General features: G+C 42.4%; 2 protein-coding genes and 2 long non-coding RNA genes across 6 annotated transcripts; 1 reads left to right on the top strand and 3 right to left on the bottom strand.

Moving 5' to 3' along the window:
* Nucleotides 1-15,062: 15,062 nt before the first annotated feature.
* LOC121133474 lies at nt 15,063-16,245 on the bottom strand. The gene is made up of 2 exons (XR_005870327.1): nt 15,379-16,245; nt 15,063-15,269 (listed from the first exon to the last, which is right to left on the bottom strand). It is a non-coding gene; the product is annotated as an uncharacterized LOC121133474 (long non-coding RNA).
* Nucleotides 16,246-26,048: 9,803 nt separating this feature from the next.
* Nucleotides 26,049-28,504, bottom strand: LOC121133473. Its single transcript, XR_005870326.1, has 2 exons — nt 28,130-28,504; nt 26,049-26,974 (listed from the first exon to the last, which is right to left on the bottom strand). It is a non-coding gene; the product is annotated as an uncharacterized LOC121133473 (long non-coding RNA).
* Nucleotides 28,505-61,143: 32,639 nt separating this feature from the next.
* CUNH11orf71 (chromosome unknown C11orf71 homolog) lies at nt 61,144-61,542 on the bottom strand. The gene has a single exon (XM_005088759.4). The coding sequence runs from the start codon at nt 61,540-61,542 to the stop codon at nt 61,195-61,197; it is 348 nt and encodes a 115-aa protein (XP_005088816.1). The 3' UTR covers nt 61,144-61,194.
* A 280-nt stretch (nt 61,543-61,822) lies between these two features.
* On the top strand, nt 61,823-68,698 carry Rbm7 (RNA binding motif protein 7). Of its 3 annotated transcripts, XM_040729916.1 has the most exons (6): nt 61,823-61,960; nt 63,316-63,420; nt 63,516-63,678; nt 64,371-64,458; nt 66,877-66,967; nt 67,903-68,698. In XM_040729916.1, the coding sequence occupies exons 3-6, from the start codon at nt 63,618-63,620 to the stop codon at nt 68,260-68,262; spliced, it is 600 nt and encodes a 199-aa protein (XP_040585850.1). In that variant the 5' UTR covers nt 61,823-61,960; nt 63,316-63,420; nt 63,516-63,617; the 3' UTR covers nt 68,263-68,698. The 3 variants fall into 3 exon arrangements, with proteins under 3 accessions (XP_040585850.1, XP_005069342.3, XP_040585851.1); XM_005069285.4 differs by lacking the exon at nt 63,316-63,420 and having other exon boundaries at nt 61,828-61,960; XM_040729917.1 differs by lacking the exon at nt 63,316-63,420 and having other exon boundaries at nt 61,828-61,960; nt 66,877-66,971; nt 67,903-68,009.
* Nucleotides 68,699-71,702: the final 3,004 nt, after the last annotated feature.

Raw genomic sequence — 71,702 nt, 5'->3', positions numbered from 1 at the left:
ATCTTGACTGCCTTTTGCTGTACTGATGCTTCTCTATCAACCACTTATGCCTTAGCCCCAGAATGACCTTTGTGTCCATTTGCTGTAATGTCACTCTCTGGTGGCACCAATGACATGATAGTCATCATCCAAATTCAAACTTCTACTCTTTTTTTTTTTTTTTTGGTTTTTTTCGAGACAGGGTTTCTCTGTATTGTTTTGGAGGCTGTCCTGGAACTCACTTTGTAGACCAGGCTGGCCTCGAACTCACAGAGATCCGCCTGCTTCTGCCTCCCGAGTGCTGGGATTAAAGGCGTGCGCCACCAACGCCCGGCTCAAACTTCTACTCTTAAGATTTTATTTATTTATTCTGTGTGTGTGTGGTGTGTGTGTGTGTGTGTGTGTGTGTGTGTGTGTGTGTGTGTGTGTACCTGCAGAGGCCAAGACAGCAGTCAAACTTCCTGGAGCTGGAGTCAGAGGCAGTTGTGAGCTCCCTGACATGGATGAGCCATCTCAATCCTGAGCCATCTCTCCAGCCCCAAAGGCCTATTCTTATCTCCTGTCTTTCATGTCCCTATTATTTTCACTTTTTAAAGTTTTGAGTTACTGTCTGTAGGGTAGCCCAAGTTGACCAAAATCTCATGGAGATCTCACTGCCTCAGGCTCCCAAGCAGACAGTCACCATTTTTTAAGACAAAATGCTATTTTAATAGCCTCTCTTAAAAAATATATCTGAGCCAGGTATAATGGTACAAATCCCAGCACTCAGGAGGCAGAGGTAGGTGAATCTCTGTGAGTTCACGACCAGCCTGGTTGACATAGCAGAGTTCCAGGACAACTAGGACTGCATCGAGAGACCCTATCTCAAAGACAATTTTTAAAAAAGTATGTCAGAAATTCTACCACAATGCAGTTGTGTGTGAGAGGGAGGAGGAGGGGGGGAGAGAGAGAGAGAGAGAGAGAGAGAGAGAGAGAGAGAGAGAGAGAGAGAGAGAGAGAGAGAGATTACATATATATTTGTTGGTTGGGTTGTTTTGTTTTGTTGTTTGTTTTTGAGACAGAGTTTCTCTGTGTAGCCCTGGCTGTCCTGGAACTCTGTAGACTAGCCTGGTCTGGAATTCAGAGATCCACTTGCCTTTTTCTCCCAAATGCTAAGATGAAAGGTGTATACCACCACACCTAGCTTGTACTGATATGTTTTTAAATATTGGAAACAATATACAAAAGACCTGATTGTTCTTTTATTTTATATTATTTACCAACACAATCCTACGAAGTCAAAGAACAAGGAGGCCTGCAGATTGAGCATATCTCTTGTATTTGATAAATGGAGAAGACCTAAGATATGTTGCATATACCTTATGAGAGCTGTCTTATGGGAGGCTGATGTGGCTAACATCAGTAGTCTCAAACCACAGCCAATCCTCTGCCTCTCAAGTACGGTCCACAGGGAAGTTTCCCCAAGTCTAGAGAAAGTGCTGGGGTACGTGTTTCAAATCACACTTTCCACAAGTCTGCCACACCTCAAAACAGACTCTTCCACAATGACATGTAAGCATTTGCCACTTTAACTGATACCTGGGTGGTCCATAAACACAACTGGGAGCTAATGTTTTGGCGTGACTGAGCCATAGAATACCTTCAGGCAAATGTGTACCACACAGCACAATCAGCTAGGACTTCTGAGCCTGACTGGATGAACTTGGCCGAGACAGAGGTAAAAGAGCAGGCAGCTCTCTGTCTGAGCAGATGGCACCTGCAGACCTGTTCCACCCTCAGCCGAGCCAGTAAGGGTGGATGTGCTTGATCAGTTGACTTAGAAGCATCTGCCATGATTTCTTGGGGAGAAGAGAAGGGTTGAGCTATGGGTGAGCAGAGGGAAGGAGGTAATAGCTTAGGAGAGGCTCAAGAGAGCTGTTGACACTATGGAAAAAACATACTGACCTAGTTATATTAACAACCCCTTTATTCTTCCCAATGCATACGTTCTATATGTAGTCAGGTGTAAAATTGCATGCCCATGGCAATTACTTTCCTCTATAGCTCTATTTTGGCCCTGGCCTTTATTAAAGCTCTTTGGGCATATTGTGGGGGAGGGAGGCGGAGAAAGGTGGGAGAAAGGTGGCAATAAGCTTCAAGCACTTCTATAAATTAGGTCATTATTGTATGAATGGCTGGCTGTGATATATTGGTGGGTTTGAAATCAATTTAATGGCAAGCACGTTTAACTGGAGTGGAAAGGAACGATATAGAGAATAGAAGAGGATGAAATAGACCAGCAAGCATTACTGTTAGTGTGGGTGTGTGCACCTACTTACAGCAAGCTGAATGCAAAATTCTCCCCCCTTTTTTTTTTTTTTTTTTTTTTTTGCTTTAACCATTTTGTTGAGGTATGATTGATTTCACTTAAATGTGAAGTCTAAAACAGTAAAAGGCAGAGAAACAGAAAATGGAATGCTGGTTGCTAGGGCCTGGAAGAAGGGGGAATGGAGAGGTGTTTGTCAAAAGGGACAAAGCTTCAGTTAGGCAAGATCAGCCTGTTCTGGAGACCTACTAAATGACACGGAGCTAGATCAAGTATATTGTGTTACGTACTTAAAACTTTGTGAAGAGAGGGATGAAGAGGTGGCTTGGTTGGTATAGAGCTTGCCTGCAAACATGAGGACCTGAGTTCAGATCCCTGGTACACCCACAAAAAATTTGGGCACTGTGGCATGCGTCTGCGATTCCAGCACTGGGGAGGGAGAGAAGGCGGATCCCTGGAGCACACTGGCCTGCCAGCCTGGCTGAATCAGGAGACTACAGCTACTCTGTCTCAGAAAAACAAAGTGGAAAATTACTGAGGAAGATACTGTTATGAAAGGTTCTTTCCCTGCCAGCCTGGTCCCACCCCTGCTTCAGCCCCAAATGAACTCACAGAGACATATTAATTATAAATCAGTTGGCCGGTGACTAGGGATTCTTATTGGCTTGCTCTGCTTTAATTATTAACCCACTTCTATCAATCTATGTATTGCCACGAGGCTGTGGCTTACCCAGTAATGCCCTGGGATGTTGTTATTCCTTCAACAGCATCACGACTCTGTCAGGATTCTCCTTGTCTCCTAGCTCCACCTATCTTCCTGCCTCATTAGCCAAACAGTGTTTTATTCATCAACCAATAAGAGAAACATATACAGAAGGACATCCCCCATCAAGATAGAGTCAACTTCTGGCCTCCACAGACATGTGCACAGGCGAACACATGTACTTGCATGAACTTATGCACAAAACGCAAGTGCGCGCACGCACGCGCGCACGCATGCATGCACACACACACACTTGCATGCACACACCCACACCCACACAATTCTAAAGAGGATAGATGTTATATTAAGTACTGGACTAGAAAGAAAAATATGTTGTTCGAAGAGTCAGGGTTAGGGTGCAGGTCTTGTTGTTTGCTTAGTAAAAGACACTACGTTTCAGGTCTCCTAAATCCAAATCTTCTGCCATCCAGCCTACTGTCTTTGGGCAGTAGGCATTCTTCTTTTAGTTTCGAGATCTCCATATAATTTCATTCCTAATGAATGAACATTGGCTTGTATGGCATTATTCGCTCTGCTACCGTACTATTGGGGATTTGGCAATTTCATTTGTAGCTAACATAAATAATTCTGCTCCAAATATTCTTATAATTAAAGTTTTGTTGTTCTTACGAATTATGTATTTGGGATACATTTTCTGGCATGATATTTTTTTGTGACTCTGCTGCAGAAACTAACTAATTTATACTTTACCAGTAACGATCTCCCAAGTCTCACTGGTGCTGGATTTTATCATTTATCCTTATACTTGTTTATCTGATATGTGTTAAATGGCCCTTTATAATTGTTTGCATTTGAATTTCTTTAATTAACTTTGGAAGCTTAGCGTTTCAAATGCTGGCTTAATGTTGGTGTTCCTGGGTGTTTGAATCTGGCTGTGTGTGCCCCAACCCCTCTGGGAACCTGGTTTAAATGAACTCAGTATATTTTAGATGGCAAACTTTAGCTACACTGCTATGTCTAGGGGAAACACAGTTCCTTATTCTCTTGCATCTCTTTTTTTTCTTGATTTTGTAGACTTCCATTATTCCAGACTTTTATGTTTTTATATCATTGAACCTGTCATTAATTTTTACTTTGAAAACTTCCACATTCTTCAAACTGTCAGCAAGAATAGGTGCTATCAGTAATAGTTTAGAGACACTTGTGTCATGTTCCATATGTAACTTTTAATTCTCTAGTATACAGACACAAAATAATTAAAATAAAACAAAACCCCACCAACCTCCCTTTCATGGAGTGTGATCACGTGGATTACAAACTGAAGTATGGTAAATTTTTGTTTTGGTTTTGCTTCTGTTATTTTGAGACAGGGTCACATGCAACCTGTGTCCTCCAACTTTTGTAGCTGAAACTGGTCCCGGACTGATCCTTCTGTCTCCACTCCAAGTGCTAGGATTATAAGCATGACCTGACATGCCTGGCACATTAGGAACCTTTTTACTAATATGTTTTTTAATCTTTGGTTCTTTTAGTGAGTGAGTGGTCTGAGACCAGTGTCATCTAAGAATTTGTTAGGAATATAAAACTTGGGCCAGCAAGATGGCTCAGTGGGCAAAGACCCTGGCTGCCAAACTTGAGTTTGATCCAGAAACCACAGTGGAAGGAGAAAACCAGCTCCAGCAAATTGTCCTCTGACCTTCACATGCATGCTTTTGTGCTCGTGCACACACACACACACACACACACACACACACACACCACACCACACACACACACACACACACACACTAAGAGAAAGAAGGAAAGCAAACAGAAAGGAGGGAGGCAAAGAGGGAGGGAGGGTTGGAAGGAAACTTCAAGGCTACTCTACACCCACTGGATCAGGAACTGAAGTGGGCCCTCACCTGTTTCTATAAGCCCTCCAGGTGTTTCTGACACAGGCTTTTACTTGAATACAAACTTAACAGCCATGGTTGCACTTGCTTCTAACTTTGAATTAATTGGTACTAGAAATCATCTCTCTTCGATAGGTGATTCCCCTGGGGTCTACAGAGTAGTATTTATTCCATTTATCAAAATGCCTGGCGACAGTGCCCCTCCACCCCATCCTTGGCAGCACAGCCAATTAGATGCCTCAAGTCTTCATTTGCAGTTTCACTCATAGCTTCCCTCCACTCAACACCCACTAGGACTTTCTACTTGTTAAGGTTTGCATGAGGATATTCTTCTAGTTGCCCTCCTGGGTTATTAGCTTTGTGATATTGTGTGTATTTTTATCTTTGCTGATGGGGAACCTCTCACTATGCTTTCTCATTATTTTCTGTTCTCTGGGGTCTATCCCTAGTGACTTCGTTGCTGATCTCTTCCCTTCTCTCAAGGTCAGTTTTGAAGCACTTTTTAATCATGATGCAGGCAGACAGTCTTAAAATATTGAAGTTTAAAACATAAGAGAAAAAGTTCATAAAATTCGAAGGGGGCCTGAACCCCAGGGAATGTAACTGGGAATACTTTGAGGACTTTCAAAGGTCATGGTGTTGATAGGGTCAGGGAAACAGCTGGGTTTGGATCCTAGATGTAGATGCCCTAAAGTGGATTCTGTCAGCTCATCTGAAGTTAATCAGACTTCCAAAAAACAAGACAAAACAAACAAAAAACAAAAAACCAAACCAAAAATACCTGGCCAATTAGAGTTATTTGGAACAATCTTCCAAGGTACTCTCCCAAAGTTTCTTACATTTTATTATTTAACAGAATCCTTAAATCCGAGCCGTCGAAACGACTCAGTAGGAAATGCACTTGTGGCCAAAAATTGCAACCTAAGTTTGATTTCAGGAACCCACAAGGTGGAAGGAAAGAACTCATTCCCATAAATTGTCTCTGATCTCTCTCTGTGTGTCTCTGTCTCTGCTTCTCTCTTTCAGATCTCTCTCTCTTACAACATGCACAAATAAATGTAAAAAAGAAAACACAGAATCTCCTTACCTGGGCATGTACAAAGTATAATTTGTTACATTTTGGATGCAAACACCCAGGGAAACCCTGTTCTGCCTCAGGAGCTGCCACACTCATTTCTAGAAGTGAGCTGCCACACCTATCTCTGGACAAAGCCTTCTGATAAATAATAGACTCTGAAGTTACTGCTTTCACCCTGTCTTAAAAAGTTTTTAAAAACTGATGTGTCAAAACACAGGAAGAAATTGATGGTTTTCTTTTTCCTATTTTGGAGACTACTAGCTTACATGACCAGTGCTTTTATTATCCATAATAAGTGCAAGCTGCTACCAAGATCGTTCATTCAAGGCCGGGATCTGACTCAGCCGGTAAAGGCACTTGCCAGCAAGCTGCATGGCCTGAGTTGGAAGGAGAGAACTGACTTCTCCAAGTCAGTTGATTCTGTGCCTGAAAGATGTGAAGGACTTGAGTCTTCCCTCTACAAGCTCTACAAGTTTCCTTTGTTTCTCAGGTCTATTTCCTCATGACAGTAAGATGGTAGCTAATGTGTCCAGCTTCCTCCCATAGCACTCAAAAGCAAGAAAAGGTCTTCTTGTCCATCTCTTCTATGACCAGGTAACCGATCACAAACCACTCAGCTCCAGGAAGCTCCCATTCACACCTGCCAGTCACTGGTGAGAAGGGTGATGTTGTTGACTAGCTGCCATTGGCTAGCCATCATGCATCTTTTTGGTTCAGAAGGACTTACATTCTAAATCACTCAAAGACAGTACCAATAGTAATTCTGGTAACAATTTTCTTATCAAGGATGTACAAAAGCTGTTGGTTAGAGACCAAGTGTCCACATTAGCATTATACACATGATGTTCTCAGAAAGGAGAGCTTCAGTCTTTGGCATCTTTTAGCACCCAAGTCAGCCACCTTGGGAACATCCTGAACTTACTCACAGAAAATAAAGTACTTGTCATGGAAGTAAGCAGTCTACAAAAAAGCATAAAACAATCAGGTTTTTGTTTGGGATTTTTTATTTTGTTTTTATTTTGACATACTGTTTTTTTAAGTATTTAAAATACTGAGTGAAATCTGTAGCTTCACAAGTCTGGTATTTGTGACAGAGCTGTGCCCTCAGACAACTCGGGAGCTTGGAGGGACAGTTTCATGAAAAGGGACAGGGCTTCCTTGGTGTCTGTGTTTGTTTTCAGCCCATTGTGGAACCTTAGAACTTCTGTGCCATCTCCCGAGTGCTCTACTTAAGCTATTTTTATTTTTAATTGGATCTTCTTTTACTTACAGCCAAAGTAAGCATCATTTAATGCTTTACTTAAAAATGACTTTCACAATGCTAGGGTGTGGTGGTGTACACCTTTGATTCCAGCACTCACAAGGCAGAGGCAGGGAGATTGCTGTGAGTTCAAAGCCAGCCTGCTTTGCATAGCAAGTTCTGAAACAACCAAAGCTACATAGTGAGACCCTGTCTAAAAGAAAACTGAATAAAGAGGTCTTCATGATTTAAAAAAGCAGACTTTATTATTGGGAACAGTTTTTGGCTTTAAGAAATTCAACAGAAATGTCAGCTTCTGTATCCTGTTCTCCCTCAACTTCCACTTTGCCCTGTTACTAGAGTCTTGTGTTAGTGTGGCTCATTCATTTCCACTGACGGTCCAATGCTATTACCTAAAACCCAAGAACACATCAAGATTCCACATGTACATTCTCCACACTTTAGTATGTGCGTGATGATATGTATTTTCTCTTCTAGTACACAACAACTTCATTGCCATAGAAAAACCCTTATGTAGCCAGGTATGGTGGTGCAAGTATTTGATCCCAGGACTTGAGAGACAGAGGTAGGAGGATCTCTGTAAATTTGAGGCTAGCCTGGTCTACATAGTGGGTTCTAGGCCTGCCAAGGCTACATAGTGAGACCCTACCCCTCAAAACAAAACAGAATCCTCTATGTCCCATCTATTCATCCCACCCTCTACTCCTGAAGGCTACTGATTGCCTTTTTAAAAATTGTCTCCATAGTTTTTATCCTTTCCAAGAGCATTACATAGTTGGACTCACACAAAGCCTTTCCATATTTGCTTTTTTTCCCATACTTAACTATTTTCATTTAGTGTCTTTCATGTCTTTTTGTGACTTAATAACTCTATTTCCAACTTGATTTCTTTTTTATCACTGAATAATATTCCATTGTATGGATGTACTAAACTTTGTACATTCACCTATTGACAGAAATCTTGGTGTCTGTATTTTAGAAACCAGGACTAAATCTAAAATTTATGTGCAAGTTTTAATGTGTTCATATGTTTTCAGCTCATTTGGGTAAACAGCAAGGAGTGTAATTGCTGTATCATATGGTAAGAATGTGTTTCTTTTTTTATTTTAAGAATCTGTTGAGTTATTTTTCCGAATGGTTATACCACTTTGCTTCTCAGCAGCAGTGAAGGAAGAGTTCCCATTACTCTGTATTCGCACTAGCATTTGGTGTTGTCAGTGTTTGGATCCCAGCCACTCTGACAGGCACACACTCAAGCAGGCTATCTGGAATGGCTTCTCAATGTTACTCTAACTTCCAGCTCTCTGATGACATAGGATGTGACCATCTTTGACAATGTTTACATCCCATCTGTAGATCTTTTCTGGTGATTTATCTGTTCAGATCGTTTGGCCATTTTTTTTAAGTTGGAGCGTTTATTACTGTTGAATTTCTTAAGTTGTATGTGGTATAATTTAGAAGCCAGATCCTTATCAAATATATGTTTTGTAAATATTTCCTCCCAGTTTGACTTGTCTTTTTCTTTTAACTGTCTCCCTGGAGAAGTTTTTAATTTTAATGAAGACCAGCTTGCTTTTATTTTTCTTCCATGAGTCCTGTGTTCCCTGCTGCATCCACAAAATCATACAGCCAGGCATTGTAGCTCATGCCTACAAACCTAGTGCTGAGGGGCTGAACAAGGACCTTCATGAGTTCAAGGTCACCCTGGGCTATGTAACAAGATCTCATGTCAAACAAAACAAAACAAGCTCAACAAAAACAAATTAGAGAAAAAAATCCAGCTCTTATCTTCTCTACGGAGATGCTGAGCTATCATCATGTAGCAGCCAAAGGAGTTGCAGGTTCAGTAAGCCAAGGCCATGTGGAAATACATGGATTAGTAGTTATGGGTTAATAGTTAAGTCAGAAATAGCCAATAAGAAACCATAGCCAATGGCCAACAGTATTATAATTTTTAAAAACTCCAAAAATCCTCATCAAACTCAAGATCATGTAGAATGTTCTCTTACATTATCTTCTATAGTTTTATAGTTTTACATTTAGCCTTACAATCTATTTTAAGTCCATTTGTTTTTCTGTGAAAGGAGTGGGTATGTAGGAAAATTCATTTTTTTCCATGTCAGTGCCCAGTAATTCCAACATTGTTTGATGACTGAGAATAGACTTTCTCCTCTGCATGCCTTTGTTTCCTTACACAGGTCAACAGATGTGTTTCTACAGGTCTTATTCTGGGCTTTCTGTTTTGTTTCCTTGATTTTTCTGGGCCAGTCTTTCAACAGCTCATTGTCTCCATCACTGTGGGTTTGTATGTAATAAGTCTTGGGTTTAGTTAGTAACCAGCTACCCCAAGTTCCATTCTGTTTCCTTTTTGCCTTTCCATGTAAGCAGTGTAGAAAAGATCCTTTAATTCACCCATTCACAGATGAGCTGGAGGCCCAAGGCCATTGAAGGTTTGTTTAGTATCATATGTGAACCCAGAACTGTTGCTGCTGAGACCCCAGTATTTTCCTTTCTCCCATGTCTTCAGACAATGAACCAAGCATGTGTATGAACTAGAATCAAATTTGGTTTCTTGGCTCCTGCATCCCCAGCCTGTACACAAAACAGAACCTGGAATTTAACAGAGATGTGGGTCCACTGCATAGCAACTTGCTTACAAAGTTATACTCTTTTTTTCGAGGTATCCTCTGACTTAAACACATGTACTGTGGCATTCATGCCCACACATACGTACATGTAGTCCTGCTCCCATGAATATGCCTAGGTTTTCAACGTTGCTCTACTTCATTGCTTAAGTGTTTTTCCTACTGCACTATCTGTTACACTTTATTATGGTCCTTTCCTATGATGATGTAAATATTTCACAAATACAACTTTCAACAGTTGCATTGTATTTATTACATTTAGTTATCATATAACATTCCAATTATTGAATTATTCTAGTTACTGCTAGAATTTTTTTATTATAATTGTATTCTCATAGTTCAATGTGTGCATGTCTTCATCCCTATCTCTGATTTCAAACTTGTCCCTAAGTAAAGATGTGGATGCTTTGTATTTTAAGGAGGCGGCCCTCTTCAACTATTTTGTTGTCAGTTTTGTCAAAACATGTGTGTTTTTAACACATTAGTACCACGTTCTTACTATCTTCACATCCAAACACAATGCAAGACACTTATCTTGTCTCCTTCTCGTCAATTTGTTTGTTTTTTGCCCTTCTGATAGCTCTCAGCAGATATAAATATATTTTTCTTTTTCAAGTTAAGACAGAGTTATGGGACAATGGCCTTTAAGAGGAGATTCTTAAATGAAAACTATCCAAAGAGCTGTCAACAAAACCCCACTCGATTTGTCATTAATAAGGACCTGCCACCAGAACTTACCAACAGTTTTAGATGCATCTATGCATAAAGATTACTGATATGACCTAAAAACCTTCTCTCCCACACCCAAGAAGTTGAATTATCTCACTTTAAAACATATAAGTCAAAACATAAGAAAATTAGAATGAAATAGAAAAATATACAAGCTCCCCCTCCTATCTCCGTATAAGATTTAGTGATGAATCCTTCATTTTGCCATGTTAATGTTATTTTAGACCCAGTCTATCTAACTTGTTATGTAGTCAGTTGAACTGAATAATTGAAATCTCCCAAGACTACTACATCATTTGTATGTATGCATGCATGTATGTATGTATGCATATAGTCTTAGGGTATAGTAAATTGATTGCCAGCTGGTGTAATTGTAGAGCAGCCAAGCAGCATAGTAACCAAAGGCCAAATCATTGCCAAGCTACCTCTCATAAAAGTGTAGACCTTGATCAATAAATGGGACCTCTTGAAACTAAAAAACTTCTGTAAGGCAAAGGACACTGTCAATAAGACAAAACGCCAGTCTACAGAATGGGAAAACATCTCCATCAACACTACATCTGACAGAGGCTGATCTACAAAGTTTATAAAGAACTCAAGAGACTAGACATCAAAATACAGAATAATTCAATTGAAAAGTGGGGTACAGAATGAAACAGAATTCTCACCAGAAGAATCTCAAGTGGCCAAAAGACATTTAAGGAAGTGGTCAACATCCTTAATCATCAGGGAAATGTAAATCAAAATGACTCTGAGATACCATCTTATACCTATCAGAATGGCTAAGATAAAAAATACTGAGGACAGCTTATGTTGGAGAGGATGTGAAGTCGGGGGAATACTCCTCCACTGCTAGTAGGGGTGCAAACTTGTACCGTCACTTTGGAAATTAGTGTGGCAGTTTCTAAGAAAATTGGGAATCAAACTACTTCAAGACCCAGTGATACCACTCTTGGACATTTACCCAAAGGAAGTTCAACCATACCACAAGGACATTTGCTCAACTATGTTTATAGCAGTATTGTTTGTAATAGCCAGAACCTGGAAGCAACCTAGATGCCCCTCAACTGGAGAATAGATAAGGAAAATGTGATATATTTACACAATGGAGTACTACTCAGCAGCAAAAATGATGACCTCATGAAATATTCAGGCAAATGGATGGAACTAGAGAAAACCACCCTGAGTGAAGTAACCCAGACTCAGAAAGACAAGAATTCACTCATAAGTAGATATTATATGTAAAACAAAGGATAACTAGACTAAAATCCACAGCTATAGAGAAGCTAGGTAACAAGAATCTCCCTAAGAAGAGAAATTAGATGATATCTACAGGGCAAACTGAGGGTGAAGGGGAGGCAAGTGAGAGGGAGGGGGATGAGAACAGGAGGAAAGAGGTGGCCTAGGCGGGGAGGGATGCAGTGGAAGAGCAATGAAAAAGATATCTTAATAGAGAGAGCCACTGTGGGCTTAGGGAGAAACCTGGTGCTAGGGTAACTCCCAAGAATCCACAAGGAGGAACCTGGCTAAGACTCCTAGCAATAGTAGAGAGGATGCTTGAAATGGCCTACCCCTGTATTCTGATTAATGAGTACCCTAACTATCATCATAGAGCCCTCATCCAGTAATTGATGGAACCCAATGCAGAAATTTACAACCAAGAACCAGACCAAGCTCCAGGAATCCAACTGAAGAGAAGGAGGAGGAAATATAGGAGCAAGGGAGTTCAAGATCATGGTGGAGAAATTTACAGAGACAGCTGAACCAAGCTCATGGAAACGCATGAACTCTAGACCTACAATTGTGGAGATCCAGGAAACCAAACTAGGCCCTCCATATGTGGGAGACAGTTGTGAAACTTGGACTATCAGAGGGACCTCTGGCAGTAGGATCACTCTACAAACCTGGTATGTGAGCTAGCTTGTTCAAGCCCATTCCCTATGGTGGGATGCCATGCTCAGCCTTAATGCATGGGAGAGGGGCCTGGCCCTGCCCCTATTGTGCCAAACTATGTTGACTCCTCATGGGAGCCCTTACCCCTGAGGAGTGAACAAGGGATGGGCTGGGGGTAGGTGAAAGGGTGGGAGGAGGTGGGGACATGGGAGGAGGGGTGGGAAGGAGAACTGTGGCTGGAATGTAAAATGAAATAAAAAAATTTAAAAATGGGAAAAAATGTAGACCTTGTTATAAGACAAGAAAACCATAGCCTAAGCTTCCTTATCAATAAATATAAAAACCTCAAAAGTTATGAACAAGTCAAGTTTGGTGATACATATAACCCATGACAAAGTGAGATTTATTCTAGGAGTACAATGTTAGATTAATAATTCAAATACATCTGTAATTCATTGTGTTAACAGAATTAAAGAGAGTGCAGTATGATCATCTCAGTAGATGAAAAAACCAGTAGCAAAATTCAATAGCCATTTATTATAAATTTCTCAGCAAATAAAGGAAACCTCTCCAGCTGATTAAGTCTATAAAAAGTCTACATTAGTATCAAATTAGCCACATACTGAACATTATCTCACTAAGACTGAGAACAATGCAAAATTTTCTGAAACTGCCACTTCTATTTACATTGTATTGCAGGTCTTTAAGATGTGTTTGGGTGATATGTGGGGGCATAAGGGATATGTGCATGTGTGTGCAGATGCCCACAGAGGCCAGAAGAGGGCATCGGATCTCCTGGCACTGTAAGTTGTTATGTGCTGCCTGGCAAAGGTGCTCAGAACCAAACTTGGGTCTGGGTCCTCTGTGAAAGCAGTACATGGTCTTAACCACCTAGTCACCTCTCCAGTCCTGAATCATGGATCTTAAACAGTGCAGAAAGACAAGAAGAAAAGACAGCATCTCACTAAACAACAGCATCACCAATTGGGGAGCAAGGCTTCAAATACCTGAGCCTACGGGGACATTTTGTATTCGAATCACCACTCCAACTTGAACTACTACACATGGCTAATGTGGACGAAGCAGCTCCATTGCTGATTCACACATCTAAAGTTGGGGTAGTCTCAGATTCCTTAGACTGTGGGACATGGCACTAATCCCAGGTGTTGAATTAAGCTGAACTGGATTGAAATGAATTGAACTAAGGAATATCTACCTTACATGAAAGGATTGCTATTGGGGGAAATCTCCTCGACCCATTTGTTCTTAGAAATGGTTTGTTTTGATATTGAGAATACAAGGAGAAAATGGTTTGTCTCTCTTTCCTATACATCTTTCTTGCTTAGATGTAGCTATATAGGACAGAAAGAGCACCAACTTTTGACAAAAATATTGGAAACTAAGACTTCATCAATTGTAAAGTTTATGCTCCTCAATAGACACTATTAAGGGCTGGAGAATGGCTCAGTTGGTAGAGTGCTTGCCTGGAACACACAAAGCCTGGGTTTGATACCTAGTACTGCTTAAAAACCATCCCTACAACCACATAAAGCCAGACATGGTAGATAATACCTGTAATACTATCACTCAGAAGGCAGAGGCAGGCAGATGGCTCACAACCATCTAGAATGCCTTCTGGTGCCGTCTTCTGGCCTGCAGTGCATGCATATATGCAGGCAGAACCTTGTATTCATAGACACACACAAAGGACTTGTGTCTATAGAACCTACGATAAAAAGAAATGTCAAAGAACTCGGTTTCTTGAATAAATGAAAGACTAGAGCAAATATTTCACAAAGAGAAAGTTATGACTCAATAAACACATGAGAAGTGTCCTGATACTATCACTCATCAGAAAGTTGCAAATTAAAACCACAGCAAGATACCACCCAAAGCCACATGAAAACTATAAGTAAAATTATTGACAATGCTAAAAGTGCACTCTTGTCTTACTAATGTAGATGAACAACCGTGTCGGGAACATTTTGAACATACACACATAAATACACACAGAATTAAATATACACCTACCCCTTCACCCAGCTATTCTACTCCTGTCTGGACTAGAGAAATGACATAACATATGCACAAAGTGATTTGTTAGTAGCAGCTTAATTCACATTACTTAGAGAGTTAGTAGAAAACATAAATGCCTATCCACAGAGAGAGCTGTATTCATATTATTGCATGCTACTCAGCAATAAAAAGGAATGAATTGCTAATTTCTATACCATTATGCTGTGGTACATGTATATATGTATATGTTCATATATTTTATACACAAAATAAATAAATATTATAAAAAGTAAAATTAAGTAAGAAGACAGCTTCTGGTGGGAAGATGGGGGTAGAGGACAAGTCCAAGGTGTTATTCCTCAGAAGACATCCTTCTTGTTCATTAAGACAGGGTCTCTTGTTGGCTTTGAGTTCATGGAGTAGGTCAAACAGTCCAAGGAATTCGCCCAACTGCCTCGCCAGAGGTGGAATTACAAATGCACCCCACTTTATGCAGGTATAGTGCACACGGACACACACACACACACACTAAACAAATAAATGTAATATTTTTATTAATAAAATGGGCCTGCAAATGGTCTGCCCCAGAATTTCAGAATGTCTTGACTGAACATGCCTCTTGCTCAGTGCTGGACTAGCAGACCTCCCCAGATCAAAGACTGTGGCGGTGTGAACTGTGTGAACGCTCAGCTTCCCTAGCTGAGCAGTGCAGTCAGAGAAGCAGAATGGGGATGTTCTCTTAGTCTGCAATGAAAAGATTCACCCATGAAGACACACTGTTATTGAGGACTTTTGTTTAAAAGGAGGGGAAGAAACCCAATGCAAACCAGCTTAAGTTCAAAATAAAATATACCAGAAGGCTGCTGAGAGAGTTCTTAATCAAAGTGGGAAGTGCTGCAGTCAAGGATGAACAGGAAAGCTGAGCCTAGGATGCTGAGCACAGAATGCTAGGAATGCTGAGAACATGTGGTCTCTCCTCTCATCATTCCCCTTCCTCTAGATGGCTCCTAGGAAATGTGATGCCATCATTGAGATGCAGATGAGTCTTTAAAATGAATTAGTCGTGGTTACTCTTCTGAACGCATTAAAATCACTTACACCTCACTTGCAAGTGATGATTATTTTTTTCTAGTATTATGCTTTGTGTGTGTGTGTATGTGTGTGTGTACACAAGTGTGTATGTGTGTTTGTGAGGGAGGGTGTCATTTTTAGAATGACAGTTTCTTCACTGAGACAGGGCCTCTCATTGACTTTGTCCTCACTGAGTAGGCTAGGCTGGGTGACCCGGGAGCCCCAGGAATTTATTCATCTCTGCCTCCCCAGTGCTGGGATTACAAGTGTGTACTGCACCCAGATTTCTTATGTGGATTCTGAGGATCAAATCAGGTCCTTGAGTTTGCATGGAATGAACTGTAGTGACTGAGCCATCTCCTAGGCCCTAATTTTGTATTAAAACCATTCTTAAAAGAGGGAGGGAGGCGGCGATGGCAGGTCTGCGCCATTTCAGTCTCCTTTTTAAAAACATTTTACCACTTTCTGGTGCTTGCTTTTGTGTTTGCTGGTGTGTTTCCAGCTGCCACTGCCAATCACACAGGCCTACCCCCAGTTCTCAAACTAAATACTACCGAGTAATTTTACTTTTCAAATAAATCAATCTATCTTCTTAAAAAAAAAAAAAGATGCCTCTTTAGCTAAGCACCATGGCCCATGCCTTTAATCTCAGCACTCTGGAGACAGAAGCAGGTGGATCTCTGTGGGTTCAAGGCCAGCCTGGTCTGCAAAGCAAGCTCCAGGACAGCCAGGACTGTTACACAGAGAAACCCTATTTTGAAAAACCCACTGACCAAACAAACAAAAGACATCTCCTTAATCAGGTACAGTAGTGAACTTCTTTAATTCCAGCACTTGGGAGGCAGACCCAGGCAGATCTCTGTGAGTTTGAGGCAGCCTGGTCTACATAGTGAGTTCTAGTCCAGTCAGAGCTAAAAGATACCTCCTTAGCAACTGTCCTATGGCAAATTACTTCATTTACTTAAGCCTGCCTTGTGTAGCCACATTTGTTTTTTTAAACCTTTATTTTTATGTATATGGGTTTCTGCTTACAGAAGTATCTGTATAACATGTCCATGTAGTGTCCAAAGAGGCCAGAAGATGTTGGATCTCACAGATGTTGTAATCCAGGCAAACCTGGCCCCACCTCTCACCCACCTGTGCATGGCTGTACCCATTTTTGCTCCCCGCTTCCTCTGGAGGACACACAGGATCTTTCCTGTCTTCCCCTGCCCCTGCTTCTCTTCTGTCCTGTCTCTATGTCTCTTTACCTCTTTTCTCTTTCCTTCCCTTATTTTCTTATCTCCCTCTCAATAAAACTTTCAATATAAGTCTCGTCTACAGGTCTCTGTTTCCCCATCTGCTAGCCCTCCATCACCCGCTGAGGGACTGGGGACCTACCTTTGGTCTCAGCCCATTACGCCTTATTCCTAACAATAGGACTGGAGTTACTGACAGCTTTGAGCTGCTATGTGGGTGCTGAGAATTGAATCCAGATCCTCTGGAAGAGCAACCAGTACTTTTAGCTGCTGAGTCATCACTCTAGTCCTCTTGTCGCCTCTTGTGTGTGCGCCCCTTCACCTGAGTTATACACCACACCTCCTGAGAACCATTATACCTTATTCACATGCACAGCAGTTAAAAGAACTACTGTCAGCATCATTGTCTATCGACTATAAAAACAGGTTTTTTTTAATTATTTGTTTTTTAAATGGTGTGTATGTGAGGATTCCATGGGTTAGAGCTACAGGTGATTTCCAGCTGTGCTGTGGTTCTCAGCAGCCCCAGGTGTTTCCAAACAGGTATTCTATGATAGACGTACAGTTCTTGTTTGTTGAGCTGAATTGGCCTGTAATAGCCATTACCCCACAGGTCCAGTTATGTAACCATGGAGAGAAGCAGTTGGACTCCTGGGGATGTTTCTATAGCACCTTCTCTAGGGACAGAGGGATCACTCCTTCACCGCAGCCCTGCCTCCCTGGGGACAATGCAGCTCTGGTGGGGTGGCCAGCATACCATTTGACTATCGCCGTTACCAGGATACAGCCACCTACCTGAGGAGAACAAGAATGGAGAGTTCCAAGATTGCATGTGGCTCAACCCTACCTGGGTTCTGATCTCCTGGTACATCCAGGGGTTTGGCAGGGCCAGAGATCAGCAGGTAAGGCACTATGTGTATCAATCAAAATAACTCGAATGGCTTGTACAGTAGGTTTACATGTTGAGTGCTGGGGCCAGAGATATAGCTCAGTTGGCAGGATGTTTTCCTGATCTGTACTAAGCCCTGGATTTGATTCCTAGGACCCTATAATTCAAGCACTCTGATCAGGAAGTTCAAGGTCATTCCCAGCTATCCAGTGAGTTCAAGACTGCCAGCTTGGGCTACATGAGACCTTGTCTCCAAAATATATCATACATACATACATACATATATACACACACACACTCTCTCTCTCTCTCTACACACGCACGCACGCACGCACGCGCGCACACACACACACACACACACACACACACACACACACGGGAAACTGAAAACAACTAGACAAAGTAAAGTAAAGTGTTTCAGTCTGTCTAGTACAAACAACACAAACAAAAGCTTCATACCTTAAGTGTTGCTGGGCTGGCACAACCATCATTCTCGAACTCAAAGCCATCTTTCTCGTTTTTGTTTTTGTTTCTGTTTTTTTTTTTAACTACAGATGCACGACTTACTTGATAGAACAAATCATTGACTCCGCACATAAATGAGTCTTCGGAGGTCTCCACAAGAAGAAAACAAAAAGGAGTTGTTTTCCCTGCCAGTACAGATGCCACTCAGCACCTAAGCACAGAGAAATGCGATGGAAATCACATCTGCAGAAAAGAGTGCTGTTAGTGTATTAGCCAGGCTGACCTATTCTTTCAAGCTATTCGGAGAAATAACAGTCATTTGCAGTGATTTCAGTCAACTGCTCTCTCTATCATTTTGTGTAATTAGGGACAGCCATTTTCTTGAAGGTAGCAAACCACAGCGAGACAGAGCCCCCACCCCCTCAGCTCCATTTCTATAACCATCAGAATGGTCTCCAGTCACTGAGGCAGTGGCAACATCAGCACAGGATATGAGGGTAACCAGGTGGAGAGACAGGTTTGGCTGACATAGACAATCCCCTCTGTGGACAGAGGAGAGATGAGTGACAGAGCTGTTTTCTAAATGTCCTAACCGTCCATCACCTGGTGCCAAAATGCCCCCTTGGATATCCGGCCTCTTATTTTTATCTCTGGAGATCAGAGCCCCTCAGGATTCAAAAGCTTATGTATCTTAACATGTCAGGAGAGAGGGTGATAAAATGAAATTTTCCTGCCACACAGGGTGAAGGGAATTTAAATATGTAATTGCTTTCAGCAGTGCCTTTGTTCCAACACTTCCCTTTCATCGGCTGCTGGTAGGAATGACTTCATTCTCCCCAACTCCTTCCCTCCTGCCTCTGCCAGACACTCTGCTTCATTAGCGTCTCCGAGTCCCAGCATCACTGATGGAGTCATCGAGAGCTTGGGGAGTAAAGTTTGTTCAGATATTAACCATCATTAGGAGCGCACAGCAAACAGCCGCCATCAGGAGCAATGCCGGCTCCCTGAGCTGGCACTCAGAGCTTTGGAAATGGGGCTCCTTGCAGGTAGTAACACACCTGCCTATGAGCTGGTTTTGGCTATGCTGGCCTAGCTCACTCTCCTGAACACAGAGCAATCCCTGTAGCAGTTTAGGAACTTTCGTGTTGTTGTTGTCTTTAACCAGTCTCACAAACAGGATCCTGCCCCGCAGCCTTCATTCTGTCTTGGTTTTTGTTTGTTTGTTTTGTTTTGTAATTTGGACTGTTATTAAGTCATGGTTTATTTATTTTGTGTACATGTGTTTTGTTGCTGTTCTTTGGGTTTTGCTTGTTTGTTGTTTGTTTGTTTGTTTGGCAGTCTTTCTATATAGCCCAGGCTGGCCTGAAACTTGCTATGTAGATTAGGCTGGCCTCAAACTTAGAGATCTGGCTGCCTCAAGTCATGAGTGATCTTATCTCCTGCCATCCTGGGACTAAACTCCTAGCTCTCAATTCAATTTACACAGTTCAGTAGAAGAAAGGGTAGGAGAAGAGGAAGAAGGAAGACATATTGAAAATTAATTATCTCATTATAGACCTGTTATCTAATAGTGACCGATTTTGATAATTAAAAAAATCAAGCCATCACCTGTCCTAAGAGTTTCTCAAATGAATTACCTATCCATGGTTTTGTTTACCTGAGCACTGAAAGACTACTGGCTTCTACAGAGTTGTAGACACTGCTACTGCAGTCAGCCCCTGGATCATGTCATCTAGAATCTAAAGAGCATACATTGTCACCCAAACTGCAAACTGCTCAACTGCTGATTTTTTTTTTTTTTTTTGGATACAGGGTTTCTCTGTGTAGCTTTGGAGTCTAACCTGGAACTCGCTCTGTAGATCAAGCTGGCTTCGAACTCAGAGATCAGCCTGCCTCTGCCTCCTTTTTACCATGAACTCATATCTACTTTATGTTGTACCAGTTTCTTAGGACAATACTACTCATAAAAGCCCTGCCCTTTCCTGAGCCCTGCCCTGATTTCTCCCACCGATCTCTCCTTCCAATTAGTGAGCTAGTAAATTTAACCTTGCCCCTCCCTACCAGAGGTAGGTGGGGAAGCTGATCCAACCCCTCACCAGCTGCAGCACTTGGGCAGCACAATAGAGCTGGTGCAGGTGTAGGTCAGCCAGCCCTGAGAGTGTGAAAACAGGAGAACCAGTCCTGCCACCCCTTACAGCAAGGGGTAAACTGGCCAGGGCAATGCTGGAGAGCTCACCCTGGTCGAGAGGACAGGGAGAGCTAGTGGGCTGACCAACCCTGCAACCATCCAGGCCCAGAACCAGGGTTGTCATTGGCCTACCTCAACATCTACCTGATCCAACATCTGCTGGAACATGTCTTGCAGATCTAAAGTTACAGGATCTCCACAACACAGGGAAACAGGATATCCAAAAGGAGTCCCAGTGAGGGCCCGGCATTGACAGTGTAGCAGGAACCAGAGGCCTCGAACCAAACCAATGATTCTTTGCAATGATCACTTGGAACTAAAGATGTATGGACAAAACGGTATACTGCGTGATTCACTATGTCACACCATAGCTTCCATAATGAAATGTCTCTGTCTCTCTCGCTCGCTCTAATTTTCTCTTTTACTTGATTTGGGGGAGGGTGGAGGTTGCAAGGGCAGAGGGCAGTTACAAAGGGAGAGGGAGATGAATGGGATTGAGATGCATGATGTGAAAGACACAGATAACAAATAGAAAGAAAGTTAAAAAAATTTAAATTCATAGCATTCAAAGTGTGTGTGTGTGTGTGTGTGTGTGTGTGTGTGTGTGTGTGTGCAGAAGTCAGAGGATAACACTGGATGGCATGCTCAGGAATACTGCCCACTTCCTTTGAGACAGGGACTTTTATTGGCCTTGAATTTAGCAATTAGACTAGGTTGGCTGGTGGGTATGTCCTGGGTATCCTCCTGTCTCTACTCCCGCAGTGCTGAGATAGAAGCCTGTGCTACCTTCCTGGCATTTTTACCTGGGTGTTGAGTATCTGACTCAGGTCCCCAGGTTTGTAAGACAAGCATTTTACCTATTGAGGCATCCTTCCAACCCTTACACCCTTTTGTTGCAGCAAACTTGTACTTTATGGTATATATTGGGCTTTGACCTAAAAATATTTAAAGTATCAATTTGTTTAATTCCCACAATCTCTCTGCTTAAGTGTGCATGTGTGTGAGTGTGAGTGTGTATGTGTGTGTGTTCATGTGAGTGTGTGTGAGAGAGTGTGTGTATGTGTGTTCCTCTCATCCACTCTCACACATTGGAAACTGCAGCACAGAGTGTTAAGGTGACCTGTCTGGTTACAGTGAGGAGGTGGCCATTTCTAGCATCCTTCCTGAATTAAGCTGCCCTGGTCAGGCAGAGGATAGACATGAGCTCTTCAGCTCTTTCCTTTCTCCATGAAGATGAGATTTCAGTTCAAATTTGTTTTTTGGAAACTTCACTTGTCTGTTTAGAGAACAATTACTATAGATAATGTATTCCAAAATTGAATGTGAGCTACAATATACTGTGACAGAATGAATTTGACAATGAATGGGAGGCCTCCTGCCAAACTCTCTCTACTCTTTACTCTTCTATACCTTTCCTTTTTTTCTAGGAAAGCCAGAGAAATGTATTAATCTCACAGAAAGATCGAGGGTGCTGGAGTCAGTTTGTCCTTCCTTCGCTTCTGTCAGTCATGTTTTGATGGTACTCCCTACACATCTTTCCTGTCCCTAGATGGATCATCTTTGCTATGGCTAAAATGTGAGATGTCCTTCATAGGCTTATGTGTTAAACACATAAACAGCTGGTGGTGTTGTTTTGGGGAAGTTGTTGGAATTTTAAGAAGTGGGATCTTACTGGAGCATGTAGATCACTGGTGGGGGTGGGGTGGGGGCAAGTCTTGAGGTTTTATAACTCTACCCTTCTTTCTGTCTCTCGTTTCCTGATCTACCACGACGTGAACAAGCAGCCGCATGTTGGTCCTATCACTAAGCTTTCCCCACATGATGAACTATATACATCTTTAAGCTGTGAGACAAAACAAACCTTTCCTGTTCAAATCGCTTATTTCGGGTATTTTATCATGTAATGAAAAGTAACTAATAAAACTCAACTAATACACCTTCAAGGATATGCTACCCATCTCACCAAGAGGGATGACCTTATGGTCCAATTACACTCTTCCCAATAAAATATTAACCTTGCTTATAGTAACAGAGGGAAGACTAATCTATCATGTGATTAACATTATAGTAAGATAAGCTTAATCATAGGGGTTGTATTAAGCTTCTGCTGCCTTTAATCACATTGCTAATTAAAACCCTGCTCCTCTCTTCTGTATTTAGAGAACAAGTAATCTTCAAAGCCCTGATCTAGAACACTAAGCAGAAATTTGCTGTGAATATCTCACACAGAAAAATCCCTCCATTTTTTCATTTTTGCTTGTGAGTGGGTGCTTAGTGTTTTCCAAAACAGCAGCTTTCACACATGCTCATGCACATATCAGAATCAATCAGAGGGCTTTATGTAGCACAGACCCCGGAATCCTGGCTGGACCCACATTTCTTACTTGGTAGTCTTGAGTGGAACCAAAGAATTTGAGTTTCTACCACATGCTCATGTGATACCACTGGTCCAGGGGTCACATTGGAGAAGCACTGTCCCATAAAACTGTCTGTTCTAGTTTCATTTCTGTAGCTGTGATAAGACACCCTGACAAAAACCAACTCCTCTCTTAGGAGAGAAAGGGGTTGTTTTTACCTAAAAATTTCAGAGTAGCCAGGAGGTGGTGGCACACGTCTTTAATCTCAGCACTCTGGAGGCAGAGGCAGGCAGATGAATTTGAGACCAGCCTGGTCTACAAAGTGAATTCCAGGACAGCCTCCAAAGCCACAGAGACACCCTGTCTTCAAACCACCTCCCCCCACAAAAAATTCAAGAGTACAGTTGGTTCATCATTGTGGGGGAGCCAAGGAATACCAAGCATTGTTAGCAAACCTCAAAAGGCAGAAAGAAGTAAACAGAACTTCTTCCCCACAGGCTTGAGGGGTAACTTGACCGTTATGATGCTTGATCTAAGACTTCCAGGCTACATTAAGTCATATCAGTCAAGGTACTCTAGAGGAACAGAACTGATAGAATGAGCAAATGATGAGTAAATGAATGCACACACGTGGTGTGTGTGTGTGTGTGTGTGTGTGTGTGTGTGTGTGTGTGCACGCCTTACAGGCTGTGGTTCAGCTAGTTCAACAACGGCTATCTATTTCAAAAAGTCCAAGAATAAAGTACTTGTTCCGTCCATAAAGTATGCCTCAGTTTGTCTTCAGTATCTATTGAAATCCTAGGGAAGTGGCTCTGATACTAGTGAAGGAATGAACTTGCCAGTGAGAATGAGGGCAAGCAGGCAAAGAAGGTCTTCCTTCTTCCATGCCCTTTATACAGGCATGCATAAAGCTGTGGCCCAGATTTAAGGTGGATCTTCCAGATTTAGAGCAGGTCTTCCCCTTCAAATAATTCAATCAAGAAAAATCTCTTACTGGTGTACTCAGCTGCGTGGGTTGAGTTAATTCCAGAAGTAGTCAAGTTGACCCTCAAGAATAGCATTACAAGGACTGTGAGTCAACAAATATATGTGGTCTTAATCTAGCCAGTTTGTGATAACAGCTGCAGGAGTCCCAAGAAAAAATAACTCTCATCATGTCTGAAGCTGAACTGAATGACATCTTTCTCATGAATAACCCTAAATTGTTCTTCTCCGAAGTTCCTGTTTCTAATAGCACCATCATAGTGAACAGTGTTGTCGATCATTAAAGCTAAAACTTTGACTCACCACATTTCTCTTGAATTAACTGATTTTGGGTTGCTGTGATAAAACACCATGACCAAGGTAAAGTATAGAAGGAGTTCAGAGGGAGAAGATTCCATCATGGTTGGGAAGCCTGGCAGCAAGGATCAGGGTGATTGCTGTAGCAGGAAGCTGAGGACTAAGCACAGAGCACTGGAAATGATGAGAGGTTTTCTAAACTTCAGAACCTACCCTTGGAGATATGCTTCCACCAATAGGGTCACACCTCCTATATTTACCCAGTTGCACCAACTAAGGACCAAGTATTCAAACATCTGAGCCTATGGGACCCATTCTCATTCAGACCACTGCATTCCATTCTTTGACTTGTGGTGATAGCATGTTGCAAAATGTACTTAGTCCAACATTGAAGGTTTCCATAGTCTCTTGATTCCAACACTGTTTAAAAGTACAAACCATCTTTTAATTGTAAAGTCCTGTAAAATCAGAAAGGAAATTACACACTTGCCACAGTGACACAGAATATAAATTTCCATTCCACTCCTCTTTACCTTCATGTCCTCTAAACCACAAAGTTTTATCAACCTGAAACTGAATGTAGTCATCTTAGGCGGTGGAGAGAGAAAACACTCAGAGCAAGCATGGACAAGAAATAAAACAGCGTGGAAAAGTTGATTGCCTGCAACAAGTAAAAAGAGCAAGTATTTACTTCCAAATCAATGGCTTCCTCAGACAAAGGAAGCATGAGATCTTCTTGGAAGAACTTATACATATTCCTATGGGAAAGCACCTTGATAGTGGACACACTGATGAACATGCTCAATTTAAGAAGCAGTTTAAGATGGTGTATTAGTCAGGGTTCTCTAGAGGAGCAGCACTTATAGAATGAATATATATATACATATATATAATATTATATGTAATCTGGCTTACAGGCTGTGGTCCAGCTAGTCCAATAATGATTGTCTACCAATGGAATGTCCAAGAATCCGGTTGTTCAGTCCATGAAGCTGGGTGTCTCAGTTAGGCTTTAGCATCCATGCAAATCTTGAAGAAGTAGGCTATAGTGTCAGTGAAGAAATGAACTTGCCAGCAAGAGCAAGTAGACAAAGAAAGCAAGCTTCTTTCTTCCATGTCCTTTCTATTGGCTGCCACCAGAAAGTGTGGTCCAGAATAAAGGTGGATCTTGCTCCTCAAAAGGTCTGGATTAAAGATGTGTCTTCCCACCTCAAATATCTGGATTAGAAGTGGGTCTTCCTACTTCAAATAATTTAATTAAGAAAAAATCCCTCATAGGTGTGCCCAGCCACGTGTGTTTTAGTTAATTCCAGATGTAGTCAAGTTGACAACCAGGAATAGCCATTATAGATGGAAAGACATGAGATGCATTTGGGGGTATGTTTAGCTAAAGATCATAATGCATGTTTGAAAGGGTAAAATGGTGGACAGGAGCTCATCCCATAAAGACCTCAGATTGCATTTGCATCGTGACGTGATGAGCCAGCTTTTCTCCATCTTAGGCTTGAAAGCCACAGTATAGTAAAGACAAAATAGGTTTATTCCTGTTTATTATTAAACCCCTGTTTCTCAAGGATTGGACTATGCCCCATCTGTAACCTTAACTACAAATCATGCTGTACTGCCTGTTTAGGGAATGAAAGTCATGTCTTTGTTTGAAAAAGTTGTTATGACCATTTTGCAATCCTACCTTTGTTTCAAAGGGTGATTATAACCACCTGTTGTTATGACTACCTTGTTTTAACTTCCTTGTTATGTTCATTTTGCCATGTTCTGTTTCTGTATCCCTGCCTATTTGCCTGCCGAATCCCCCATTGGGAACCCCCTACACCTGAGCCATAAAGGCTATATATTCCCCATATCCAATGCTGAATAGACAGCCCAAGTAAAGGAATAAAAAAAGCTCGTTTTAATTAATTGCTTGCTTTAGTTAATTTGGCCATGATGATTTAGGTAGGTGATCTTTCTCCTTGAGTCTTTGGGATTAGTAAAAGATGGTAGGCAAGCTTGTTCTGGGCACACTCAATTTTTTTCTTAGCTGGGGTTTTATTACCATGATCATAGCAATTCTTATGAAGGAAAATATTTCACTGGAGCTGGTTTACAGTTCAGAAGTTTAGTCCATTTTCACTATGGTGGGAAATATGGCAGCGTGCAGGTAGATGTGGTACTGGAGAGGTAGCTGAGAGTTCTACATCCAAATCAGCAGGCAGCAGGAAGACAAGTGAGCCACTGAGCTTGGCTTGAGCTTCTGAAACCTCAAAGCCCACTCCCAGTGGCACACTTTTTCCAACAAGGCCACATGTCCTCATCCTTAATATCACTCCCTATGAACCTCTGATAACTATCAGTTTTCACTCAAACTATCACAGGGTAGGGCTGAAGAGGTCACTCGAGAGTTAAAAGAACTTGTTGCTCTGGAAGAGGACCTGGATTCAACCCCAAGCACCCACATGGTAGCTCACAAATACCTGTAACTCCAGTTCCAGGAGATCTGATGCGCTCTTCTGACCTCCACAGGCATCAGGCAAGCATGTGGTTCATATACATACATGGAGGCACAGCACTCATGCATATAAGATAAATAATTCCAAAATAATTTTTAAGGTACATTAATATGTGGGAATTTTCCCCCAAAAGATAGATACCTCACTTACTGGTTAGCAAACTCTCTTCCTCATTTAAATTTCTCCATAACATCTTGGGCATTGTAATTATATTAACTACTTACTATCTTCTCCTTTTCCTCGTCTTCTGCCTCCTCTTTTCCATTCTCCTCTTCCTTTGCTTCTTTACCTTTTTCTTTCTCTTTTTTTTTTTTTTTGGTTTTTTGAGATAGGGTTTCTCTGTATAACAGTCCTGGCTGTCCTGGAACTCCCTCTGTAGACCAGGCTGGCCTCGAATTCTTCACCTTTCTTGTGTCCCCCAATTAACTTTTAATATCTGTGACAATGATCCATCTACAATATTAAAACACATTACAACAGTTACCTTTTATGTTGATTTCTTTTACATATGTCTGTTTTCACAACAATCTTAGGTAGTAACTATTATTATCTCCATTTTATGAATCAGAAAAAAAAACTGGTATTGGAGCTCAGAAAGCTATGAAATGTCTGGATAGAGATTGACAGTCTTAGTCTATTGCATTTCTAATGGCACACTGTATCACCTCCATAAAATATAAGTAAGGGGCATGGTACCCAAGTCCACCTGAAGGTAGTTATCATAGACATCAGTCTGCTCCTTTATAGCCCTCCGTTCCAACCTGAGACTCCTCAGCATTCCATGAACATACAAGTTTGCTTCTTGCCTGTGTGACTTCAGTTGTTCAATTCCAACAACCTATAGAACCAACTGAAAGCCTCCAGATACCTTGTGACATAATCTGCAATGTCAACTTGCTTGGATTTAGAATCATATAGGAGACATGCCTCTGGGTGTGTTTGTGATGAAGTTTCCAGAAAGATTTAACTGAGGGGCGAAGGTCACCATGAGTGGTCATTCCACAGGCTGTGATTCTACACACTAAGTATGAAGGAGGGAAAGGGAAAGAGTGAGTTGAACGGAAGGAAGCATTTGTCTCTGTTTCCTTCCTGTTCACAACTGGAATGTGAGAAATGGCTTCATGCTCTCACAGTCACACCTTTCCCACCATAATGGGTTGTGAGCCACAAGAAAGCCAGCCTTCCCTCAGCCGCTTCTCATCAAGTGTTGGTCACAGTAAGGAGAAAAACATAATACATTTTAATGCCAATTTTTTCTCAGTGCCCAAGTCCGAATTATTTGCTCCCTTTGGGTTGCCTCGTTAGACCCTGGACTGTCCCACCTTCCCTTACAGCAGCCATCTGCACATTCCTTTCTGTCACTGTCGTGCTGCCTAATTCAAGGGCTATGCCGTTTATTTTCCTCCATCATTTATAACAATGCTTCAATAAATGTTTGTTGCTTTGAATTACTAACAATGGCATTGGTAATTACAATGATAATGTCAGCTAGCCCTTGCTAGGCATTCATACTCAACAATTTCACTTGTATGTGAAAAAATATTATTTAAAAATGTTTACCAACTTTTCTTTTCCCACAATTAAAAAGAAATGTCTTAATCTACTTACCAGTTTTTCATGCCATTTGAGACGCTTCAGTGGAAATCTCTCTCTCTTTAATGCGATGTTTTTGTGTGGTGGAGATTCATTTGTGTGCAGGAACATAAAAATCTGTCCATTGTCCTCTGAAAAGCTCACAAAGTAGGCAAAGAGCTAGTTTGCTCCCTAGTCCCCAGATGAAATCCCCTTTGTCCTTGGATCTTGGCAATGCCATTCTATTTAAGGTTATGCCCCAGTTAGCTTGAACCTAACCCAGAACCTTGTTTCAGGATGGGGAGAGGGTGTTCAGACTGAATTGTGAACATCATGAACCCATGCCTTGATAGTTCTGGCAGCTTAATCTTAGTGGTATTTATACTGGAGTCTCTGAGGTGCAGATTCTATACTTCTGGGCCAACAGAAGGGATCTGAAAAAGAGACCAAACAAGAAACTAAATGAGCCCATGGGAAATGCAGCCAGAGTGGACACTCTGGCAAGAGGCAGAACAACTTTCTGCTAAGCCTAGACACTATTTGGAAGCCAGACATGTGTAAATGACACAAGAAAATGGCCGTAACTGTGGGAGCTTTAATCAAAAGTATACTGAAGAAAATGACTGGGAAATAATTAAAAAGGAAGGAATGGAGTCCACAGAGCAGAGAAGCACAACAAACAATAAAGTGATCAGTCTTCCCCTGGGCTTTTCCTTTCCTCCAGCTGGAAGAATAATCCTTGTCTCTGCTCATAATTTGAAATATCTGGAACGCTGAATTTATTGAAGGAAGTGTATTTACCATCCAATCAGAGAGATCCCAAAGGGAGATGAGGGCTGTATGCATCAGAGGCGCCCTAGAGACTTGCCTGTTCATAATGGCGTGAAGAGGAAGGAAAGTGCCATATTGCCATTAAAGAATTAAAGAATGGTTAAAGAATGAACAGAAAGCAACGTTTCTTCATTAGTTGTCATTGCGGGGAGCCGATGCCATGAGAGCTGGAGGCCACCGATGGGATATTGTAGCAATAAAATTGAATGAAAAAATGAAGCTCTCTGGTCTCTTGTCAATCTCACATCCTTGTCTCCGTTTTTGTTTGTTTGTTTTTGTTGATTTTTGTTTTTTTAAGTATACTAGGCACTACTCTGGCAAGACAATGCACATTTGCACTTTCATTTTGTGCTTGGTAATTGTGCAGTGGGCACTCATTTGTTCGACAGAATTTGCTCCAAATGAAGGAAAATGGCAGGTTAGAAGACAAAACTCAGTGCTGCCAAATCACCAATTAAGGAAAACTGCCCGAGGGAAAACTGGACTTGAGACCGGGATCTGTTAAATGTGATAGAATGAAAGCAGAGCTTGGAGGAGACACCTAATAAAGGAGATAAGAGAGGATTATAGGGCGGCTAATATCTACGACTGCCAAAATCATACCATGGAGATAGACACAGTCGGGGACAGTCACTGCCACAAAGTTTTGGAAAGCTAAACAACAAATGCATCCAATTGTGCTGGAGTTGATAGGAAAGCTGATTCTCTCCCTATACACAGAGGAAGTCATCCCCATATCAATGCTGTTCAAATCTTCTCCTTATGAAGTGATGTCACCACAGTAGACACTAGCAAGCCAGAGCCCTGGCCCACCCTCGTGGAGCGCACATCCTAGTCAAGGAACAGTCAGGTTCACAAGCTGATTGTATGAAGCTCAGAGGTGAAGCAGGACACTCCCCACTTTCCCTTTAGGGTAGCCAGTCAGTATCCTATGGTGACATATTGTTTATGATCTAATAAAGCTTGCCTGAAGATGAGAATGCAAAGCTAGCCACAGCCGTAGAGGCCAGGCAGGTGGTACACACCTTTAATTCCAGCAGTCTAGAGGCAGAGGCAGGTGGATCTCTGTGAGTTCAAGGCTACCCCAGGCCACGTGAAAGTGAATGAGTCAAAAAGAAACAGCTCATGCCTTTAATCCCAGCACTAGGAGGGATATGACTGGGTGGAGAGAAGAATATAAAGAGGGAGGAGACAGGAACACATTGCAGTCTAGACAGTCTGAGGAGCAGTGCATCTGGACATGATAGGCCCTTAGGTCTGAGCATTGGTAGAGGTGAGAACTCTCTAGTGAGTGATCACTTTGCTTCTCTGGTCTTCAGCTTTAAGCCCCAATATCTGCCTCTGGGCTTTTATTATTCCTGCTACAGTCTCCCATCAGCATGATGGTGACCTTTCTTCAAGTTTCCTCAATCCCCATCCCTACAGGATCCCTGATTTTGTCTACTCACAAGACCCAGCTCCACCTGCAAGGGCAGCCTCAAGGCTTGATGTCTCCAAATTGCCAAAGTTCCTTTGGGTTCAGAAATGAAACCTATTTTTGCTCTTGTTAATATCCATGGTTTCTCATGGGATAAATTAATTTCAATAAATTACTGCATTAACCAAATCTTTTTCAAAGTACAAAAGGTGTTACCAAAACTTTCACAAAAATTCATTTTGTTTGTTTTAGCAAGAAATGATTTCACATCTGAGAAATGTAAATACATGAAGAGAGCACCATCTTGCCACAAGATAACATGCATCTAAACTGCATTAGGAGGGTGACCTTGTTGGAGGAAGTGTGTCACTGGGGCTGGGCTTTGGGGTTTCGGAAACCTAAGCCAGGCCTAGGGGCTCTCTCTCCATCTCTTCTGTTTCCTGCAGGCCTAAATGTAGAACTTTCAGCTACCTCTTCAGTACCATGTCAGTCTTCGTGCTAGCATGCTTCTTGCTATGCTGAATGGACTAAACCTCGGAACCTGTAAGCAAACCCCAATTAAATGCTTTTTTTAAAAAAAATAACAGTTGCTATAGTCATGGTGTCTCTTCATAGCACTAGACTGAAGGAGGGAGGGAAGAGGGAAGGGTGGGAGGGAGAAAGAAGGGAGGGAGAGAATGTATGTTTGGAGGTCAGCTTTCAGGGATCTGTTTTCTCCTACTATATGGGTGAATCCTGGGGATTGGCTTCAGGTCATTAGGCAGCAAGTGCCTTTGCCTGCAGAACTATCTCATGGCCTTGAACATCTTGTGTTACCAAAGACTCAGATAAGAGGTGATGTTTTATTGAGGGAAATTGTTTGCCCTATCATAGAGCTGGGTACTGTCTGGTCAGAAGGTTTTAAACATGAAGAAGCTTGTCATTTAGCCAAGAAGATGAGACAAACGCACATGATAATAAAACCTACAGGACAACCTGTAGTGACACTTGTGATGCAATGCATTTGACTATCTTAGAACAAGAGAAAGGGACTGGCCTGATTGTTCTTTTTTTGTTTGTTTTGGTTTTTTTTGAGACAGGGTTTCTCTGTTTGTTTTGGAGCCTGTCCTGGAACATAGGCTGCTTGTTCTTAAAGAGGCTTATTTCTGAAAGCTAATTTTGTTATCCAGTTTCACTAACTTGGTTAGTCACCAGGACTGTAGCTTGCTGGTCAGTACTCACATTGAGCCCCTGCACCTTACATGAGACAAGTTCTGTTCCTGTGTCTTGTAGCCTTTGCCTTGAATCACCTAGCCCTGATCCTATCCTAAAACTATCCTTCTGTGGTTTCTCCTTCTGATGTAATGCTAAAACTTCTGGGACAGTTGCTCTCTGTCTTGCAGTGAGCCTAGTGAGTGGCCTTCTAGGGGACTCACAGAAGAATCCATCTTTTCCATAAAGACAGGTGTTTGTGTTCACTGGTGATTTCCGAGGCCATGCAGATTGTGCACAAATACTTCCTTTATCAGTGTGAAGATAGAGTTGCCCAATAACACTGCTGAGATCATGTATCTGTAACACTTAATAGTGAAAGGACACATCAAGTTAAGTAGCACCCAGAGAGCTTGAGCTTGGATGACCATAGCTGAGACACTGATAGAGACTTAAGTAAGGTTTTGTAACCTCACCCCATGCCTTATGCTCTATTAGCCAAGGTTCTTTCTGAAAGAATTCAAATCATCCCTGTTTAGGGATCGACACACTGTAAATTGAGACATGCTGAGAGTGAAGAACACTGGAAGAGAGCCAACCTATATATAGACACAGTAGTGGAAGAGATTGAAGGGACTCAGCCTATGGACAAGGTAGGGTCTGGAAATTCAATGTAAGGTGAGAAGTCACAGGAAGTGGGTGTTTGTACCTTGGATCATCACATGCACATGTCTGTACAGCCGGTGTTCTTACCGAGGTTCAGTCAACTTAAGGACATGCACACAGTCTGAGAAGCATTTAGAGCTGACAGACACCACACTGGGCTTAGTGTCACATTGAGGCTCAATCACTCCTTCTGGGAGACTCTCATAATAAGGAATGAAGTAACAGGGAAGGGATTTCTGTAACCTAACCTCCAGAAAGGCAGGGCTCAGGATACACAAGACTGTGAGTAGTGGCAGCCAAGTTGATTTTCATTGGAATAGTTATGGTCTGGTACTATTTGGGAACCCAAGTATGATCAACGTATGTTTCAGGTCCTGGAAAAACTGTACAGAGAATAGATGCACAGGGAGAGTACAGGCAGAACAACATTTGCCCTGAAATACAAACCTACATCAGACAACTGCCCTCCAGTCTCACAGGAAGGCTTGGAGCTGGGATTTTTATACAGAACTGCAAATACTCTCATGGAATATTAGCCAAGAGTGAACAGATTTAAACTGGAATCTCAAGGATCCTCCTGTTCTTGACTCCACAGTCTGGGAATGCTTGGAAATATCTGAGTCACATCATATGAAGTCATCGATCTTTTGAAGGAGTCCCAGCAGAGGGAGGTTACAGCTATGTGTGCCAATGTGGAAGAGACTCAAATACAATTGCTTCAATTTGGGTCTCCTTCTAAGTTCAGTGAATACTTAGTCTTCATAGACTGATTATAGTAGAGAAGCAGTGATAAGAATAAAGAATTCCAAAGTAATAGAAGCCATGGATGTAGTAGGGTGGTCACAGAGTGTGGCAGAGAAGACAGAAAGAGAACACCAGAGAAGCCTTTATCTCTATCTCAGCCTGATTCTGTGTATCTTCTCCATACAGTATGGTAGTGGCATTGTCTTCTATGTTAAAATGTCTAAAGTTTATCCAGTAACAAGACACAAACTGAGTCAACGGTCCCATGTGGAGTTTTTTGGTACACAGGAAAGGAAGGGGGGATGGGAGGTAACCAACTCCTGTGGAGCTTAGAGAGAAAAATAGGATAGGAGAGAGAAAGTGAGGGGGTGGCCACGTAGCTTAAATGGGGGGTGGTTGCACATGTGCACTGAGTCCCATAACAAGTGACATAGATATGATGTAGCCGTGTCACTGTGTGTGTCTTGCCAGTTGTCAGGGGGTGGGGTTAGTATAATGCCAGAGTTCCTACACTATTACCATTCCAGCATCTTAAGAACAGACCAAGAGAAGCCGTGTGCTCTTCTTTTTCTAATGTGTGATGGTCAGCTTTCTCTTGCTTGACAAAATAAGATGGGCAACTTATAAAGAATAGTGATTTTGCTTTGTCTGGTTTTGCTCGTAATTTCAGAGTGGTTTTATGGTTTCTTGGCTCCATTGTCTTTGGGCTGATGGTGAGACAGAAATTCATGGCAAGGAGTACATGGAGGACAAAACCACTCACCTTATGACTTCCAGAAAATAGAGAAAAGAAGGGACGGGTGTCCCAATATACCCTTCAAGGGGATGTTCTCCATGACCTACTCAATCCGCTGGGCCTCACCTCCAAATACTCCCAACCATCTCCTGACAGCACCACAAGCTGCTGACAAAGTCTTCAACACATGTGTGCTCTGGGAGGACATTTAAGATCCCAGACACAACATACCAATTACAATTCTCATGAGAGACTAACTATACAGAGTTGCTGGGGATGTGGCTCAGGTGGTAAAGTGCCTGCAGAGCACGCACAAGGTCCTGGGTGTGATCTCCAGCACCTCAGAAGCTGGGCATGATGATCTGTAATCCCAAAACATGGCGATCTGTAACCCCAGCCCATGGCGATCTGTAACCTCCAATACATGGTGACCTGTAATCCCAACACATGATGATATGTAATCCCAAAGCACAGTGATCTGTAATCCCCACACAGAGGCTTTGGATCAAAAGGTCAAGGTCATCTTGGGCTATAACTGAAAGCTCCAGACCAGCCTGGATACAAAAGATCCCATTGATGGGATAGATGGATAGATGGGTAAATGGAGTGACTGCGAAGAAGAAAGAGAGAAAGGAGAAGGAGGGTGGGAAGAAGGAAGAAGATGGAAAGGAACTCAAAAGTCCTGGGATAATTGGGGGGAAGAAGATAAGCTTGCTAAGCTTGTTAGTCTATGAAAAATAATAACATAAAATATTTTGCCTGAGCTGTTATGTTTTGGGGTCTTGGAATATTCATCTTATCCTACTTGAGAGTATCTCACAGAAATGCTATAAACTAAGAAATATTGAGTCTGCACCTTAGAACTTGTAAAGTGTTTTACAATATGTCATGGCTGCTGCATAATTAAGAGTCACCAACGGAAGCAACAATTGTGAAAAAAATAAAAAGCCTGCTATCCAACTAGGATACTCTGTTCAATTTACTACTGAGGGTAAACTCAATGAAAGTAGCAAACATTGCCCTCTGGGTGTTTGATATCAACCCTGTCTTTCAACTAGTAGTTCTCTTTTTGGGGAAGTCTTGGGAGGTAATGACCACAAAATCTATGTGGCTACACCCCGATTTCCTATTCACACTGTAACCAGACTAATGAGAAAGTAGCTAACACTTTAATGGACTGCACTGTGGAGCAGCAGAGGCTTTCTGGACCTCTGGGGCCTGCCCTTTGCTTCAGAGCAGGAACCTTGACAATGCTCCGGGCAGTCATCAGCCCCACACCTAAGCTTACTCAGACACAACCCAAGCAATTAAACAGTAGCTGTCTTGAGAATCTCCCAGTTCCTCATTACATCCTGTCCAGAATCCCCTCACCACCAAGAAAGTGAAAAGCAGGTGTAGCTCCTAACGTGACAGAAAGCAGACGTCTGAGAAGGAATTAACCAGCTTGCAGGGCACACAGGGACAGAAGTGAGCAGTGTGTGGTGCTGCCCCAGGCCCCTGCTTCTGACCCCAGAACTGCTAAAGCCACTTTCAATAAAGTCTATGGTTCCCCTTCCATTTAACTCTCAAAGTTTTAAAACATTCCTTTGTATTTCTTAGGAATATTTTCTTTCTTTCTTCCTTTCATTCTTCCTTCCTTCCTTTCCTTCTTTCTTTCAAGATTTATTTAAAAAAATTTTTTGAGACATCAGCTCACTATGTAGCTTTGGCTGACCTGGAACTAAATATGTAGAATATACTAGGTTGACCTTGAATTCACAGAGTTCCTCCTACCTCTGCTTCCCAAGTTCTGGAATTCCCACCATGCTGACTTTTATCCTGTGTGTGTGTGTGTGTGTGTGTGTGTGTGTGTGTGTGTGTGTGTGTGTGTGTGTGTAAGTATGCATGCCTATGTGCCCATGGAAAGCAGAAGAGAGTGTAGAATCCCCCAGAGCTGGAGTTACAGACTGTTGTGAGCTGCCTGACATGGCTATTAGAAAGAAACTGAGCTCCAGTAGTCTTTGAAAGCAACAAAGCCCTTAACCACTAAGCCATCTCTGCAGCACCAAGAATGCTCTTTCTCAAGATTAACAGAGCTCTGGAAGAGAGGTCTGACTCTGTTTTCATTAGTACCTAAGCTGACCGTTCATGATGAGTTCTTTGAACTGCTGGTGGGTTCACACAGAGCACTCCCTAAAATGACAGAATAGGATTAGGATTCATGTCTGTTCCACTGCTGAGTCTAAATATGCTCTTTTCATCTTACTGCACTTGGTCACCAGAGCTAAGCAAGAACACAGCCATGAGCATCTGGAGCCCCTTTCCCTTCACTGGCTGGAGCTTCACCTAAGAAACAGATTTCTGTTGTTCTCATTTTATTGTTATCAAGATTTCCTGTTTATCATAGAGCAGGGCAAAAGACAGTCTCCTTCCCAACTGCCTCTGTAATGTGAAGCTGCAGAAGGACATGAGTAAGGGCTGGAGAGATGGCTCAGGAGTCAAGAGCACTGGCTGCTCTTCCACAGGGTCTGAGTTCAATTCCCAGCAACCACATGGTGGCTCACAACCATCTATAACAAGATTTGGTGCCCTTTTCTGGCATGCAGGAATATGTGCAAGCAGAACACTATATACATAATTTTTAAAAATGGACATGAGGAGGAATGACCCCTCGTGCTCTCACTGCTGTGCCTGCCAATCAAGCAGGGAGCAGAGATCCCCCTGATTCTCTTGCAGCTCACGGGCTTATGAAGTCACACAAGGCAAGGGCAGTCTCAGCAGTTTCAGAAATACAGTCTCTTTCCTTTTCTCTAATTTCTGCTTTTCTTTTCCTGCTATGGTGGGTCTTGCGATGTTGTCCACGTTGACTTTGAGCTCAAGTGATCTTCCTGCCTCCAACTCCCAAGTGACTGAGGTTGCACACGTGTGCAGCTGTACCCACCTCTGTCTTCCACTTTCTGCGTGCTGTGCTTGTGCCAACTTCTGGACTTTGTTTACATTCTCCCCTGAACAGGCACTGATTCTCTAGAGTCCAGCTCGTCCTCCAGGGGTGGTTTGAATGAGAATATCCCCTATAGGCTCAAGCAGTTGAACACTTGGTCCCCAGTTGGCGGCATTGCTTTAAGGAGGTTATGGGGAGGTGCAGCCTTGCTGGAGGAAATGTATTACGAGAGGGTCGGATTTGAGAATGTAAAGCCTGGCCTCATGTCTGTCACCTCTCTTCACTTTATGCTTGCAATGTGATCTCCTGCTGCCATGCTTGCAGCTTGGCACCAACCCCCTCTGCCATGTTGGACTCCCATTCCTCTGGAACTGTAAAGCAAAATAAACTTCTGTAAGTTGACTTGATCACACTGTTTTATCACAGAAAAGTAACTACTACACTTATTTATGACTGCTTGACCTTTTTTTTTTTTGAGGTGAGTGGCTTTCACTTCTTAGAAGAGAAAGGAAGATTTTTAAAATAAACAAAAAAAAAAGTACATGCTGGGCAGTGGTGGCTCACGTCTTTAATCCCAGCACTTGGGAGCCAGAGGCAGATGGATCCTTGTGAGTTCAAAGCCAGCCTAGTCTACAGAGTGAATTCTAGGACAGCCAGAGCTATCTGAGAAACCGTCTCAAAAAAGAAAACAAAAAAATTAATTTATTTATTTTGTGTGTGCATGTATGTGGGTATATGCACACCATGGCACATCTATAGAGGTGTTGGTTCTCTACTCCAGTGTGGGCCCTGAGATCATACTAGGGTAGCCAGTCTTGCAAATGCTTTCCATCTGAGCCATCTTTGATGGCCCCTGGAGAGGAAGAGATAAACTGAATTTCCGGCTCATGCTTTCCTCTTGTTCTATATTAAGATGAGAACATACAAAAGGACCACAGTAATTGCAAAGGCTATTTGATACAGGTGGGTGTCCTGAAAGAGACTGCGATGGAGTGGAGCCTGAAACAAGCCCTGTAAGTAGATGTGGATATGGATCCCAGTATGGTACCTCCATAACTGAGCAATATAGGTTAAATACTTCATGACTCAGTTTCCTGCTCTATCAGATGGAGAGACAGACAGTGAATGTGCCCCCCAAAGTTCAAGTGCTGGGAACCAAACTACCACATTCACATGATGCTGCTGTTTGGAGAGGTGTAGATGAAGTCATGAGTGTGAGATCTGTGACATCATATAAGAAGACAAGCCTGAGCTTGCACACTTGTCCTGCCATGTGATACATCCCTCTGTGTCATGATATATCAGGAAAGCCCTCACCAGCTGCAGGATCTTGATGCTGGGCTTCCCAGCCTTCATGACTGTGATAAGGAAATGAATAAATAAATGTATAGTTCTTCATAAATTGCCCAGAATTGGGTGTTCTGTTACAGTAGTGAGGAATAGAAAAGGCAAACTTCTTCTTTGTCCATAAAAATTAAAAGATATAATATATGCTAGTGTGACCACAGCACCACAGGAACAACACATAATGAAAACCATGCTAAGTTAGCCCTACCCTTTGCTGGCCCTGGGAAAGCTGGCCCAGGCCCTCACTGGACACTGCAGCAGGAGGGATGGCCCTGACCCTCACAGGAGGGCTGGTCCCAGTGTCCTGGGCATGGTAGAACTGGCCCCCCCACCCAGAAAAGATGGCTCCACTACACACCACAGGCCTGGGAGAACTAGCCCTGGTGGCATGGACATAGGAGAGGTGGCTCTGCCCCGCACCTGAGGGGGGCAGTCCCAGAAGCCTGAACTGACCAGTTCAGCTGCCACTTGGGCCCACATCTAGGGCCTTGGGTGGGTCCATCTTAACATCTATGCCATCTAGGACCTACTGGAGCACGTGAAGGGACTGGTCCTTCAGAATGATACCCACAGGATTTCCATGACTCAGGGAGGCTGTGGGATAGCCAAGAAGAGTTTTAGTGAGGGTCCAGTTATGATGGTGCACCAGAAACCAGAGGCCTTGAACCAGACTAATGACCATTACAATGAACATTTGCAAGTATAGCTGATTGGACCATGTGGCACACTAAGGCTCCCAATGCCACTATGACAAGTGAAAGTGTGTCAGAAAGGTAGGGAAGACAGGAGAGAAGAGGGTGTTTTTTGTTTGTTGGTTGGTTTAGTTTTAATTTTTAAAAACATTTTGGGGGAAGGACACTGCAAGGGTGAAGAGTGGAAATGAGGGGACTAGGAAATGAGTAGAACTGGGATACACAGTGTGACATTCCTGAAGAATCAATAAAGAAATTATGTCAGAGAAGAGAAACCCTGTCTCGAAAAACAAAAAAAGAAAAAAAAGGAAAGAAATCATGTCATAAAACATGCTAACTAATTTCCTACATCCTGTAAAGAATTCAGAAAAGGTCTTCTATTTGAGTTATGGTCCTGGAGCTTCATGGTACAGTACACGAAGCATCATAGGTGCTAGAGAGAAGGCTCAATGGTTAAGAATGCTGTCTAGCAATCACCATGACCAGAGTTTGAATCCCAGCACCTATGTAACAAACCAGCAAACATTGAGGGATCTGATGGTCACGTGACTCCTGTGAACGCATGTGGATACACTCACAGACACACATTAATTAGTCATTATAAAAGAACATTTGTAATTAGACACACGTTTTTTTTCTCCCGCCCATCAGTTCTTAAATAACCACTCAGAGGTTTATATTAATTATAAATGCTCGGCCAGTAGCTCAGGCTTATTATGAGCTAGCTCTTACTTTTAAATTAACCCATTTCTATTAATCTATGTTTTTCCACGTGTCCTCTAGCATGTTTTGTTTCCTGTTTCTCTCTCTCTTCTTCCCATCAGCATTTTCAGTTTGGCATTCCCACCTAGTCTTATTCTGCCTTGCTATAGACCAAGCAGCTTTTTTAATTAATGAAAGCAATACATATTTACAGTTACAGAAGAATTGTCCTACAGCAAACATCATATAGGAGGTTGATGCTGTTCTCCAGTTCTCAGCTCTCATGTAGGAGGATCCTGAACTCTTGGAAAGATCTCTTCAGATGAAGATGGTGACAGCCCATTTTCAATGCATTACAACTGATATGCTTACATGTTGCTTCTGTGGCTGTGGGGAGGGGAGAAAAAATACTATGCTGAAGACTAGAACAGAATGACTTACTGGTTTACTTTTTAAATTTAAAAACAAAAAGGTGTTTGTCACACAAACCCTGTAAGTTGAGTTCAATACTAGAAACCACAATGGAAGGACATGACTTACTCCAGGATGTTGTCTTTTGATCTTCACATATGTGCTCTTACATGTGCATGCATACATACACACACACACACTCAATATTAAAAATTGGGTTTAGGTATTTGAATGCAGACTTTGTTACTTCATGTAAATAAAAACACACAATAAAAGGTGTGAGTAACCAATATGAACTCTTAAATCAGAATGTTATTGAATTTTATTCAGGTATTATCTTTAAGATAAGCTATGTGTTTTCAGGTAGTCCAATACTTGACACTAATTTGAGTCTCTAAGTTATGTTTCATTTGACTAAGGAAGGTATCAATGTCAAAAGAAGGGACGTCAAATAAGAAGAGAGCTATGATGTGTCAGTCCTTGAACTACACCATCAGTAGCTGCAGATGTAGTTCGGTATAGTGCTAGCCTAGTATGCACAAAGCCATGTGCTTGACCCCCTAGTACTACACCATGTAGGGTGTGGTGATACACATCTGTAATACCAGCACTTTGGAGGTGGAAGCAGGAGGATTAGAAGTTCAATGGCCATATAATAAAGTTGACAAGACTCTGTAACAATTACTTTTCTACTGCTGTAATAAAACACTATGACCAAAATCAACTCATGGAAGAGTTTATTTGGACTTATGGCTCCAAATTGATGAGTCCATCATAGTGGGGTGGCATGACAGTAAATGGCAGGAACAGGAAGCTGAAAGACCGTATCTTCCACCCCAGGCATGAAGCAGAGAGAGACAACTGGAACTAGAGTGGGCTGAAGAATCACAAAGCCCACTTCCAGTGACCCATACTTCCTCCAGCAAATCTACACCTCCTAAACCTCCCCAACAGAACTATCAACTTGGAACCAAGTGCTCAAACACCCAAGCCTATGAGGGCCATTTCTTATTCAAACCTCTACAGTTCATGGTCTCAAAAACATAAATAAACCACAATTCTGTAACTTCAAAATACATACTTGTGAAAGGACCAAGTTTTATCAAATGACCTATAAAGCAAAAACAAATGGTCATAATTCCTTCAGTTCATTCAAACAAATGGTTGAATGTGATGCTGAGGGAGGGAGAGGCATCAGTGTTTGGGATAGAAGCCTTTTTGTGATGTCCAGAGTTCCTGAAATTATTTACCAATTTTTGTGTTCATGGGATTATGTACATTTTCCCTAGAAATTTTATGTTTCCTCTTGGTTTGTTTGTTTAATGTTTGCCCTTCTGGAGATTAGATTACCCCAAATAGCAAGGGTCTATGTATACAACTGCTGTGATCAATAGGGGAAAAAGGAGTATGTTTTCTTCTGCAGTCATGGGCATGTGAGAAAGGATTAGCTTGGCTACCTGACTTTTGCAATTTAACGGATGTATTTATGGTGGAATATTAGAGGTGACTTGTCTTGATCCAAAAATGCTAAATTTTTTAAACCTGGACTATGTTTTCAAAAATCCAAGATGCATTTTGCAAAGCAAGGGAAAATAAATCCAGGCTGCTAGCTTGGCAGCTGGTCTGGATACAGTATTTTGCTCTGTTTACTCTGTCAGGAAGCCAGTTCCATTTGATTAAATTCTGAAATTAGAATGCATGCACGCTGGAAGATAGCAGCTTCATGCTTTTACCCGTATGGAAAATGTGATTAAGGAAATGAACTCAGAAGCTGTAGCGCCAGAAGAGATCAATGCAACAGCTGTATTCAACCAGACTCAATGGGTTAGACCTTTACTTTATTAAAATGGATGGCTTTAGCAGAGAAACTGTGTCCACATCACAGTGCTGTTGTATTGCTCTGAGCTTGGTCCGAGAAAAGAGCCAAGTTGGAGCTGCCATAATATTTGATGGCAGCAGAGCAAGTACAGATCTGTTCTCACTCCACAAAGCTAAAATTAAGCCAAAAGAGAGATAATTAAAGAATTTATATGCACCATCTTCCCACATCAACATACTGGATTCTTTTCAAAATTGCTAGTATGTTCTAATTTGGCAGATTTTCCAGAATAAGCTACACAAAAACAATCTTGAAAGCTTGTGTGAGGTGGCAGCATCTTTCACTTGGTCCAAAGTAGAGTGGACTATGGATAATAATTGATACGTGAAATATTGTTAGAGAGCAGATATAATGAGATAACTCACAAAAAGAATTTCACTGTGCTCAGTTATATAGTTACCAGAGGGGAAGAGAAGAGTTTATTAGAAAGGATTTAAATTGTTGCCTATGATTGCCAACTCTTGGCCACAGAGGGCCTGTTCATGAGTTGAAAGAACAGCAGAAAATATGAAGGGAATGTGTCCTAAAAGATGCTGAATTAGGGGCTAACCTAATAAGAGTTTATGAGATAGGTTACCATTCTGGACATTATGTTCCAGGATGTAATCCTTAGGCTTCATTTGCTAAGGAACTGTTTAAGAGCTTGCAAATATGATTAGATTCTTTGGAACACTTTCATGCCAAACAAGAATCTGGTGCAAAAGGCAGAATGTTGGTAATTTGAAATGACCAGGGGAGACTTGAAGGGCAGACATGCTATACAGACATTTGCTTCACCAGCTTGACACCAGGGCCTTGAAAAGCTGAGGAATCTCATTTGGTGAGTTTATGTGGCTAAGACTCCACATCCACAGGGTAAATGATGTCTACCTTCTAACTTTATTTAAGTGTAACTTATTTATAATAAATGATTTTTTTCAAAAGTCATGGCTTGATGGTATTTTAACTGTGGCATATGTTCATGTCATAATCATCACAATCCAATGTAGGATGTTCTCATCACTCTTTATAAACTTCTTTTGTGTCCTTTCCCACTCAAACTCCACCCTCAAGCAATCACAGATTAGCTTTTGCCAATACAGATATGTAGATAAGGTTATATGGCAAAGTTTCATATCCAGGTCTTAATCACATGCAACAAAAATCTTAATTGTAACACTGATGAAATTCCCATGACCAAAGAAATGTTCAGACATATTTGGATATTTGAATATCTACATGGGATGGGAAATGATGCTCAAATGACTTGAGGGGTCAAGCAGGTAGCTGAAATGTGTGACAGCTGTAGGGAATGGTAAGTGCAAATTCTTGTCCTATCAAAAGGCATTTAGATGGAGTTTTAGTTTTAAATATGTGCTGGCAAAATGGAGTCATGAAAATAAGCTATTCACAGAATACATGCAGAGTAACATCACTTATATTGTTCTAAAACAGGTGAAACGTTTTATATTATACTTAAGAGACAGGCATAGAGTGAAAGTAAGTTAACAATAATAAAGCATGGGAATGCAAAACAATTTCACACAGTGGCTATGTATATCTGAAGGAGATGTGAGCTGGTTATCACAGCGAGAGAAAATGGGGGGATTTAAAGCATTTTCTTAAAACTGAGGGATAAAGTGAGTGCATGGACTCTGGTTGTATTTTACTCATTGTCTTAGGGTTTCTATTGCTGAAACGAAACACCGTGTCCAAAAATCAAGTTGGGGAGAAAATATTTTTTTGGCTTAACTTCCATATTGCTGTTCACTATTGAAAAAAGTCATACAGGAACTCAAACAGGGCAGGATCCTGGAGGCAGGAGATGATGCAGAAATCATGGAGGGTGCAGCTTATTCCCCCTGACATGCTCAGCCTGTCTTCTTATAGAACCCAGGACTACCAGCCCAGGAATGGCCCCACCCACAGTGTGCTGGACCCTTCCCTATTTATCACTAATTGAGAAAATGCTGTACAGCTGAATCTCATGGAAGCATTTACTCAACTGCTGTTCCTTCCTCTCCTCTAGGCTGTGTCAAGTTGACACAAAACTGGCCAGTACAAGCATCCTCTTTTTACATGTAGTAAATATCACATAATTCATCTTTTTAAGAAAGGAGGATGTTAGGAAAGAAACCCCCATGGTGATTTGGCTGCTGGCTACTTTGGGACAATAAAACCCATCACACAGTCACCAGGGGAAATTAGCTTTGAGGTTAGTCTGCCTGCTCAAATTTCAACCCCTGCTCTACCACTGAATAGTTTTGTGCCTTTGGGCAGTTTAGCATAGAATTTTCTGCTAACCAAGGCCCAAAGGCTAAATACAGCCCTCCAGCTAAGACTAACTGTGACTAGCTTTAGAAAGAAGTCTCTGCTCTAGGACTGTGTCTCTAAGCTAAAGCTAAGCAGTGAAGCACTTTCATGCCAAACCGAGAAGATGGTCCTGTTATCTCAACACCAGCTAACAATCTTAGGGCTGGAGAGGTGGCTCATAGGGCCCAGAATTGCTTCCCAGCACCCAAATGGGGCAGCTGACAACTGCCTTTAACTCCAGGTCCAGGCTATCTGACAAGCTCTTCCGGCCTGTGCTGGTTCCTGCATGCACATGGAGTGCATAACGCACACAGGCACACACATATAAACATCAAAGTAAAAGCAAGCTAAACCAACAGCTAACAGTCAGCACTGATCACAACCTTAAACTGTTCCAGACACTACTTGTGCCGTCAGAACAAGTCACAGCCTGATAGCCATACTGATTTTCAGTAGATCTAGTTTCTATGCTCCAACTAGAATCTAACAGCATCTTATGGATTCAGATGAAAGTACAATTTTTTTTGTATTTCAAAAGTCATTTAACTGCGCAATTGAGGAGCTTCCACCTAAATGTCAATTGGAAGCAATTAATCTGTAATGTAATGACAGGCTGAAAGGCAAATATCAAGAGAGGGAGTTTAATACTATTGTCTAAGTGCCTTCCAAGCAATGAATACACTCAATTAAACCATATGCTCAGAGATTCTTATCAGTATTTGGCAGTATCCATCTGTATGAAGAGACATTTTCAAAGATGAAATACATAAAATCTCATTAAAACTCTGTTAACAGATGAGCAGTTGCTGCTGATTTGATGATACAGGGAACACAACTTTGGACTCCAGGTAAGTGAAACGCTATTCGCTGTCCTCCACCCCGCCAAGCATGTAGTCTTCTCCTCAGAATTACAATATGTTGTACTCAGTTACTCCTGTGTGTGCATGTGGAGGCCACAGGAAGGTGCCGTGTGTCTTCCTTCATTGCTCTCTGCACTATTCCCTCACGACAGAGCCTCTCACTGAAACTGAAGCTGGGTTTTAGCGAGGTTGGCTGGACAGCATGCTTCTGTGATCTGCCTATCTTTGCTTACCAGCACTGGTTTTACAGCCCTGGGTAGCCATGCTCCACTTTATGTGGATGCTAGGGATTTGAACTCAGGTCCTCATGCTTGCACAGCAAGCCCTCTTAACACCATTGAGCTATCTTGCCAGTCCCTCAATTACTCTTATGTTTACAATGTTATCAGAATAAATTTTTGGAAATTTGTTCTTTCTTACATAACATTCCAATTTTCCTACTGGAAACAATGAGCTAAAAGTGTGGGGTGTAAATACTCATCAAATCAGTGTCACATCTGCTGCGCGGCCTGTGTCCGAGAACGTGCAGAGGGTGTCGGGGATTGACAACACAGAGACTCGTTCAACGATATAAAGAAAACTTTAAACAGGCTCCAAAAAGGTTCAAGAAAACCTCCTAAGAAAAGCTCCCACCAGAGAAGCTTCTGCTCTCTCCTCTACCCTGGCTGGTTCTGCTCTGACCCCAGAGGTGGATGTGTGTGGATTTGAAGATGCGGTTAGTCTTTTGACCAGGTCGAGGTCAGGGCGGTTTCCGTGGGGAGGCCTTTTCCAGGAACTTATTGTATCGTTTTCAGTAAACATGTTTTTACTAAACATTGTCTTACAGCTGCCTACTCCCAGGCAGAAGGGGAAGTGGGTCTCTGCTCAAGGTCTGGTGTTCCCACAATTCACCCCTTTTTATTTTCAAATGAGGCACTCCTGGCTTAGGTCAAGTAGGGTCACCCTCCCTTTCCCGTCTTTGGGGGACCTTGAACCCCTGTCTTAGGTGGGAGGGGTCTTCCCCACTGGTTGTCCGTCAACAGAGCGCCCCAACTTTAAATCATCTGTAACCAACCTTCATGGCTATCGGGATTGCCATGGGCTAAGCTAAGCAATACTTGGTTACGGATCTCTTGCCTCTGGAACAAGACTCGTTTGAGCTCGGCATAAAGCCAGAATGCCTACCGCCACTGCCACCATTTCCAGGACTCCCATTGACATAGCGCCTCTCCATCACCATACCCATCACCAGATCTGGGCCATAACATTCTACCAGCCTTCATCTGTTACAAGGGTAACATGCACGTGATTTACATTCTGTTACAAGGGTAACCCGCATGTGATTTACATTTACAATTTGATAAAGTTTACAATCGTTTCAAGATCTGCTCAGGAAAGCATTTAGAAAGTGCACTTGCAAAGATACATTGGGCACAATCATTGATGTTACACATGTAGCATTATGAAAAATATGAACAATAGGCTTGTTGCACTATTCACAGAGCACCAATTTGTTCCTGTGGTGATGCAGTTTGTTGATTTAACGTCAGCTGATTATGCGACTTGAGTCAAAGTCTCCTTTTTGTCACATTAGGACAAGTTGCATTTCTCCAGAAAAATACACTGGCCTAGGTGTGATTCCAGAAACAGGAACCACCAAGTCTGATATTTCAAGTGACCATGTCCTGTTCAAATACTGAAAAGAGGCTTTTGTCACTCATCATAGTCCATACCAATGTCCAAATATTTTAAATGGGTCCTTTTTTTTCCCCTAAAGGGAAGACTGGCAAAATGAATTCTGTTGTTTCAAGGTGTGTCAAGGCAGACAGTTAGTCTTTCCAGTTCTCTGTTGGCTTCGGCATGAAAACTCACGGGTCCAGAAGGTTGATGCAGCAGGTCTGTTGAGAAACTGGAAATCTCGAACCGACTGTTTTCTTTCTTTCTTGGGCTGTAGATTCGATGACATCAAGGGTCAGGAACACTGATTTAGGAGATCTCACTCAAACTGGCTTAGGTAGGCTCCCAAGGTCTCAGGTCCAGTTTTTCTCTGCTCCATGCATCTCACTAAATGGTCTGACAGCTGCCGAAGCTTTATTCTTTTCCTACAAGAAAACACAAACATGCCCTCGACCCCAAATTAGGGTCTTCTCCACTGTCTAGTGCATGGATGTCTCCATTTGACCTGAGCAATGGTTGCTCAAGTTTCATCATGCCAGAATCTGTCTAAAGCTCACTGGCATTCACATTATAAAATTTTTAAATGAGGAGTGTATTATTTGATGAGTCATGTGGGGACTGGGGACATTACTCCCCCTTTTTTTATTTTCTAAAAAATTTTTTTTTTCGAACTGTTGAAGCTGGACCATAACAGTAGAAGGATTTGTCTACCCTCCTTGGTTGACTAGGTAAATTGGGATTACTACTTAGATTATTTGTAGATGCCCATTAAAAAGGACATATCCATTAAATATTTCCCAAAAACTTCTGAAAATCACTCAAAGATTGTAAACTATACTGTGTCCAAATAACTTTTGAAAATTATTTGAAGTCTGTGAGCAGTCTTTCCCAATCTAACCTGTAGAGCTCTCACTAGCTGACAAGGCCTCATTTGCATCTTAAATTTTTCTGTTAAAACATTAACAGACTGGCTGGATGTTCCTTTTGGCTATATTTAAAGCAATCTAGGTAGCTTCTTAACTATTTTTGAAGGGATTTAAGTATCCTTTTAATCATATAAGCAGTTCACACTCACGCATTCACAATCACATTTCATACATACCGGTGTGGCCACACCATACATTCAGAACATACATGCATCTTTCAGTCATCCTTTTTCCCTAGGTCGTGATTAGTCTGTTGCAATGAAGCTTCCTTAATTGAAATCTATGTAAAAGAACAACTCCAGCCAATCCTTGAACTAAAAGGGTTAAAAAGTCCTGTATGTTCTTTATCATTCCTCCATTTGAGCTACAGTCATGGGGTACAGCCGTACCTACTCCTTGTAACTCTGTAGATGCAAGGTGGAGAGGCCAGGCTTTTGGCCAAAAGTTTTTAGAGATGACTCACAAAATAGAACTTAAATGTAAACAAAATTTTCCATTCCATATACCTTTGTCTTTTTCTTTACTTAATACCAGTACCTCTTTACTGTTACCAATTTTTTTTTTTGAGTCAGGGTTTCTCTGTATTGTTTGGAGGCTGTCCTGGAACTTGCATAAAGGTGTGTTGGGATTAAAGGCGTATGCCGCTGACAATCTCTTGGTTTCCCCTACTTCCTGACCCTGGTATCAGGCTTAGGAGGGGGAAACTCAGAATGTCTAGTTTCTGACTTTTTAATCCTCATTGGCAGCAGCCGCTTCCAATGTATTATTGGTGTTATAAAAATTGATGAACAGGGAGCTGGAATGACTAACTGGCATCAACATGGGGGGGGGAATCCTCACCAACGCCCATTTCCCTTACCTGAGTGTTCAGCGATGGTTGGATCATCTTTATCACGGTGAGCATTCCTAGTATCCAGAGTAGTATTGGGGTCGACATGCCTGATGCACTGTTTGGGGACCCAAATGGGCTTCTCACTTCCTGGAGGGAAAACACAAACAGCCCCTCGGACCCTAGCTAGTAGGGGAGTGGGTGGCTGACATTTTACTGTAATCAAATCCTTCCATCTGACCCATCCCAAGGCCCGGGAGGGTTTATTCCAATGTCTCTCCATAGCAGACAAATTATTACGGTCTATGGTCAAAAAAATTTAAAATGTAAAGTATGGTGGATGACTGAATATTGGGGGAGGTAACATACTCCCCCTTTTTTATTTTCTTAAAATACTGTTTGAGAGTGGCATGGGTGCGCTCCACAATAGCCTGTCCCGTGGGGTTGTGAGGAATACCAAAAGAATGGACAATGTGATGTTCCCTGCAAAAGGCCGCAAAGCGATTGCTGGCATAGGCAGGGCCATTGTCCGTTTTTAGGGCATCTGGAATGCCCATGTAGGCAAAGGCCTGCAGGCAATGAGAAATAACATCTTTAATCTTCTCTCCTGAGTGGAGAGAGGCAAAAATCAGTTTAGAATACGTATCCACCGAGACATGCATGTATTTTAATTTCCCTGCCTGCGGCACGTGAGTGACATCCATTTGCCAGAGATGGTTGGCCCTGAGGCCCCCCTCATTGGAAGAATTATGATAAGGGGCACAATCAGGGCACTGAGAGGTAATCTGTATAGCTATGGATAAGGGGCACCCAGTGTGAAATTTAATGGAGCGGGCATTTAGATGATACCTCTCATGGAGCTGGTGGGCCAGCTGCTCCTGAGTAAATAAGACCCTAGGGCAGGTCAAGGAGTCAGCAATTTCATTGCCCTGGGCAAGGGGTCCTGGAAGGTTAGTATGTGCACGAATAAATCCCATATAAGCAGGGTGGATGCGCTGCCAAATAAGATGTTGGAGCTGAACTAATAAGGAACGAACCTGAGAGGTTGGAAGAACATATGGAGAAGTTTCTAAAGGTCTAACAATGTTGGCAACATAAACACTATCAGTATATAAATTAAAGGGCTCTCCCTCAAACATTTGGAAAGCCATCAAGCAAGCAAACAACTCGGCGGCTTGTGCTGACATCTGCCCTATGGGTACCCTCTTCTGCACCTGAGAAGAAACCACCACCGCGAAACCCTTGGAAGAGCCGTCTGTAAAGACTGAGCGAGCTCCAACTAGAGGGTTCTCCTTTAAAATCTTGGGAAAGATCACAGGGTGTGTTTAAAAAAAAGACATCAAGGGGCTATTGGGATAATGGTTATCAAACTGGGCACCTGTAGATGTAATAAACAGGGTCCACCCATCATGGAAGATCTGTAGATGTTCCACCTCCTCCTTACCATAAGGAAGGATAATTTTATCAGGACTCTTTCCAAAGGTTTGAATGCTAAACTTGTGCGCCTTCCACAACAATTGTAAAATGAGATCATAGTAAGGGGTCACTACCTTCTTAGGGGGAGGCTGACAAATGTATCCAATAAATAGGACCAGTCTGCCAAAACACGGCAGTGGGCGAAAAGCTAGATGAAAGTACAACCAGAACAAGGGGCTGCCCATAATCTATACGCCGAAGGTGGGCTTGCTCTATACTTCTTAACAACAATTGTAGGGCTTCCCTGGCCTCTGGGGTAATCTGTCTAGGGGAAGTTGGAGCAGGATCCCCAGGAAGAATATCATAAAGCACTTTAAGAGCCCCTGTTTTAATAGAAAGAGAAGGGTGAAACCACTGCACCTCTCCCAAAAATCTCTGCCAATCATGAAGTGTTTTTAAATTTGAACAATCGATCTGGAGTTTTTGTGGCCGGAGGCCAGTTTGTTGAATTTGATGACCCAAATAAGTATAAGGGGGTCTCTTTTGGATCTTTTCAGGAGCCAAAATAAATCCTCGGGCCTCCAGAAGCTCCTGTAGCTCTGCAAAGGCTATGTAACATTGTCTTTCTTCGGCCGCGGCCAAAAGAATATCATCCATGTAGTGGATAATGTAAAGATCAGGGAACTTACGTCTGAGGGGATCTAAACAGGCAGCTACATAAATCTGGCATATAGTTGGACTATTAGCCATCCCTTGGGGGAGCACCACCCATTGGAAGCAAAGGGCAGGCTCCCTAAAGTTAATCGCAGGAAGGCTAAACGCAAACCGAGGACTATCTTGAGAATGCAAGGGAATAGAAAAGAAGCAATCCTTCAAATCAATAACAATCAAATGCCAGTCTTTAGGAATGGACACAGGCACGGGCAAGCCAGGCTGCAGAGCTCCCATAGGCTGCATGGTCGCATTCACGGCCCTCAAGTCTTGTAGTAACCTCCATTTCCCTGAAGATTTTTTTATTACAAATATAGGAGTATTCCAAGGGGATGTGGAAGGAACCAAATGACCTGCCTCCAATTGTTCTTGAACTAACTGGTGAGCTGCCCTTAGTTTCTCCGCTGGTAAGGGCCACTGTTCCACCCATACCAGATCATCTGATAGCCATGTGATGGGTATGGGGGCTGGCGGCGCAACAGTGACCCTCATCAAAAATGACCAAAACCCTTCCTATCCCCTGGGGCCCTGGTCTCCAAAAGGAGGGATGCCACAGGGCAAACCCCTCCCTGTTCTAGTTTACCTAGTTCCCTCCCTGGGCTCCAGCCCCTCCCTTGCGTCATCTGGGGGCCCCTGCTTTTGGACTTGGGTGCCTGGGTGGTGAGGACCACTCCCATTTCTTGCATGAGGTCCCATCCCCAGAGGTTAATAGGGAGGCCAGGCAAAACATATGGCTGGAAAAGCCCTGTGTGGCCCTCAGAGTCTTGCCACTTTAGGATTCTGAGGCTTTTTTGGGGCACAGCCTGTCCTATTCCCTGGAGGGTCACTGTCCCTTCCTCTTTCGGCCAGGCAGGGGCCAGAATTTATCTGAGAGGACAGAAAAATCTGCCCCAGAATCTAGGACGCCCCTAAAGGACTTGCCTTCTATCTTTAATGTAAGCTGGGGGCGGTTCTCCATAGTGGCTACCCAAAATGCTGCTGGGCCGGTACTTCCAAAACCTTGGTTGCCCCTTTTCTCTTTAATTTTTCTAGCCTCACAAGGAGCTGTAGGGAGGAGGAGTATCTGAGCAATCTGTTCTCCTGCAGGGATGGCAACAACCCCACTGCCCACTGATGTCATTATTTTAATCTCCCCCTCACTATCCTGGTCTATAACACCGGGGTGTACCTGGATGCCTCGAAGAATAGTACTGGACCGTCCCAAGAGTAGTCCGACCGTGCCTGGGGGCAATGGCCCATGCACCCCAGTAGGGAGTGCCTGGATCCCCATTTCCGGTGTTAGGATTGCCCAGGCAGAGGGAGCGAGGTCCAATCCTGCACTCCCTGAGGTGGCTCTAAGGAGGTCTGAGATATGAAGGGGTTGCTCTGGGGGAGAAAATGAGTCCTGCCACTGCCCAGAGCAGGGGTCATTGCCCTGTACACATTGGTTTTGGGGCCCTGAGGCCCTCCTCCCGTTTCCCTGATTATTATTAGCAGGAAGGAAATTTCCCTCCCGGTCAGTTTTAGAGTAGCAGTTATTGGCCCAATGATATCCCCTTCGACAACGGGGGCATAAACCAGGTCTCTTGAGACCCGTAGTACTATTTTGAGGGCACTCTCTACGGAAGTGTCCCTCCCTGCTGCAGCTGAAACATGTTTTTCTCCCTCCCAGAGTAGGTCTTTCTTTCCCCACTTGGGGCCGAATAGCAGCAGCTAACACTTGGCCCTGGATGAAGTTCCCATCAATGTCCCTACAGATCTGGATATAGTCATTTAGACTTTTATTGCGATAGGGGCGAAGGGCTTCCTTACAATATTTATTTGCATTTTCAAATGCCATCTGCTTGATGACTGGCATCGCAGGCCCAATGCCCCCAAATATTCTTTCTGCTACCTGACTGAGACGGTCTACGAAGTCTTGAAAAGGTTCGGAAGGTCCTTGAAGGACTTTGGACAGATGATCCCCTCCTTCCTTGGAAGGCAATGCTTTCCAAGCACCTTGGGCCGCCGCTGCCACTTGTGCATAGACTGTGATGTCATATTGCATTTGTTGCTGAATGGTGGCCTATTGACCACTCCCGGTAAGCATCTCCACATTTCTCTGGGGCTGTCCGGCCTGTGCATTTCTTTGGGCTGTCTGGCTGCATCTTTCCTGAAACTCACCTCTCCAAATCAAATAATCTCCCCCCCAACAGAGCTGCAAAGCTGCTGCCAATCGCCAGGTGTCAAATTAAGAGATGCAAAAGATTCCATTAAGGAAAGTGTAAAGGGAGCCTGTGCTCCATAATTTAAAGTTGCCTCTTTAAGTTGTTTTATATCCTTAAAATTTAAAGGGTTATGATGCCGAATGACCTGTCCAGAATTGTTCGGATCTGGAACTTCCATTACTGGGGCCACCACCGGGCAGCATTGGACCCCTCCTCTGGGTCTTCCCTCCAAGTCCGAGAAGGACTGGGTTATCTCATAGGAGGAGTCCCTTTTTTCAGAGTATGGGGAAGGGTTTCTCTCCCTGTCCTGTCTTTCCTTAATTCGAATCTTTTTTAGTTCTTTTTTAAGGGCCGCTATCTCAGCAAGTAACCGTTCCTTTTCAGACTGTGACGAGTCTGAGTCTGAGCTACTTCCATTTTCTAAGTCTGATAGAGAAGGATATAACCGATTCTGACCGGAGTTCTTCTTTTTGGGTCGCGCCCGGAGATGTCTACCCGTTTTTTTGTTGTTACTAAGAGACTCCTCCTCATCCTCACTAACAATGGAGCCTCTAGTTTCAGTTAGGGTCTCTTCATCCTCACTCTCTGCCCCTGAACTCAAGGAGGCTTGAGTCTCCATCTCTTGTAACTCTAAAAAAGCCTCTTTTGTGTCCTGAACTACCTGGTGGTGACGAATCTTATCTGTCAAAAGTGCTCCCCTCACTAATCTCCATAAGGAGAATGTCGTAGCGGGCAAGGACTCAGATTCCTCTTTTCATAAAAGTCTATGAAGATCACGGCGAACCTCCTCCCAATCTGGAATATTTAAGCTTCCCCCAGTAATGAACCATGGACTGGCTCGTTCGATGGATTTTAGAAAGCCTTCTAGGGTTTTAAACTTAACTGCAGTCCCATGTTCTTTAAGTAACTTTTTTAGTTGATACTGTAATGATTCTAGCTTCCCGGAACTATTCCCCATAGTTTCTTAACCCCGTCCACTTACCTCGCTTTCACGATCTCGGTGGGACCTCCAATTGTCACGTCTGCTGCACGGCCTGTGTCCGAGAACGTGCAGAGGGTGTCGGGGATTGACAACACAGAGACTCGTTCAACGATATAAAGAAAACTTTAAACAGGCTCCAAAAAGGTTCAAGAAAACCTCCTAAGAAAAGCTCCCACCAGAGAAGCTTCTGCTCTCTCCTCTACCCTGGCTGGTTCTGCTCTGACCCCAGAGGTGGATGTGTGTGGATTTGAAGGTGCGGTTAGTCTTTTGACCAGGTCGAGGTCAGGGCGGTTTCCGTGGGAAGGCCTTTTCCAGGAACTTATTGTATCGTTTTTAGTAAACATGTTTTTACTAAACATTGTCTTACAGCTGCCTACTCCCAGGCAGAAGGGGAAGTGGGTCTCTGCTCAAGGTCTGGTGTTCCCACAGATCAGAGCTAATATGACAGTGTTAATAAGGAGCATATACTGTGGGAGACAGAAACAGCAGGCCAATTCTGAGAGAGAGGGAAGGGGAGCACCTTGAGGGGAAAAGGGGATGTTTTTATAACAGTTATTTAGCCTTGTCATGTGGACATTATCTGGACAGATAAGGGGCTGGCATAGCACTACAACAAGAGTTAAGTAAAAACTTCCACAGCGCCGGACATTGGTGGCGCATGCCTTTAATCCCAGCACTTGGGAGGCAGAGGCAGGTGGATCTCTGTGAGTTTGAAGCCAGCCTGGTCTAACAGAGCGTTCCAGGACAGGCTCCAAAGCAATACAGAGAAACCCTGTCTCAAAAACAAAAACAAACAAACAAAATAAACAAACAAAAAACCTCCACAGCATCATTTGACCTTCCTGAGACCAGTCGTGGGAAGTCAGGATCAGGATATTTGTATAAAGCATTCCAAGTGGAGAGGACTGAATTCTAAGCACCAGAGTCTAATAGTTCAAGACTGGAAATATTTGCTTTATGTTTAGCCTTTTTGTTTCTACACCTTTTTGTTTCCACACCTTAACTTTGCCTCTTGGCTCACAATATCTGAAATATTTTCTGACTGGCTCTTTACAAAGAAATTACCAACCTATCACAGGAAGATTGTGATGAGTGGATATAGCAACCTCTGTGAAGTGGCTAGCAGCAGCACAGCATGGAGGAGTACCCACATTCTATACCCATCATCTATTCTGGGCATGTTTTCTTATTTATAAATAAGGAAATGTTTGATGCCTCAAATGTTCACATGTATAAGTGTCAGCTGAAATCTTGGGTTAGGATCTAACTTTCACAGTCCCAGAGGCAGGCTGATTGAAAATTGAAGAAAACTTCAATTTAAACCAAATGTTATAGACATCTATTCCAGTAAGATCTTAGACCAACATGCTAAAAGTACTCTCCTCATAGCTAGCAAGATGGCTTGCCGAATAAGAGGTCCTTGCCACCAGGTCCAGTGACTTGAGTTCTGTCTTTAGAATCCATGTGGTATAACAGACCTGACTTGGAGAGTTGACCTCTGACCTCCACACAGCTGCCATGGAGTGTGGCAACACACTACATTAAAAGGAAAAAATACTGCCCTTGCCTTCTTGGAATGTTCCTTCTTCAGTTTTGATTCTAAGGAGAAATAGCTTGTCTATGAAGTTTATTTAGTCATTAAACAAGCACTCTTTCCTCTTGGACATACTTTATATGCATAAAAAAAAGTAGTAGGCATAGCTGGGTGGTGTCGGTGGTGGTGCCTTTAATCCCAGTACTTGGGAGGCAGAGATAGGCATATCTCTGTGAGTTCGAGGCCAGCTTAGTCTACAAAGCCAGTTCCAGGACAGCCAGGGTATTTACACAGAGAAACCCTGTCTTGAAAAACCAAAAAAAAAGTCTCTGTGAGGTCGGGGCCAGCCTGGTCTTCAAAGAAAGTTCCAGGACAATCTCCAAACCTACAGAGAAACCCTGTCTCAAAAAAACAACAACAACAAAAAAGAAACAAAGTAGGCATGTTGAATGCCTCCAGAAAACTTACATTGGGTGAAACAGAACAGATTATATCTGTCCCTGGAGTTGGGGGTGAAGCATCATGACAAATAATTGAACTAAGGGTGGGCTCCAAGACAAAAGAAACCCAAAGATGGAGGGTAAGTAGTTGCTAGGAAGACACAATATCAAATAGTTACTGCACTTTCCCAACCCTGCAAATTCATATATATTTTCTGGTTTAACCTGATTAAATTGTTTTTACAATGTATAGAGTCTTGGCTGCATTTACTTGGGAGAAAAAGGGTGAACTATTTAGGGGATGAGGGAAGCTAGGTATGTGGCAGAAAGTCACCCAGGGGAACGATAAGGCCTGACAATGTAGATTTGTGAGATCATGGAAAGCCACAAGTATGTGTACTGGATGCTTCAGGGTCTCTGAGGTGTGTGGGAACCCAAAGCAAAATACTTTTCTGATTTAGATGTACCTTCTAAAGGAGGGCCGCCCTCAGATATTCCAGGGGGGGGGGGAGTCCAACTAAACCATTTAAAAAAAATAACATTCCCAAGAAATAACTGCACATACCTGTCTGCATGAAGAGACATCCTCATTAGGAACACCAGTTTTCATCCTGTGTCAGGGACCTGCAGTTGCATGCTTGTCCACTCAACAGGACACTGACAAATGCAGGTCAATCCTGCGCAAAACAGCTTAGGTTTCTGTACCTTGATGACCAAACTATTTGCTCAAGAACACTCTGGAAACGTATTAAAATTTTCCCCACTCTGTAATTTTCAGTATATGAGAAAGTGTATCTCACTAAAGCATTAGCAGTGTCTCCAGTTGTTCTTGCAGAAGAATATCTCTCTGGGAAAGAAGTATGCAAAAATTAAATGTACAGAGAATCTCAAACACTGTTTCAAATAAAGAAAAGTGGTGCGTTACTTTGAAGGAGCTATTTGAACTTTTAACGTGCTGTCACACACGGGGTGACCTAAACTCATAAAACATGAAGTATTTGCCAAATTCCTTTTCCTTGTATCTTTTCCAAAGAAGCAGCTTTGATTTCTAGTGAAGAACTTGAGAGCAGACTGAGAAACACTGAGTAGTTGTGAAAAGACAAGGACAGGAGAAGGAAAAATATGAGGGGAAGAAGAGAGACACTGTATGTCCAGCTAAATACAAGTTAGGTAATGGAAGCCATCACAGAGACACAACGAATACACATTATGGAGTAGTAGAGGAAGAAAGACCTTGCAAATGAACCGGGAGAGGCAATAAGGTCAGGGCATCGGCGTTGAGGAACCATTTGATTGGCTAAGAAGACAGTTTTTTACAGAAATTGGAAAGACCAAAGATGTGTCTGGATTTTGAGATAGGGTTTCTTTCACAACCCCTGGCTGTCCTGGTACTCTCTGTACACCAGGTTGGCCTCAAACTCAAGAGATCTTACTGCCTCTGCCTCCTGAGTACTGAGATTAAAGGCCTGGACCACCACGGCCCAGCTCCAAAGATGTATCTTAATGGGGTCTGGATAAATGAACTAAATGTGTGAGACTTGGCTGGAAAAACACTGGGATCTTCAGATGATCACTCTTCTTTCTTGTAGTATTTCCCTCCTGTCTTCCTCCCTTTCCCTTTCCCTCTACAGTCATTCTTATAAATACCATCTAGTACTAAGGGAAAGTCTCATTGGTCTCCTTTTGCTACTAGTCCCTTCACAGTCTCCTTTGAATATTTTCATATTATTTTGTACCTGCAGGTGTGTGTCAGAGGACAACTTTTGGGAGCAGGCTCTCTCCTTTCATGTGGGATCCAAGGATGGAACTCAGGTTATTCAGGCTTTCCATAAGCTTTTGCCTTCTCTCAATAGTTTCACTGGTCTTTTAATATCCTGAATGTTTTTAGAATTTTGATTCTGTACAGAAAGCATTCTAAGAGGAGCCCACTTCAATACAGGCTATCCATCTGCTTAACTACAGGTGCTTATAAAGGCATGCTAACTTTCCAGACTATTCTTATAACTCCTGTTATAGGGTCAGCACATGCATTACCAACACTGCAGACACTTTGTGCACATTTACTTGTCCATTTCAGGTAGCTTGAAAGGTTTACATTGGTTCCTGCTTGCATGGTACAGCCTTTGTGATACACTGTAACTTCAAACACTTCTGGACATACTAAGAACAAGGATTTGGGCATCCACTGACTCTCACATAAAATAGCAGAGTTTAAACAAAAGCTCTCTGTCTTCCCAAGGAAACACAATAAACCTTGTTATACTATTACTCAACCAGAGCCTGACTCCTAATGACCATATATACACCAGAACAGAAATGAAGTCAACTCCCTCTAGGTCCTCCCTCACCCAAGTGCACTTTTAGGTTTTCATGACGGGCTTTGTTTCTTCATTTACAAATTTCAGGTACAGTATGTTACAGAAAAAATGCCAAACACGCCGGGAGGTGGTGGCGCACGCCTTTAATCCCAGCACTTGGGAGGTAGAGGCAGGCAGATCTCTGTGAGTTCGAGGCCAGGCTGGACTGACAGCCTCAAAAACAATACAGAGAAACCCTGTCTCATAAAACCAAAAAAAAAAAAAAAATGCCAAACACCTCCAAGGTGATGAGTACTTAGCCTGCTGTTGTCCTTAATTAGCACCCTTCTTCATGCTATATAGTGTCTTCGTCGTTTGCCGAGGCACCGACCTTTATATACATTTCTTAATCTCTACCTCCCAATATCCAACTTCAACAGAATGTCTTTCCAGCACAGAACTGTAAGTTAAATGGGCAAGACCTGAAGTCCTTTAGCCTTATTTTGCACTCAAAGCATTAGAAAAAACAAAATCCTATTCTGAACTCTGGCAGCTAATTTACTGCCTTTTGAGATGGCATTTTCCAATATTAGACATCTCTAAGTTTTAGGACTGCACTATTTTTTCATGCTTTATTTCACTGTCCTTCCCCAGTCTAAAACACATAGCATATATGTGACATTTTCTCAACTCTGAATTATGATGGAAGCTCTGCTAGCTTCCTATCAGGTATCTGAGATGGTTCATTATAAATGATCTTTAGAAAAACTGTCAAAGTAACTACTCTAAGGTGTGTCTGTGTTCAGATAAAGGACCTTAACTGAAAGGATGCAAGCTGGATGACCTTCAACTGGATGACCCTCGAAAAGCTACCTTACTCCAGCAACAAAATTAAAGTACAACATCCTACTGCTTTGAGAATGAAGTAACATACTTATAATGCTCAGTACGAGCAAAGCTGCTGATGTATCTTGTTCATTACTTAATTCTAAGTGCCTGATGCAGGCAACAGCAGGCACAGAATAATTCAACCAGCTCAAACTATTGAACAACGGACTCTAGCACAATGCCATGCACTCAATTAAAAGTAGCTAATATTATTCTGTATCTTTCCTTTAGCATGATTTCCAATCTTCTCACCATTTTAACCACTGTATTGAAATTCTCATCTTAAGATGTGGTTCTAGGAGCTAGAGAGATGCCTCAGCAGTTAAGAGCACTAGATGCTATTTCAGAGGTCCTGAGTTCTATTCCTAGCAACCACACGGTGGCTCACAACCACCTGTAGTAGGGTCTGGTGCCCTCTTCTGGCAGAAATCCTTAAATGCAGATAGAGCACTCATACATATAACATCTTTAAAAAAATGTGGTTCTAACAACCACTGTGTATGTAGTATGTGGTGATTTTGCTTTATCTCAATTATTTTAAGTAAGTCTGAATAGATAAGGCCCAAAACCAAAATCCTACAAACTTCTTCCCATTATCACTCTGGGGAATAGCACAGGAGTGATCAATCATCACCCAAGAGAACCAAGGTAACTGTTATCATGGGAAGCCATCACAACCAATACTGAATGGCATTACTATACTATTACTATACTTAATGAACAGTCACATGTGGCCATTACTTATTATATTCTGAATGCATTCATGGTTCATGAGGGAAGGGATGTGTATATGTTCACCTGCTGCTGAGTACACACCCTATGACTGGGGATCTTTATGAAGGATTTTCAGTTCTAGAACAACCTGGGCAGCACAGCAAGGCCCTATCAGTGAGTTTTATAAAAACTTCCAGGACTGAGAGTAAAGAGAGTGAGCAGAAAACAAATGAGAAGTTACTGTGATATAGACTTAGGTCCCACTAGCACATTTTGTGATAGCAGATTCACACGAGCAAATTTGGAGTTAATGACACAACACATGTTAATTCATTTGAAGTCTTTGGGAGAGTATGCACATTGGCTTAACTTGGAATGGTGCTTGTTTTTAGCATTTTTAAGATTGGAGTCTGGCCAGACCTGGTGGTGCACACCTCTAATCCCAGCACTTAGTAGGCAGAGGCAGTCAGGTTTGTCAGTTCCAGAACAGCCAGGGCTACAGAGTAAGACACTGGAGAGAAAAAAATCTGTAGACTTTAGTAAAAAACAGAGTGTGTGTGTGTGGGGGCTGTGTGTGTGTGTGTGTGTGTGAGAGAGAGAGAGAGAGAGAGAGAGAGAGAGAGAGAGAGAGAGAGAGAGAGAGAGAGAGAGAGAGAGAGAAAGATGTAAGGATGAAGCAGTGTGATAAAGGACATTTGCTTTTTTTTTTTTTTTTTTTTTTTTTTTTTTGGAGACAGGGTTTCTCTGTGTAACAGCCATGGCTGTCCTTGAATTTGCTCTGTAGACCAGGATGGCTAGGAACTCAGAGATCCACCATCCTCTGCCTCCCTAGTGCTGGGATTAAAGGTAAGCACCATCATGGCCCAGTAGGACATTTATTTGCACCAACACGAATTTAAGAGTATTTTAAGGGTAGTCGGAGGTAAAGAGGAAAGCAGTTAAGAAAGCTTGAAGTATAAGCCTCAGAGTAATCACTCAGGGAGGGATGTGGAAATCAGACATGGCTGGGTTCCAGATTGAGTGTTACTCAAGCCCAGTGTGTGGCTCGAGCCTCTGAATCTCAGCACCAGGCAGGCAGGATTCCAAGGCCATTGTTAATAAGTGTCAAGACTACACGAGACCCTACATTTACAGTCACTTAGAAAAAATCCCTCCTGAATCCCAGGCATCAGCCTGGGAAGCCAGCATGGGACTGATCAAGACCCCCTGAATCTGGGTGTCAGTGAAGAGGCCTAGGGAATCTATTGAGCCTTGGGCAGCAGATCAGTACCCATCCCAAGTATACACACGGACTTTGGACTCCCATAGAACAATGTGAGGTGCACTCTCACCCTGAACTCTTGGGGAAGGGTCTAGTCCCTGCCCTATATGAAATGACAGACTATGGACACCCCCATGGAGGGCCCCACCCTCCCTGGGGGAATGAGGGGATAACGGGGGGGTTGGGGGGAGGGCACGGGAGGAGGGGAGGGAAAGGGAGAGGGACCTGGAACTGACTTGTGAAGCAACCTTGTTTCTTATCTAAATTTAAACTGGAAAATAAAATAAAATAATAAAAAAAGGAAAAATCCCTCCTACATTCTTCTTGGCCTAATATGGATCGATATTAAGACACACACCCTCCCCCCAAACTAACACTGGCTGGCCTGGAACTCACAGCCTGCCTCCAGAGTCCCGAGATTAGAGTGTCACTACGCCTGGCCAAACTTTGGTAGGCTATATTAACCGCCCACATCGGTGAAAATACGTCAGTAAAAAATAAAACTGCCGCTACACCAACAAATGATTTCAGAGATGCCTTGTTTGCATGCTAATTGGGGGGGGGGCATTCGTTCTATGCCGAGATCCGGGCTGCGAGGGTGTTTCCCAACGCAACCAGACGCTGCTGCAGCACACTTCTTAAGAGGTCGAGCTTGACGCCAGGGATCGGGTAAGGCGAGAATCGGCCTTGGCGGCTTCGACTGCGGCCACCAACGGGCATTCGACGTCTGTCGGTTCGAACGCTGGGTCGCGGTGGCGGCCGAGGTCCTGGCTGATTCGGCTCATGACTAGTAACCAGTAAGCCGTCTCCGGAGACCATCGCCCACGCCACGGCAGACGGGCTGAAATCTCCTTGGGAGGACCGTTGAGCTACCCTGCTGGCTTGATCGCCGGCGGACAGCGACATCGGATTCTGGGCCATCTTCAAACACCGCCCGCAGTGTTTGCTTGACGTACGTCGACCAAACTGGGTCCTGGGCAGCGCCGCAGATCACTCCAGCCCTCGTTGGACGCAAACGTTACCGACCCCAGCCGCCATTTTTAGCGCAACGGCGGAAGGAGCAGCCGCCGGAAACGGGCGCGTCTCCCGCGCGCATGCGTCGCCTTCCTGCGCTTGCGCGCGACGGGCGTTTACGTCGTGACGTCTGAACGAGAGGACGCGGGTGTGTCTGAGAGTGCGCAGTAGGGTCGGTCGGTCGGCCGCCGGCAGTCAGGCTAGGCCCGAGGCTGGAAGCTACGCGGAGATGGGGGCGGCGGCCGCGGAGGCCGACCGCACTCTGTTCGTGGGCAACCTGGAGACGAAGGTGACGGAGGAGCTCCTCTTCGAGCTGTTCCACCAGGTAAGGGGCGGGCACGCTCTTAGGGCGGCTGGGGCATTCAGGGGCCCAGCCAAGGAGCGGATCGCGCCAGGCCGGAACTCCGGGACGTTCGGGCCAAAAGTGACGTCAGATGGTGTGCGAGTCTGCGGCTCCGTCCCGGTGAAGGTCCAGTGACCGAGGCGGAACGTTCCCCTAAGCATTGCTTCCCCTTCCCCGCGTACCTCGCCATCCCTTTGAGTTAATTGGCCTTTGCTGCGTCTCACATGTTTCCGCTTCCCCCTCTCTGTCTCTTTCCTCTTAACCTGCATAGGAAATTGCAGACATTAAAGTGTTTTTAAAACTGGGTAAGCTTACGAAGGAAGGCAGGATTGGCGTGTTTATCTAAAAAGTCCGAAAATTTTGAACTGTGCTGTCTTTTCCTGCTTCATGACTCAATAGCTGGTTATATTTGATCAGTCAATGCCGGTCAATTTTTTTTTTTTTTAGTCGAAGAGAATACACTTTGTCTTGTAAATGTTCGTTTCCGTGCGGTGGGGAAATGATAGCTGTTGGTGGTTGTGTGTTTTTCTTTTCTTTTTGGAAGACATCACACAGTAATGTGAGATGTAGATACACTATCGTGCGTTCTGCTCTTTGTAAATGTTATAAGTAACACAGTAAAAACTTTCCCCAAATCTCCATTTTAGGTAGAACTAGAATTGGTATAGTTAGGAAAAGTTGGAGGGGGTCCTTGGATGTGGGACCATGGCGAATTCCATGGCAGGAGAGGTTGACGGGGGAAGAGGGGGCGATAAACAGGCCAAGCAGACAGCTTCAGTGATTAAGTTTTATTAGAAAGGGGAAGGAAAGAGAAAACAGGTAACGAGACACAGAGAGAGGGTAGAAGGGAAGAGGGAGACAGGAAAAGTTCTGTCTGCCCTGGAAAAGAGCAGAAAGAGAAGAGAGCGCAGAGAGAGAAGAGCCGGACAAGGAGCCTAACGAGAGTGTAAGTGGGCGGAGGTCCTTTTTAAAGGGGTCCTTTGCATTAATACTCATGAAACCCTGGGCTAACTAGAGTGCTTTTGTGAGTTGCCAGTGACAGGGGCAGGCCAGCATAATGCCTGAATACCAACAGCTATCCTTACTAAAAAGGGAAGCAGATGAGTAATGTCCAGCCCTAGTCAGGATTTTTTTTTTTTTTTCTCTGTGAATCCCTGGCTGTCCTGGAACTCGCTCTGTAGACCAGGCTAGCCTCGAACTCACCGAGATCTGCCTGCCTCTGCCTCCTGAGTACTGGGATTTAAACTCATGCACCACCACTGTCCGCTGACATTTTGTTTTTAATGAGGTTTTGATTACATACCTTTTTTTAAAACTTTGTGTTCTCTTCTTTATAGTGTTTGAGACAGAAAGGCAGTCTCTGTAGCTTTGGTAGCCTGGGACTCCGAGGCTGACTTTGAACCGATCCTCCTGCCTGCGCCTCTTGACTGCTGACAATACAGGCATGTGCCACCGTAACAGGCTTGCATTCTCATTTATTTCTGAAATTTAAGTATTTTCCTGAAATTGCCTTAAGTTTGAATGCTTTTCTTTCCAGGCTGGGCCAGTAATAAAGGTGAAAATCCCCAAAGATAAAGATGGCAAACTGAAGCAGTTTGCATTTGTGAATTTCAAGCACGAAGTGTCTGTTCCATATGCCATGAACCTTCTCAATGGAATCAAACTTTTCGGGAGACCTATCAAAATTCAGTTTAGATCAGGTAATGGCTCAGATACAGTGGTGATCGGGAGAGGGTTTTTTTTTTTTTCTTTTGCTCTTGCTTTCTATTTTACTATTCCAGTTTGTTGTTGTTGTTTTTTTTTGTTTGTTTGTTTTGTTTTTTGGTTTTTTTTGTTTTGTTTTTTGTTTTTGAGACAGGGTTCCAGGTATTTTAGGCTAGCTTCAAACTCGCTGTGTAGTCAAATCTGGCCTTGAACTTTTGATCCTCCTGCTTCTTTCCCCCTGGGATTATAGGTGTCAGCTCCATACCAAACTTGTATTTTAAAGATTGCTGTTTCCCAGCGTGCTTTGTGATTTACAAATACCGATTTTGTTGCTGCTAGTCTTTGAGGCTATCATAAGGCTTTCCATCCATCCACTCATGTAATATAGTATGGAGATCAGAATAGCATGACCAGATTGGTTGTTTCTGCATTATATAATATCTTGTTTGGAATGTTTTCTGGTATTACCTACTTAAAAACCTGTTAGGTAGTCTATAGCAATTTGAGTGCTGTTTTTTTTTTTGTTTGTTGGTTTGGTTTGGTTTTTGGTTTGTTTAGTTTGAGGGGGATTGGTGTTGCTTTTGAGCTGTTTATCTCTTTTTGGGGTAATTTAGACAGGATGAGAAATTTCAAATTGCTTTGGCCTTTTTGGTTTTCAATTCGAATTTTTGAAATTACCTCATTTTAGGAAGTAGTCACGCCTCTCAGGATGCCAGTGTGTCATATCCCCAGCATCATGTTGGAAATTTAAGCCCTACCTCCACATCTCCTAACAGGTACTGTTTCTCACTCACTATTAAAGTCATTTATCAGGAAGTTTCTGACCTCAGAATGCACTAGTAAATGGCTCCCTTCATAACACCCTGCTGCTTTGCTGCTGCTGTGCTGGATCAGTGCCATGCCTCTGCTTTCTAAGGAGACCGGAAGCACATGGGTTCTGTGGTTCTATTGCTCTAAGTGAAATGCAGCTGTAGTCATGTGTGTTTGTAAGGAATTGAAACAAAAAATAGTTATCATAATGGTTAGTAACTTCATTGCCAATATTGTTTTGTTTTTCTTGCTGTTTAAAGGTACTGATTAGTGAATTATGACTACTGGGCTGAGTTAATAGAACCGGAGTGTAGACCTACCTTTACCAATTGTACAGTCTTTAGCCTCATTTCTCTGTTCCTATACTTTGTAAAGAAAGTTAAATAATATGGTCTCTGAAGGTTAGAGATAATACTACATTTTTTTTTTGGGGGGGGGTTTCGAGACAGGGTTTGTCTGTGGCTTTGGAGGTTGTCCTGGAACTCGCTTGGTAGTCCAGGCTGGTCTCGAACTCACAGAGATCCGCCTGCCTCTGCCTCCTGCGTGCTGGGATTAAAGGCGTGCGCCACCAATGCCCGGCGATAATACTACATTTACCTAACTCAGCTTTATTTGTTGGATGCTGATTTTGTTGTTGTTTGCCACTATATGCCCATTCATGAAGGCCTTTCATTTAAGAACTGAACACATACCTGTTATATCAAGTGCCTCACTAAATACATTCAGTGTATAATCTCAGTTACTTAGAAGCAACTATGAAATAGGATTTATTTATCTCTACTTTTTGGTGCAGAAGGTATGGAATGGAAGACAACTTGGCCAAATTTGAGCTGTTTGTAAGCAGTGTGTGGAGACACTACCTGTTTCTATGATCAAGTCACAATATTACATGTTGCCAAGTGGAATTTTAAATCTAGATGAAGACATGCACTTTGTGGCTGCCTGTTTAATTACTATAATTAGTTCTCTAGAGCAGGAGAAGAAAGTGCTTTTTAACAGCTGGAGACGATGCAGATGGATGAGGAACTGAATGAAGCCAGTGCAGTGAAGGCGTAGGCATTTTGATGAAGCACATAAAAGCTGAGTTAGCGTCTCGTAGGGCTACAGTCAAATTTGGGGGGATTTTATTCTAAACGGGAAGAAAGCATAAAATATATTAAGTAAAATGATGAAAGGAAGTTACAAGTTTAAAGAGTTACTTGATTGCAGTGGGAGAGGAATGTGTTAGAAGAGACAATGGTGAAAGAAATAACCATTAGGAAGCTATTGGCAAGCGACCTTGTGGGGCTTTTGGATCAAAGTTGATTTGGATTAAGGCATTGCCAGAGCCAGAGAGAATTGGATGGCCGCTGTGAAGAGAAATGTTGGAAGGACAAATTATAAAAAGCAGTAGTACAAAAACATTGCTCTCCCTGTATCCTTTTTTGCCAGCTGAAATCATTTAGTGGTGTTTAAACACTTACCAGTTGGCACTCAAAATGTCCTCTTCAGCCGCTTTCATAAACAGTCAAAGGTAGTTAAATGGAACAAAGATCTTCCCTTTAGGATTTCTTGGGAGGATTGAGTAGGTATACTAGTCATTTTTTTTTAACTTTAATCATAGGCTAGGGTGGATTATTTTAATACTCTGGCATAAAGTAAATTGTGCTTTTTGCCCCTCTTAGAATCTGGAATTTGCTCTGAGATACCCCCCAGCCTCCCCCCCAGAAACTAAAGGAGAGCCCCTTGTTTTTCCTACCTCCACTGAGTCTAATTAACAGTAAGACGACAAAACAAATGCTTATTTGTCCAAACCTTTTCACTTTAATATCTCAGAAATGCCTACCTAATTGCTCAAGTTAAAATAAAAATTTAAATTTATAGTTTCTTTACTTGGTTTCTTTCATTTATAACTAGGGGGTAAAATCTTAATATGAATGATGGCAATAGCTTAAGGACCAATACATTTTTTTCTGTAGAGTCAAGTAGTTAATTCTTTAGATGTGTGCTAACCCTGTTTTCTTTGTGTCTGCCGTTAGCAGTAAAGGGAGCCGTAGATAACCCAAGAGGAAAACAGTACTGTGTTTCCAGAAAATGTCATGTTACACAACTGTATTTGGCTCCTGGGCCCCTAGTTTGATTTCTCTAACTAGCTTTTCCCACAGTTAGGAAATCATATTCCTCACTTCTTACTTTAAATGTCATCTTTTCAGAAAGACTGTCCTGACGAGCCATCCTAAAGTAGAATGAATGCCCTTTGTTTCCCCCAGCTATTTCAGTCAAATAACACATAGAAACTGCGTATCTTAATCGTTTTCATCATTGAGAACTGTCTCGCTCATGACTGGTTTCAGTGTTTGTTGAATGGTGATCACTCACTTATCATTCTTGCTTTCTCTTTGCAGCTATGAAAGGGCGGTGGGTAACATGACTCCATCAGCACAGATGGTCCAGCGGTCCTTCTCTTCTCCAGAAGATTATCAGCGGCAAGCAGTGGTAGGCAGGTTTTTTTTTTTTTCCCAATTGAGTTGCTAAGACAAAGTCATACTAGGATTAAAGTATTCCCGTTGCATCTGATAACTTTTCATTCTCAGTTTTATTACTTATGTCCTTTAGGCATAAATTAGCTGTTTTTATTTTAATTCTTCATACTTTGTCAAATATAACATGATCTTATAGTTTTAATAATTTAACATGTGTCTTTAGACCAACTTGCCTGAAGTGGTTTTTGTAAAGCCATGAGACCTACCCTAAAACTCATATCAGCTTGTGTGTGTGTGTGTGTGTGTGTGTGTGTGTGTGTGTGTGTGTGTGTGTTTCCTTTCTTTTTTGAGACATGCTGGGTATCCTGGAGCTGTATATAGACCAGGCTGCCTTTGAACTCACAGAGATATGCCTGCCTCTGCCTCTGGAGTGCTGGGTTTAAAAGCATGTGCCACTATGTCCAGCATTTGTCATCACCTCTTAACAGCTTCTAAGATGCAGGACCTATGTTTGCTTCTGTAGCTGTCTCAGAACCCATTCTGGATTCTGCTGTGCACTTCTTCCTTGAAATGGTTCCTTTTTGTTCTATTCATATTGTTATCACTCAGATTGTATTCTACCTTCACAGATATCTTCCTAATGCTAGTGAAGGGTCTAGGTGTTTGTGTGTTTGTTACAGTGATTCATACTATAGTCATTTGAGTGATGTCTTATATTCTTGGAAGGAAATAGTGTATGTATGTGTTCAAGTATCTGTAAGTAGACACTCAAGATGAATGGAATTTTAGTAATAGATCATATGAAGTCACATTCTGCTTGGGATGCATCTGGGAAAGGATGATTTTGATTTTCCTTTATTCTGTGTATCATTGACTGACTAAATAATGCATTGGCTTTGCTATTAAGAAGTACTTAACAGTTAATATTTCATTTTTTTCTTTTCTCAGATGAACAATGTTTTCAGACAGATGTCATATGCTGGGAAATTTGGTTCTCCGCATGCAGATCAGTCAGGATTTTCTCCACCAGTTCAATCACACGGTCATACCTTTAACCAGTCTTCCAGCTCCCAGTGGCGCCAAGATGCACTGTCATTACAGCGTAAAAGACAGAATTCTCACCCCTACCTAGCAGATAGACACTATAGCCGTGAGCAGCGGTACTCTGATCATGGGTCTGACTATCATTACAGAGGAGGCCGAGAGGATTTCTACTATGATGACAGGAACCATGATGGCTGGAGCCATGACTATGATAACAGAAGGGACAGTAGTAGAGGTGGGAAATGGCCTTCATCTCGACATTAACAAGCATTCCAAGGACATTGTTTACAGGGCCATTTTAGGCCCTTTTAATGAAGTTGTTCTGGAAATATTTCTAAAAACTGTACAGAGTAGCCCCACAGTTTTCCACCTATCTTTGAAAAAAGATTTTTTAAGCCTAGCAGCAGTCTCATAGAGAACTGAGAACTGTGACTCCATGTGTGTTATTTTGATTACCTTACCTCAGGGTTTCTGAAGAGGAAGGATTTTATACAAAAGAATGTGCCATCATTCCAGTCATTTCAGCTAGGAAAGATGAACTGTGTAGATGGGTTGTATTATAAAGCAAATATTTTAATTATCTCACCTTTTTGTGTTGCAAGAAATTTCTTGGTAATGAACTGGTGTATGTAGTAGGAAACATCCAAGTTGGTACCCTGAAATGGCTATCTGCATTTTGCTAATAAATGAGAAAATAGAACTCTCAGTAATCCATTTTATTAACAGTTTCTTTAAACAGGTAATTTGTTTGGGAATGAATCATATTTTCTAACTCAGAATTTAAGTACAAATTCTGTGGTATGCTCTTGAATTTTATCACAAACATACATTATAAATCTATACTAGTTCATTCGAAGAACTTTAAAATTCTTTCATTAAATTATATTTGATGTATGACTAGTCACTCAGGAAGTTAAATATCTACATGTGTATTTTTACATAAAAAGACAGTGTTGATGAAAATTCTTTTTAGAGGAACAACGATGTTAACACATAGATAAAATGGCAAAATGTTTCACTGGAAGGATTATAATTTTGAGATTTTGTTTAACAAAGCTTCCATGTTTCAAGATCCTGTTGTTTGTTCACTGCAAATCATTTTTAAGAATTTATTATGAAAGATGGATCCTCTTTATACCACAGCATTTATACTGTTTTTTACTATATTAAATACATAAAAAGAGAATGTGTCTCTTTATTTGGCATCACTGACATCAGGGGTACCTAGTAACTTAGCAGTGTACTTTAAGTCTTGTCTGTTCACATTTTGGTTGGTAAAGATTGTCCATCTTACAGCATCTTCTGTAGATTTGCCTTGATGCATGGCTAGACTTCTTCTATCAACATAGATTATGGTATACAGCACTGTGAACATTATTAGTTCCTTTGCTTTCTATGCCCAGATACTCCAAGTGTCCAGGCTGTGTCCCCACTTGGCATAGGTTAAAGTTTTGTTTTTTTAAATAAACTGTATGCTTAAGCAGTTTTATTTCTAATATGCCTGATATTTCTAGGTATCTACTTGGAGATTTATTATTTTATTGCAATTTATCTAGTTTGGACTAAGTCATGTTGATCCACAGGTGATCATAGTAATCTTGGTTTAATGCCTTTTGGGGAGCAAGCCTTGGAAGATCAGTGACTTTCCTTTTAGTTTTACCCTGTGAACCAATAAACTAAATATCTGTACTTTGTAAACAGTCAGGGCAAGAGAGCTTTAGGATTCAATATAGACAAAAGTTGAAAGCTCCATTACTATAACCTAGGAACCTGTCTTTTAAAGAGAATTAATATACTTTAGTGTGTAGGGTGTACTCTAAAATCTCAAGAGTGTACAGCAGGGTTGGGGAAGCTGTTCAGCCATAGCATTCCTATTTATTTCTCAGGTTTTTTTTTGTTTTTTTTTTTTAAGTCAATGGATGGTCTGTATCTGTGACATTAAAATTAGCATAGCAGAGCTGAGTGATAGAAGGAGGAATTTATTCCATGAATGCAAATTTACACAGTTTTGATTGCTGATGTACTAATATGCTGGCCAACATCTGATGTTGGGTCTGAAGTCACCATGGGTCAGTCAGACTTGGTTGAGAAGGACAACTGAAGAGCTAAACTGAACAGGAAGACACTAGAAAAGGCTAAAAAGCTAAATTGAGGTTTCATTGTCTAGTTCTTAGCTATAGAGCTGCACAGTTCTGTGCCCCATGTGATAGGAACTAGAAAATCTACAACTGTGTGCCCATGTTGAGCTAAGCCAATCAGTAAGCAATGTATGAAATGCCACAATGCCTATTATCTTTCAGTGTCTTCCAGATGCTAAGAGTCCGCTACTTTTCTTTTAGTTAACCCTTTTTTTTCAGCTGTGACAAAATACCTGACAGAAATAGAGGAAGAAATTTTATTTTGATGTATATTTCTAGGGTAATTTTCATCTATCACAATAGAAGGCATAGCCCATCAGGCAGTTTATCTTTTTGCTCGTCTGTTACAGAGTAGAAGGCATGGTAGAATGGGTCCATAGCAGCAGGAATGTGACAGCTGCTTGTTTACTTCATGACCATAGCATAGGGCCAAGAAGGAATTTCCAAGGACCCCTGGCTCCCTCGTAGCATAATTCCTTCAGCTAGACCACCTAAAGGTTCCTAGTCCCAACAGTGCCACTAGCTAGAGATGAGTGTCCAAACACTAGAGCCTGTAGGTAACATTAGACATCTTAACTACATCTTGTTGATGACAGAACTAATTTTTGAGAATGACTCAAAGAACTAGAGTCCCAGAAACTCAGCAGCCACCCGAGCTGCCCTGAACCAGTAGCTTTCAGGTTCTTGTCTCAGGAATTCAAAAGATGAAACTCAGAGGTCAAAGGGGGTAAGTTTTACAAGTTTATTACAGATTGAGAGGGGGGAGCTTTAGTCAGGGAAAGAATGCAGAGCTCCTGGATAGCAGAAGGTGTCCCAGGAAGTAAGAGTACAAAGCTGTTAGTGTGGGTACTTTTTAAAGGACTATGACAGCAACTAGGTGAGCCATCTAGATGCCTTATCCTGGTTTCATTTACATTCTGGCCTTCAGGCACAGGTGCTCATTTAGGGGAAACAGGAACCACATTTCTTTTCTGGTATTGACCTCAGCAAGGGCATTCTGAGAACTGCTGCTTTGGGGTCCCTATCCTACCTGGCCAGTTTATATCTCCTGTTCTCATCATAAACATTTCTGTTTGGTCAACAGCGTTGATACTGTAACTTCATTGAAGAGTAACTTCCTAGCATTGAGCCGAAGTTCTGGTAAAGACTCAGGCTTCTTGAGGCCACCCTCAATTCAGACAGGAGCCAGAAACTCCCAAGCCACTCAGATCTGACCAATTGACTACAGAGTTCAGGGGTTTCATTATACCTTAAGCGTTGATAGTTTACTACAAAGACTCAATTCAGGAAAGAGCCATATAGAACGATACAGTTTTACTATAGAAAAAAGATAAAAATGACAAAGCAGTCCCAAAGGAGATGATGCATAGGAAAAGAGCAGGGAAGTTCTTAGAAGCGAAACTTCCATGTTTTCACCCCTTGCCTTAGGTTAGATCACCTTCCTAGCAAAGCAAAGCATCATGGTCAGCCAGGAAACATGTCTGAGCTTTATTGTCCGTTCAGAAATTTTATGGGAGTGCAGGCAAGATGGCTCAGCAGAAAACACACGTGCTGAGAAAGCCTGGC

The sequence above is a fragment of the Mesocricetus auratus genome, unplaced genomic scaffold (genome assembly GCF_017639785.1).
Source record: "Mesocricetus auratus isolate SY011 unplaced genomic scaffold, BCM_Maur_2.0 Super-Scaffold_100022, whole genome shotgun sequence".
In the NCBI taxonomy this organism is placed as follows: Eukaryota; Metazoa; Chordata; class Mammalia; order Rodentia; family Cricetidae; genus Mesocricetus; species Mesocricetus auratus.
This window is presented reverse-complemented; position numbering and strand designations above follow the sequence as displayed.

What these genes read in the sequence shown, in the direction of transcription:
- CUNH11orf71 (XM_005088759.4), bottom strand. Translation starts at nt 61,542, where the DNA reads ATGGCCCAGAATCCGATGTCGCTGTCCGCCGGCGATCAAGCCAGCAGG.
- Rbm7 (XM_005069285.4), top strand. Translation starts at nt 61,865, where the DNA reads ATGGGGGCGGCGGCCGCGGAGGCCGACCGCACTCTGTTCGTGGGCAAC. An exon ending in TCTTCGAGCTGTTCCACCAG is followed by an intron (nt 61,961 to 63,515) that starts GTAAGGGGCGGG and finishes TTTTCTTTCCAG; the next exon opens with GCTGGGCCAGTAATAAAGGT. An exon ending in ATTATCAGCGGCAAGCAGTG is followed by an intron (nt 66,968 to 67,902) that starts GTAGGCAGGTTT and finishes TTCTTTTCTCAG; the next exon opens with ATGAACAATGTTTTCAGACA.